At 38.3% G+C, this 72,089-nt stretch overlaps 2 protein-coding genes and 1 long non-coding RNA gene across 5 annotated transcripts; 2 read left to right on the forward strand and 1 right to left on the reverse strand.

The window, feature by feature from the left end:
• Positions 1-14,001: 14,001 nt before the first annotated feature.
• On the forward strand, positions 14,002-15,938 carry LOC132058363 (uncharacterized). The gene is made up of 2 exons (XR_009415267.1): positions 14,002-14,256; positions 15,691-15,938. It is a non-coding gene; the product is annotated as an uncharacterized LOC132058363 (long non-coding RNA).
• A 24,976-nt stretch (positions 15,939-40,914) lies between these two features.
• On the forward strand, positions 40,915-47,822 carry LOC132056694 (uncharacterized). Of its 3 annotated transcripts, none has more exons than XM_059448995.1 (7): positions 40,915-41,127; positions 41,459-41,603; positions 42,740-42,841; positions 44,605-44,717; positions 46,393-46,667; positions 46,765-46,855; positions 47,205-47,822. In XM_059448995.1, exons 1-7 carry the CDS (start codon positions 41,017-41,019, stop codon positions 47,655-47,657), a joined length of 1,290 nt encoding a protein of 429 aa, XP_059304978.1. In that variant the 5' UTR covers positions 40,915-41,016; the 3' UTR covers positions 47,658-47,822. The 3 variants fall into 3 exon arrangements, with proteins under 3 accessions (XP_059304978.1, XP_059304980.1, XP_059304979.1); XM_059448997.1 differs by having other exon boundaries at positions 46,770-46,855; positions 47,205-47,366; XM_059448996.1 differs by having other exon boundaries at positions 41,001-41,121; positions 41,440-41,603.
• A 1,321-nt stretch (positions 47,823-49,143) lies between these two features.
• LOC132056695 (uncharacterized) lies at positions 49,144-51,812 on the reverse strand. The gene is made up of 2 exons (XM_059448998.1): positions 51,661-51,812; positions 49,144-49,531 (listed from the first exon to the last, which is right to left on the reverse strand). The coding sequence occupies exons 1-2, from the start codon at positions 51,774-51,776 to the stop codon at positions 49,294-49,296; spliced, it is 354 nt and encodes a 117-aa protein (XP_059304981.1). The 5' UTR covers positions 51,777-51,812; the 3' UTR covers positions 49,144-49,293.
• Positions 51,813-72,089: the final 20,277 nt, after the last annotated feature.

The following is a 72,089-nucleotide window of genomic DNA, read 5'->3' on the forward strand; positions in this document are numbered from 1 at the left end:
TAAGGTAACTAAATCAATTGAAGATAAGGATCCCCGAAATCATGGGTTTGACAACTGTCCACTGCGTCGTGCGGAGTGAAATCCGCAACGGGGGCGGATTTCCCGCAATGTTGCCAACTGCAGGTGTGCTCTTCGGGAATCGTCGGTTCCAAATGTCTCTATCCGATTCAGTCGAGCTCTATTATCCGTTGCTTCTTTCTCCGAATTCGGATCGCCGAACCTTAGGTCGGGGCTACCGACCCCGGTTTTAACTGTATACAGATAGTCCCTCCATTTTTCGGAGGAAAGTATTAACTTTGGGAAATGGATCAGGATAAAGCCGAGTAGGCCGTACCTAGCCGCCTTGGAAAAGACATTCCCATCAAATCTTGCACTCTGACCGATGCCAGTTCATCATTACTATAGCCGCCTAATCAGTCTCGAGAATCCGCCGCTTGTCAGAACTTTTAAACCCTTCAACTTTCGTACTCTCCACTATATAAAGCCTATATATTTTCTTTTTGTCATGCACTTAGAACTAAAACCCTAAACCTCATCTTTTCAAAAACCCTTGCCTGCAACTACTTGGTTCTAAATTCTCTTCTGAGTATCGATCATTTATTTTCCACCGCTTGATTCTACGCTTTCTTAACCATGACTTCTCTACCATTGTTAACCCAAAGTGTGGACCATCCTTCGTCACCGCCACATTCACCACCCTTGTCAGCGATGGGAGCAACCAGCCCCGAGGAGGAGTTGGGGTTCCTTGCTGCGAACATTCTTCCCGCCGGTTTCAAATATGCGAACGACTATAAAATATTTTCTCACCTTGATTCTGTGGAGAAATTTGAATCCTTTATTGGCGCCGCCACTAACCCCGTAAGTTCGGAAAGATTGTAACCTCGGTGTGGACGTCAACGTCCGCCCTGTTGAAAGTAGGGTAAGGATCAACCATCATGTTGTTGGTTATTCGATGATCTATACCTACCCTTTTGATATTGGGTTTTCTCTTCCCATTTCCCAAGTGATTGAGGACTTATGTCATCGATACCGCGTTTGTATTGGCCAAATTGCCCCACAGATTTGGAGGCTCATATACTGCTTTGATATTTTGGCCAACGTAGCCGGGGTTTCTTTTACCCTCGACCATCTGATCCATATCTATGTCCCCCGGGTAATCCAAGGGGGGATAGTTCATTTGCTCCCCCGTGGAACTCAAGGCCTCATATATCCAGAAGATGATTATGACAGGGGATGGCTATATCGGTTCGTAATGATTCGCACGGACCAACTCCACCCTTCCCTGTCCATAGACTTCCCAGAAACGTGGAATCGCGCCCCGAATCGGGTCGAACCTGAGCTTGTAATCACTATCTTCAAATGGGTAGTTGCAGTTTTAGGTGCCTCCCATGACGTGGGCCGTTCTTGGAGGAGCATAGCACCCTAAGGGTGGAAAGACAAGAACCATGGTAATTTCAATTTGTTCGTGGAATTCCTTAGTCTGTTTTTCCGTTCTATAATCTAACCTCAACTCATCAGTTTTCAGGGCTCCCGACAAAAAGGTCTTCAAAAGGAAAAAACATTATCGAAGAGGGTACCGAGGATGTTATTGAGGGAAGAAAGACTACGGCTGCGTCAGCGAAAGCATCCAGATGGAGAGTCCTTGTAAGCACCTCGACTGTTTCCTCAGGAATAGGCTCTCGGGTCAGATCTCGCCACATCTTACAGACTCGTAGGGAAACTCCTCGTGAGGGACCACCCCCCGTGATTGTTCTTGATGACGAGGATTTACCGGAACAAAACAGCCCTGGTTCAGCTGTTCCAGAGGATAATTCCGGGGCTATTTAGCTGAAGCATAATATTGTAAAAGTACCCGAGGGTATAGGCCGAAGTTCTCAACCTTCGGTTCACTATACCGGATAGGACTTCCTTTCCGTTTCTAGTTTAGGATCATAAGTTAGGACTTTTTATTTTGTGGAGCTAATGTAACCGAGGAAATCGGACATTCGTTATAAAAATTAGTACAAATTTCTTTGGGGTTGACCCGCAACTATTCAGTTCATGAATATTTTTACCAGCTTTCAACTTTCACCCGAGTGTAGTTGGCTTTTACCCTCCGTTTGAATTTTTCTCTTCGTTTACGCCTCCGTTATGTCGAACTTATGGATACCTTATCCTGTAGGCTTCGAAATAACACGGGAAAAGTCAAAACGTCTTATCAACCGTCATGTCCGTCTGACTTTAGCCACGTGTGGCTTCACTATTGGCCGACCCGTCGGTTATCTGATCAATGCGTTTTCATCATTATGACCCCTCGCTTATAAATAGTTCAAAACTCCTCCACTTTTGCTATTTACAACTTGCAAAACTTACTCCTCGCTTTTAATTTGTCTCCTTCATTTGAGAAGCAAAAAACATTGTTGGAATCTTCAAGTTTTTCGTCGAAATCACTATATTATCCATCAGAATCTTCGTCTTCCCTCACCGGAATCTTCATCTCATTCGCCGGGAACTTCATCCAGTTCTTGAGTTTCCCCATATCTTCAAACCTTCATAAGGTTTTCTTTTATTTTTTCTTCCTTTACCAAGGTTTTCATTTTTTCTTCCTTTACCATACTATCTTCGTAAATGGCCCAGAGTCCGGCATCCTCCTCCCATGAAGCCTCTCCAGTGGGATCTCCCCAGCCGACCGAGACTCAGGTTAAAGTTCCATACGAACTCTGGGGTAAGGATGTCATCCCTATAGTATACCACTTCGACTCCGAATTTAGGGTCGAAAAGCCTCCGAAGGGTAACAATGCCGACCGGGGTAATGACGTCCATCCCTCCGTGATCGACGCTTCTATCATTCCCAAGGTCAATTCGGAATGCGGATGGAGGTATCGTCCCGAAGAGATCGTAATCCCGGGCCCTAATGACGACATCACCACTTACGTAGAAGGGTACTCATTCGTTTATACTTAGCCTTTCACTTTCAAACTTAAACCTCCGATTGACGAGGTCATTCTTGATATGTGTAAGACATATAACTTATGTCTTGTACAAATTGGGCCGAACGTTTGGCGGATCGTTATATGCATCCATTTTTTGGCTAACAACGTCAATATCCCGTTTACTTTACATCATTTGATCCGTATTTATTCCTCTAAATTTTTTCATGGAGGGATCATGAAGCTTACGAAACATGGTAAGTATCCGATCCTTTTCAGCGTGGACAAAACAAAAGATCGCGATTGGCTCGAACGTTTTATTCGGGTCAAGGCTGAGGAGATCATTGCTCGAGAGTATCTTCCCTTCCCCGAGAAGTGGAACAAAGCCTGTAAGTTCTCTCGGTGTCGCTTATCCCCGTTTCTTGTAAGTAATTTAATTTCCTAACTTACCTTCCCTCCTTTCATTTTCCTTTTTCAGCCAAAATGTGGTTACCGAATACCATACCCGATTTTGAGAAGTGGGTGGACGACATAATGGCACAACATACCTATGAAATCCATACTTGGAGAGACCTCTCTGCAGGCCAGTGGGAAGCAAAGAACCACGGTGAGCCTACAGTTTATTTTTTGGGCCCTTTTTGGCCTTACCTCTTAACCCTTATTGATGATTAATCATGTGTTATGCAGGCCCGAAGAGGGGTAAAGTCACTTTGAGGCCCAAGTCCTCGATTGCTCCCCCGACGACCGAATAAATGTTTGATCTGATCGATGTAGATCAGGTCGTTACTGAGGCTTCGAGGAGCAAAAAATAGAGTAGATCTTCAAAGCCCTCATCTTCAACTGGCAAGAAAAGAAGAAAACTATTCAGACTCGGACATTAAAAGGCATTCTCGAGGAGGATATTCTTTTAAAAACCGCTGGCTCGGAAGCAACCCCCACCACCGGTGTTGGTGTAAGTGACCCCCCGATCATCACGAAGGTAGGTGATGTGACCGGGGTAGCCGGTCAGACGGCTGAGGGTGATTATGAGCTACCCTCCATCTTGACAGATCTCAGCCCAACGTGGACTACAGTCTCAGAGGATCCCATTTTGATAGAGGACGAACTGCCTTCGACCGAAGCAGCCGGAACTACTTTCTCATTCCCCGTCGAGCAGGGGGAATTCGAAGGTATGTTCGATGCTGATTCCTCTCCTCCTACTACCATTGCAGATCCTACGGGATTTAATTTGCCTATTCCTCAAGGGCCGAAGAGACCTTTGAGGGCCACCGAATCAGGTTCTCGCCCTCACCTCATCGATACTTTTCCAGCCCCAAGTGCCAAACTGAACGAGACAAAGTCCATCGTAGTCCTTGTTCCCATGGATACCCACTTTATGTCTCGGCGGGTTAGATTTGCCAGTTATCTTCGGCCCCTTGCTTCCGATGAGGATCAAGAAAAGACGGATCGAGTCTCGTGGCGGTGTCTCTTTAACGAGAGTATGCATTCTGCCAATCGAGTATGTTCAATATCCTCAGTTTAGATTTCAACTTGTGATTTGCACTTTATGCATAATCTGAGTTTTTCTTTTCGCACCATTCTTTTCACGCACGCAGTGCTTTTTTGGATGTATGAGAGAGAATGCCGGTCGCACAACCAGCACGCCTTTAAAGACGTTCGGGGTCGGTGACGCACGGGGTCGAGACCGAAAAGTTCAAGATCCTATTGTTAAAACGAGGATTAGCCGGCCGTCTCGCAGGCGACCCTCGTACTCAAGGTCAAACCAGGGCCGACCGGCGCAGGTACGTTTAAGGCTAAAAATGACTTGTCGAACTTGCTTGAAAAGTATACGGTTCTTTCGATGGACAAGCGGAAGCTCGAGGCGGTACTCGAGGATGATGCTGACTTAAGACATTAGCTCGATGCCGCCAATGCCGAGATTATTCACCTTTCTGCCTAGCGTGATTTCGAAAAAAAAGCCTCGAGGTAGCAAGAGAAGGTCGATGCTCGGTAGCAGTGCATTGAGGGTCTCGAAAGAACGACTCGAATCGACCAACCGAGATCCGGCGTGTTATCTCCCCATGAGAATGCCGGCTGTTGACCCGGATTCGGCGAAGCCTTGTGTACGAGCGGGGACGGAGTTCGGCCCAAGCTAAAGCCGATGTCGAGGCCGCCATCGGCCGCTTCCCCCGGGCGAGCCAAATGAAAACCGGTTGCTTACTCTCAAAGAAGTTCAGCGCGACATTGAGGACATAGACACAAAGATTGCTCAGGCCAAGGAGGCAGAGGCTCGGACCCAGAAAGCTCTTTTGGGCGACAGTTTGGAAGAAGAGCCTGCCGCTTCTGAAGAGTTAGACTCCGAGGATGATGAGTAGATAGGCCCTTAGGCTTAGGAAAAAATGTAGTTTTCTTTTGTTTATAAATTTTTGCTGAGGCCAGCTTTTGGCCCTATGTGAATATATTTTGGAAGTGTTTATTTCATCGATGTCTTCGAGAGCCAGTCTTTTCACTTTTTGATATTTTAAACACTATTTAACGTCACTGGTAATGGAATAATATTCGTGCTGATAACTTATTAGGTATAGACTTCGGGCTCGACTTCGAGTGATATTTGCACAAATTTGCACCGTGGGTAGGCAACTTATGTTTATCTTATGTTCGCGAATTTGGACGTCTCCAAATTATTTCGGGTATTTGGGCCGGTGTTTCCAACCCTTTAAGACCAAGTGTTTTTGAGTTCATTTTTAGGCTAAGGCTACTTACTTTAGTCCTTCTAAAGCCTTTGTGAGTGATTCGGGCTTGATTCGAATAGAACCTGTTTGATCCGACCCTTTATTCGTTTGATTGTCAATAACAGTCCCTAGTTCGTAGTCCCTGGTTCAAGGTTATTTACGAACTTAGGAGCACATCGGGCTTACGAGTATGCAGTAGATGTATTACAAGCAGTAATATATGCAAAGTTTAAACCGAAGTGTTCTTCTCATTTCACAAACCTGTATGGTACAACTACCGAGTGGCATTCTAATTTTTGTCTTAACAAAATTAACTATCCGGCACAACTCATTCTAATACTCGTTGGCCCTTACAACAAATCCTAGTGCGGGAACTTTCATAGAAACAATAACTGATTCGGCCTCGTTGGGCATAGGACCCCATAAAAAAAGGGGAGTTGTTGAGAGGTTCCATATTACCGAGATGAAGGACAGGGGGAACTCAGTCAATAGACAAAGAAAAAAAGGGATATGTTACGCATTCCTGGGATTGGTCTTCACGGGTTGTGTGGCGAGCGAAACGATAACAGAACCGCCGCGTTCTTTTTGTAGCGCCGGCTCGGGTATAGTAGGTCTGGACGCCTAGCATGAAAGCGTTTTGGAGCTCGCCTTATGGTTCTCAGTCCTCTTTCGCCGAGATGCTTGTTTATCCCGACGAGGGTTTATGAATCACTCAAACGAGCCTTGACCACTAGCCTTCAAGCCCATTCCCTGAGACAGGACTTCGACTTCTGGTCTTATGTCCTCCACACAGGCCTTGAATGCTTCTTCTTATAATGAAGTCGCTTATGGTATGATAGTCCCCTAGTGTTTGTGTTCGAAGCATGAGAAGAGAAACACTATCGTAGACACCGAGCAGTCCCCGGTCCTAGCACTTGGCTAGTCTTCTTTACTAAAGTAACACACTGTACATTGTTGCCTCGTTAAAAATCTTGCCGAAACCCACTTCGGGACAAAAAAGGCGAGCTAAGGGAAATAGAGTGCAACACGTGTTTTCATGTTTAACTTCTAAATCTTCCCAACTTCATTTGGGGCTTTTGCTCCTGCAAGGATAAAAAGAGGTAAGTTGAAAAATTTACGAAGGGGATTCGGGTCATACCTTAGCAATAGTATCGCTTTAAGTGTACGACATTCCAATTGTTTGACAATTGTCGTCATCCACGATACGAGCCGGTACGATCCTCTACTGGGTTATATCGATCACTTGTACCTCCACTACTCGCCTTGGACCAAGTTTCCCCTCATTAGGGTCTTTCGTGTGTAATGTGACTTTTCGGAGGACCAAGTTCCCGATATGGAAATACCGAAGATTAGTCCTTTGGTTGTAATACCTGCCCATCCGTTGTTTTTGCGCTAGCAACCGGACTAACGCTGCCTCGTGCAGTCCCTCCGTTAAATCGAGTCTTACTGCCATAGCTTCGTTATTTAACTCCTCAGTGGCGTATTGGAATCTTAGGCTTGGTTCCCCGACTTTAACAGGGATCAGAGCCTCTTCTCCATATACCAAGGAAAATGGCGTCTTACCGGTGCTTGACTTTGATGTTGTCCTGTACGCCCATAGTACTTCCGATAAGATTTCTTTCCATTTGCCTTCGAATTCATCCAACCGTTTCCTCAAGTTTTGAATGATTGTCTTGTTCGTTGATTCTGCCTGCCTGTTTGCACTCGGATGGTACGGAGTGGACATTATATTTTTGATCTTCAGGCCCTCGAGGAAGTTATTGACTTTGTTAACTATGAATTATCGGCCATTACCACAGGTGATCTCAGTCGGGATGCCGAACCGGCATATGATATGATCCCATATGAAGTTGATAACCTTTTTTTCACGTATCTTTTCGAAGGCCTGCGCTTCAACCCATTTAGAAAAATAGTCAGTCATAAATAAAATGAAACGAGCCTTACCTGGTGCCCAAGCTAAAGGTTTGACAATGTCCATTCCCTATTTCATGAATGGCCCTGGGGGCAATACTGGATGAAGCATTTCTCCCGGCTGGTGGATCATAGAAGCGTGTCTTTGACACCAATCACACTTTCAAATGAAATTCTTCGCGTTTTCCTCCATATGATCCCAGTAATAACCGGCTCGAATCAACCTTCGAGCTAACGATTCAAATTTCGGAATGATTGCCACTTTGTCCTTAAACCACACTTCGTGCATTGCGTAATCTGTCTCCCTGGGTCCCAAACACCTGGCTAGAGGACCATAAAATGAACGTCGATATAATTTTCCTTCGATCAAGTTGTATCTTACTTTTTTAGTCCTAAAAGCTCGTGACTTCTTAGGGTCCACCGGTAATTTTCCCTCCGCTAGATAGTCTATGAACTTGTTCCACCAGTCTCAAGTTAAACTTGTCATGTTAACTTCGGCGTGACTGCTTTCGATAGCAGAGTTCATTAATTGAATCACGGTCCGAGGTTAAGTTCCTGCAATTAAAATAGAAGCACAAGTTTTCAATAATGCCGCCTTGGTGTTTTGTTCTCTTGGCACATGCTGCATAGTTCATTCTTTGAATCTGCGTAAAACTACCTGTATCTTCTCCAAGTATTTTTGCATCTGATCATCCTTCACATCAAACACCCCGTTTACTTGATTTACGACCAAAAGTGAGTCGCATTTTGCTTCGATGATTTACCCCAAACTGCGACGACTCACTTAAACCCGCAATCACGGCCCTATGCCACTTCATTGTTAGTTAATTTTAAAGTTCTTATGGACTGCTGAATGATATCCCCTGCGGGGGCTCTAAGTACAATACCGAGCTCAGTTCTTTTTACATTGGTGGCTCCATTCGAGTACAAGGTCCAAATCCCCGAGGTTTTATCCGAAGTTAAAAGAAGTTCTTTCGCTACCTCGGGCACCATTGCGGGGGTAAAATCTGCCATGAAGTCCGCCAAAATTTAGGACTTTATAGCCGTTCGAGGCTTATATTCGATGTCATATCCGCTGACTTCGACTGCCCATTTTGCCAACCTACAGGATAATTCTGGTTTATGCATAACATTTTTTAATGGGTATGTCATTACGACGCAGATAGGGTGCCATTGAAAATAAGGTTTTAACTTTGTAGATGCACTTAATAAAGCTAGGGCCAGTTTTTCTAAGTGGGGGTAGCGTTTCTCCGCATCCCCCAAAGTTCTACTGACATAATAAATCGAAAATTGCGTACCTTCTTCTTCTCGGACCTGCACTCCACTTACCGTGTCTTCGGACACTGCCAGATATAAGTACAACTGCTCGTCTGCCTTTAGTGTATGCAACAGAGGCGGGCTCGATAAATACCTTTTTAATTCTTCCAGGGCCAGCTGACACTCTGGTGTCCATACGAAGTCATTTTTCTTTTTGAGCAACGAGAAAATCGGTGCCTTTTATCTAAAGACTGAGAAATGAATCTGCTTAAGGCCGCGATCCTTCCGGTCAGTCTCTGTACCCCTTTTACGTTCTCGACTACTCGAATATCTTCGATGGCCTTGATCTTATCCGGGTTAATTCCAATACCTCGATTTGAAACCATGAAACCTAAGAACTTACTCGAACCTACTCCGAAGGCGCACTTCTTCGGGTTTAGCTTCATGTTGTACTTGCGTAGTATGTCGAAGGTCTCCTGCAAATGCTTTAAATGGTCCTCTGTTTCCAGGAACTTAACTATCATATCATCAATATAAACTTCCATTGTTTTACCTACTTGTTTTTCGAACATTTTGTTTACCAGGCATTGATAAGTAGCACCAGCATTTTTTAAATCGAACGGCATCACGTTGTAACAGTATGTTCCGTACTTTGTTATAAAAGAAGCCGTTTCCTGATCCTCCGGGTTCATTTGGATCTGGTTGACCCAGAATAAGCATCTAGAAAGCTTAATATCGCATGGCCAGCCGTCGCATCGATCATGCGATCGATGTTAGGCAAAGAAAAGGAATCCTTCAGGCATGCTTTATTCAAATCTTTATAATCCACACACATTCTAAATTTGTTACCCTTTTTGGGCACAACCACTACGTTAGCTAACCAATCCTGGTACTTAACTTCCCGGATGGATCCTACTTTCAATAACCTTGTTACCTCTTCTTTGACGAATTTATGTTTGACCTAGGCCATTGGTCTCCACTTTTGCTTTACCGGGGTAAATTTTCGATCCAGGCTCAGCTTGTGAGTGGTGACTTCGGGTGGAATACCTGTTATGTCTAAATGGGACCATACAAAACAATCAACATTAGCTTGAAGAAATTTGATTAATTTACTCCTGAGCTCCGAGGTTAGCCCCGGGCCCAAGTATACCTTTCTATCCGATAGATGAACGAACAGAATGACGTGCTCAAGTTCCTCCACTGTTGATTTAGTTGAATCTGAATTTTCGGGTAGTACAAATGACCTAGGTACTCCGAAGTCGTCTTCTTCCATGTCCATCTTTTCTTCCCCTTACACTCGGGTCGGGCCCGCGTCCTGTGATTGCTATTTTGCGTTTTCCATTTCATCAAGCGTCCTCGCATCTTTTGAGGGCTTTCTGCGTTATTTAAACGAACTTCTCTTCTGCGAACATCTCCTTAGCCGGCAGTTCGTTCTCCATGTATAACCTTCACCCCTTTTGAGGTTGGGCATTTTAGCATTTGGTGCAAGGTTAAAGGCACTGCCCTCATGACGTGTAATAATGGTCTTCCGAGCAGGGCGTTATATCTCATTTCTCCGTCAATGACATAAAACTTCGTGTGCTGGATTATACCGGTTGCGTTCACCGATAGTGTAATCTCACTTTTTGTAGTTTCGCATGCCATAGTAAATCTGTTTAGAATATGGGCTACTGGTACGATCTGATCTAACAGCCCCAGCTGCTCCACTACCTTCCATCAGATAATGCTGACCGAGCTACCTGGATCAATCAAAATACATTTCACATGAGTTTTATTTATAAGGACAGAAATTACCAAAGCATCATTGTGGGCTTGAATAATGCCCTCCACGTCTTCGTCACTGAAGGAGATAAATCCATTCGGTACATAGTCCCTAGTTCTTTTTTCTCGGGTGATTGAGAGCTTCGTCTTCTTTATCATCGATCCTCGAGGTGTTTCCACTCCTCTAATGATCATGTTGATCACAAGTTGGGGTTGCTCTATTTCGCTCTTTTTCCTGGATTCCCGATTATTGAAATGATTCTTTGCTCGCTCACTTAGGAATTCTCGAAGATGACCATTTTTTAGTAATCGAGCCACTTCATCCCTTAGTCCTTTACAATAGTGGGTTCGGTGCCTGTGAGTTCCATGGAACTCGCATATCAGGTTGGAATCTCGTTGCGGGGGGTTTGTTCGTAACGGCCTTGGCCATCTCACACCCTCAATGCGATCGAACGCAGCTACAATGGCTGCCGAGTCGACATTGAAGTTGTATTCAGATAATTTCGGACTTTTCCCGGTCAGACCCAACGGAGCAAGTTTCGAATCAAACCCCGCCCCCGAACCGCGATCGCTCCGTCTGTCACTTCTTGTTGTACTGGGACCGGTACCGCTTCTTTCCTTATCCGATTTGAAGGTGGACCTGTCAGGCTGGGAATACGGATGATACCTATCCTTTGGTGGTTGAAATGTCATCTCTGCTACCCTTTTTTATCTATCCAAATTTTTAATCCGATTAATCGGACCTGGCGGAAGTCCGAGCTGATCATTCTTCACCTGTATCTTGGATTTATACCTATTATGGACATCTGCCCAAGTAATAGCTCTGAACTCTAATAAGTTTTCTTTAAGCTTGAGGGAAGCGTTAGAACTTCGGGATTAAGTCCCTTCGTGAAAGCCCGTTGTCTTTTACTCATCGGAACCTGGGAAGCAACATCCTCTCCTTCTGGAATCTCGTCACGAACTCTCTGAGCTGTTCGTCGTCCTTTTGGAAGATCTTAAATATGTTAGCCTTTCTTGCTTGCACTTTCCGAGCCCCGACATGGGCTTTTACGAAGGCATCTGCTAGCAACTCGAAGAATGGGATGGAGTGCTGGGGCACTGTGCAATACAACTGGATGGCTCCTTTAGTCAATGTTTCACCAAACTTTTTCAGCATTACCGATTTAATTTCATCATCTTCCAGGTCATTCCTCGTTATTGTGCAGTGTAGGCGGTTATATGTTCATGCGGGTACGTTGTCTCGTCATATTTTGGGATATCGGGCATCTTAAACCTCTTCAGTATTAGCTTTGGGGCTGTGCTCGGTGGGAAAGGCCTTCGGACATTATACTTGATCTCCGATCCGGTTAGAATTGGTAGTGCACCCGGAATCTGATCAACTCGGGAATTATAGCCTTCTACCTTCTTTTCGTTTGAGTCGATACTTTAGACAGTGCCTCCAATATCTTTATTATCTCGGAAGATCCGTCAGACACCGACCGTTTTCTATCACTGCTTACCTCGATTTCCTGACGCGGACTGGCGCGGGCCTTCGGTTCGACTCTGCTGCTCTAACCTCGTTGTTGTTCCTTGGAGTTGGGAGATAGTTGCTTGGTGCTGCATCATGGTTACCTACTGTTCTTGCAATAAATCATAAATCACACGTAAGTTAATCTCTTCTCCTCCTCTCCGTTCACCCCACGGGCAGTTCCCCTATCGGCGAGAGTATCTTCGCTGTCCTGAGCAACTATGTTCGAGTGGGCAACACTTGTGTCAGCGGGAGGTTTTCGTTCGGATCAGCTGGTGCCATGATGTTCAATTGTATTTCATTATTAGGGTTAACGTTGCGGTTATCATTGTTTGCGTCGTTCGACATATCGCTGTTAACCTGAGATCAAAGATAAAAGGCAAAAGAACAAGTGAAAGTCAACTTGCAAACAAATCACCGCTATTATCCTTGGCCCCACGGTGGGCGCTAAACTGTTTACCCCTTAAAAAGGTAACAATTGAATTTATAAGTGGTTTAAAGGATATGCGATTTGATTTGCTATAGAAAGGAAAAATGACAATAATGAAATGTAGATTGCGAATAAAAGAATAAGAAATAGCCTTTCAATTAAATGTACAACTCGACCTGAGACTTGAGCTTTGCTCGGACCAAACAGTGGATGCTCTTATTATTTGATATTTTGGTAAAGCTGAGAGAACAAGTTAAAGAGTATATAATCGTGTAGAAGATGGTAAAACAGATGGGGTTGAGGGTTTACTCCCCTCCCTATTTATAGTACAAGAATTTACATCCAACAAGGTAACTAAATCAATTGAAGATAAGGATCCCCGAAATCACGGGGTTGACAACTGTCCACTGCATCGTGCGGAGTGAAATCCGCAACGGGCCGGATTTCCCGCAATGTTGCCAACTGCAGGTGCGCTCCTCGGGAATCGTCGGGTCCGAATGTCTCTATCCGATTCAGCCGAGCTCTACTATCTATTGCTTCTTTCTCCGAATTCGGATCGCCGAACCTTAGGTCGGGGTTACCGACCCCGCTTTTAACCGTATACAATAGTAAATAGTGATACCGTTTTCTTCTTTTTCTATGAACAGAAGGATTACGAAACAATTTACTACATATTTCGTGCACCGTCCAATCCTTTATCAAAAAAATAAGTTAACCATAAAATTATTCGACCATGTTAGTGAATACTCAATTTAACCAAATTTATTTGACTAAAACGAATACTAAAGGGTAAGCAACTTAAGAACTCATCTTTTATATTTTTTGGGCTCATTCGGTTATCGGATTATGAAATAAAAAATTGAGTATAAAATTGAATATTATTGTATCCCTCCTCTGATTATATTTTTATTTCTTGGTATTAGCAATACCAGTGCAATGTCCTATTTTTGGTATAATTTTATACCTTATTTGACGTGGGATAACAATAAATATATAATTAGTTATCATTGTAAAACATGAAACACGATCGTAAAAACTAAGCGAGACGGCCAGTTTTCGCGCATGTTATGAGTGTTTAGCCACTGTTTAAAAAGTAGTAATAGAAAATTAGCCACATTTCAACGTGAAAAAAGATCGGACAAAATAACCCTATTTAAAAATATAAAAGAACTTATAAATATTTGTACCCCATGAATCGTTCCTTGATTTGAACCTCATGAAGCTATCCTTGGTTTTATACTTGTTAATTCCTTCGAATTTTAATAGTATTAGCTGACATTGTTCCGTGTTTTAGTTGAGTATATTTTTGTCCAAAACTTTTTTATATTAAAAGAGTGGCTAAATATTAGTATGTAATAATTTTAAATATTGGTATGTAATAATTTTTTAAAGGGAAAAGGTTAAATTTACCCCTGTGTTTTGATTAGTAGTTTACATTTACCCCTAGTAAGTTATTCTAGTAACCCATAACCTTACTGTTGATAAACTATATAAATATACCCCCATCCCTAACGATGGCCCACTATGACGTTGCCATGTCAATTAATGAGTCCATGTAGGAACTAGTCAGCATGCCACCTAATACTACGGACCCGCCCCAAAAGTTAACCCGACCCACCCTAATTTTTCCCTAAATAATACCATCAATGACTGATTGACTAAAATGATTAGGGCTCATTTGTCTCACTCACTTTGTCAGCTTGAAAGAGAAAGAGATATGCGGATCTCCCATTGATGTGGTTCTGGAAGGGAAATCTACTTCTTCCTAAGGTAAGAACTTTATTTCCCGTCCTTTTATGGTAGTTGTATTTTAGTGTTAGGTTTTTTTTCTCATTGTTGTGTAATTTTTCCCGTTTTAGTGTAATGTTTGTTGATGTTTTTACTTTATTGTTATCTTTTTGGTGTTTTCTATGTTTGTACGCATTTTATTGGGGACCGAGGGTTAGGGTTTTATTTTTTTGGATACGATATTTAGGGTTTCTGTCGTGACTAGGCTTTTGGGGTTGAATGTTAAGGTTTCAAGGTGGTATTGCATATATAATGTTGTATCTGGTTTAGGGTTTTTGTTTGAAATGTTATTTTTTGGTCGAGGGTTTCAATTTGTTGTGGTCCCAACTGCCCCTTCCTACTCCAGCTAATGGAAAAATGCCTTTGAATGGTCGTAATCGTCGACAGCCCAACCGATTTCTTATTTGGTTGTGTTGTTCCCTTCAATAAATTATTTGATTTTGTTGGTTGGTGTGCTTTTGTTGGTTATTGTGTGCTGGAAAGTGGGTATCCTTTGCTTGCTTTGTTTATTGATTGTGGACTCTAACTTTGGTAAATATTCATTGTTCTCCCATACCTTTTATTGTCCTTTGTTTATTGAAGTTGACAGGCTTTAAAGTCTATAGTATCTGTTAAAATTTGATTTTTATGCCTGCCTTTGAATTTTATTTGATCTATTTGTGCCTTTTTTTAGTCTTTAAGTTGACTTTCTTGTTTCCATGTGTTTTTGTACTGCTCAAATATGTGGTTTCTTTATTGTGTTGTCGCTAAATGATGAAAATTATTGTAAGCGTTGGTACTTTCAACTTTTTGTTTCTTTATGCATATACTTTAGTTTTCTGGTTTGAGAATTTTTGGATTTTGTGTACTTTATCTTCTTTTTTTTTCCCTTCCACTTGTCCCCAGTTGTACCTCAATTTACTTGTTAATATCATGTTTACACTTTCATTAATTCGAAGTGTTTGCCATTTTTGATTATTTTGTTTCTTTATTCATATACTTTAGTACTTCATTATTCATATACTTTAATACCTTATCTGATTTATGAGATATAATTAAGTTGTCTTTATGTACATCAATTGTCTAGTTGCTAACTGATGAGAATACCTCTAGAAAGTGTTACATGCATAAATATTTCTAAATGTTTCTTGTTTGTCTGTTTGCTAAATTATTTTAGTTTTCTGGTGCCTTGTTGTACACTTGTGCCCTGCTAAGTGTTACATTCTCCTTTTTGTTTCTTTATGCATTCACTGTAGTACCCCTTGCTGTACACTTGTACCCTTCCAAGTGTACAATATTTTTTGTTTCTTTATGCATTCACTGTAGTACCTTAGCTAGTTTAAGTGTCTCTTTGGTTTAAATGTGTCTTTTTTACTTGTATAATTATTTATCTTTACTGATTTTAAGTGTGTTATGCTATTCTTATTTTTTTTCCAGCTTCCAACAATGGTTAATGTGCATTTGAAGTTTATTCATAGTGGACAGTGGTTATTTGAGCCACAACTAAATTACTCAGGCTTTCTTGTTCACGGTAAGAAAGACTAGGACTCTGACTTGCTTTGTTTCTTGATTTACTGGCTGAATGTAATTGTAACTTTGGGTATATTGGGGTGCAACAACTCATAGTGAAAGGTCTTTCTAATAGATACTATGAAGTAGAAGGAGATGATGAGATTAGGACTTTATTGGATTTTGTTAGTGTAACGGTTCACTTTTTACGTGGGTTTAAGGCATAAAAGCTACTACGAACTTCTTGGTGCTCTTTCGGACTTTTGCTTTGAAAAGAGTCGCAACCTAATTTTTAGGAAATTAGGAAAACCGATGGTGAAGATTTTATTCAAATACCATGAAAAATCCTTCGTAATCCAGAGTCCTAGGTAAGGATTCTGATGATTCCTTGGGGAAGGTGTTAGGCACCGCAGTATTAAGGATCCGTACTATACGGTTGACCTTCGAATTCCAATGTATGAATATTTGCATGAACTGTCTATTTAGTGTTTATTCCCGCAAAAATCTTGTCATTTGCATATCATTTTGAGAAAAAAATTTGAATATGTTCCCTTTATATATAGGGTACGTAGATTCGGATTTATAATATCCAGATAAAATAATTTCCCCTTTTTGTATAGGGATGATGTATTTCGTTTGGAAAATGAGTATAAAGTTGTCATCTTTATATATGTTATTCGAAAATATGAACTTATTATGTTTTGAATGTCTAATTTTGTCCATGATTAACTCATGCTTTATTTGGTTCGATCCGTATAATACGTTTGGAACACTTTATCCGAGAACTCATATATACGGATGCTTTTTAGGAAATACGTTATTTTATGACAAGTTATGAAATTGGTCCCGTGTTTGGGTTTTGTAGCCAACACTATAATTCTCTCATTTTTCTTTTCGAAAAAAGGTCTGTCCATTTTTTGCCCAAATGAGCTTTGGGTTTTAAAGATGTCAAATTTTCACAAACAGCTACCTTTTAGTTCCTTTTAACAACCTATAACTACATGTTCTACATTTACAATTCGTAGTTTGGAGGGCCTATATTTAGCTAGCGAATCGGAAATATAGGATAAATATAACGGAAATACACACGAAAAATCCTATATTTATGGAAACAAAATCTATTCCAATTTAAATTAAAATCGGTTTTTAATGTTCCTTGATTCACGCAAATATCCTCCCATTCCATATCTCTCATATCTCATTCAAACGCTTTAACAAATTAAAAAAAAATTGAATTCAAAAAGTACATTCATATTTTTAACCAAAAAAAAAAAAAAGGTTCAAAAACTAGTTCATCAAAAAACTTTGAAAAATAACAATATCAAACCCAATACAGCTCGTTTTAAACGACGAATATATATTTGAATTCATCTATTGAAATATCGAATTCAAGTTGAGTGCATAATTGAGGTAACAACGTTTTCACCTTTTTTTTGATTTTTCTGAAATTTTGAAAAATATAGTCAAAATATATGAAAAATATATCTGAAATATAGTCAACAGAAATCAGAATAAGTAATATTGAACATAATAACCAAAATACAATTAAAATATATCCAAAATATAGTCATAATTGAGTTCATAATTGAGGTAACAACCTTTTCCCTGCAACTTTTTTATTTTTTTGATTTTTCTGAAATTTTTCTAAATATAGTCAAAATATATGAAAAATATATCTGAATATAGTCAACAGAAACCAGAATAAGTAATATTAAACATAATAATCAAAATACAATTAAAATATAGCCAAAATATATATGAAAAATAACTATTAAAATATCAATCCAAAACATTAGGAATTGAAAATTCGGGAAGTAACGAAAAAAAAATATTGGTTAAATACACAGTGAAACGTAAAAATCAGTATAGAATCTTACCTTTTTTGGGAATTAAATTTGAATTATGAGTGAAATTAATGAGTAGTTAATTAGAGATAAACAAGGAAGTTAAACTATTGTAAAACTGATTTGAAATTGGAGGAAATTAAGGGATATTGGGCATAATGGCGTGTATTTAGGGGGAAGAGAGAGGGACGTTTTTTTTTTTTTTTGCTTAAATTTAGGGGTGTGGAAAGTTATCAGATGAGTGGTAAAAAAGTGATAGCTATAGGAAGTAAATATGTTATATTTTAGCTACTAAATATAATTATTGTAAAGTTTAGTTATATTCCATAAATAGATAATAATGTAAGCTATGCCAAGTAAATTTTACTTTAAAGATTTTGATATATCATCCCCTTTTATCCGTGAATGGACCTTGGCCCAAAATCCCTTTTATGCTTTGTGAAAAATTTGTCCAATTCTTGGCTTTATTATTATTTGCTAAAATCAGTGGGGTTTTGGCCCAATACATACCAGTCTTGTCATTATGTCTGATCCAAAAATACTTTTTTTTTAGCCTTAGTTTGAAAACAAAACCTTGTTTGTTCTTTATTAAAATATGCTTAAGCTTTTGAAAACTAGTCCGTTTTTCTTTAACAATATTGCGCCATTTGTGGTTTTGAAATACACTTTTTGTTCTTGTTTTTGAATTTAAACCGTGTCAAATAGTTTAACTAATCCTCTTTTTATGTTGTCAAAATTGTTACGCTAAATCCGGGTTTTGAAAAATGGTTTTGGGGACTTAGAGTCAATCTAAACGGCATAAGTACCGTTATCCTAAGACTACTAGTTCACACGATAAGGATTCCACTATGACATGAGTTTTTACAAGTTTACAAATACATAAAAGCTCAAAAATGAAAGAAAAACAAGAAGCAAATAAAGGAAAAGTAAAGACTAGGGGCGTACCAAGTCCCTAGCCAGCCATTTTCACCCATGGCTGGGCCTTTTGCGCGCTAAGCTATTTAATTCGCCTTCGCGGGCTCAATGTCTTCGGAGAAAGAATTTTCCTTATTGGGCCTCAGGCTGACCCGACCCGAGTGCTCATGTGGTGAGGGAGAAAAGAAAAAGGGGAACCGGTTAGTTTATAATTTTCAGAACTTATCACGATTATACTTTTAAAAAAAAGAAGGCAATATATATATCAAACATGTGCATATATATATCAAACACGTTCTACAAATCAATGAAGTAAGGCAGCTACACCAATGCTTATATATGTATACCACAAGGCCTATTGGTAGGTCTTTGGTAACAAGGTGGAAGGGAGAGTCGTCACCCCCGTATTCCCGATGCCGCACAAGTTCCAAGGGGTTTCATGAACCCCAGGCATGGCTGGTCACCGGGGAAGGCTAAGACTAGACCCTACCTCAAATTACCTTGTCCCACACCAATTTGGCAACAAAAACATAGGCAGATTCCAGGATAAAACACCACATAAGTGTCCAGATTCACAACACAATGCAAACCAAGAACCAGAGATATAAAATTTATGGACTTGCAGTAGCAAAAAGTATAGCCAAAACACAGACTCATGAAAGAAGCCCAAAGCAAACTGAAATGAATCAAGAAGGCAAAGACCAAAACACACAGTCATGGGGATAACACAACTGCAGCCTACCAACGCAACATAAATGGGACAAGGACAAAGAAACATGGTTATAGGAAAACAATATAAGCTGCACTATCAGATATGGGATAAACAAGGATAGGAAGTCAAAAGTCATAGCCATGATAAAGCACACAAACAAAAACTGTGACACACAGAGGAGACAAATCGATACTAAAATGCACCACCATGAAATGAACTTAAAGCAGTTGACATCTTCTTAATGAAAAATGCATACAGAGCCAGCAAAAGGAGGTGGACATGGCAGGAAAAGGGGGCAAGACTGAGGCCCTCCTATGTCTGAGTTTCATGTACCAAACCTAGTGTCAACTAGAGGTAGCTAATTCACCCTTAGGAACAAGTAAACAAGACCATGTCAAGGAAAAATGGCAACCCAGTTTTACACTTCTACCAATCCTTCCACTTTGTTCCTAACTTAAACACATATGCATAATCATTCTTCATTTGGTCAAAGTCACAATCAATCTTTCCAGGACACCTAACTCTAACCTGGGGGGTCTCACTAAGACCAGGAGCAGAATCTATGTGGTTCCAAAGTTCTTGGAAATGAATGGCCAACCCCACAGGCCATAGAAGTGCCTTGGGACCTCTTATCTGAAGGAAAAATGTCATGAGCCAGGCTGGGCCTGGCTTTTCTTTTCTCCTTTCCCCAAGGCCCCTTTAAAATGCTTTTCTTAGGTCATGTGGCCTTGGTTCATTTCCATCCCCCTTTATGATCACATGGGGGTTTGCATCTTTAAAGTTATTTAGCCTAGAATTCAATCTAAAAGGGTTCCAAGTACACATGTTCAACTAAGAAGACCTGTCCATTTGTACTAAGATCAGGACCATTTCCTAAAATCCTCAAGGATAACTAAACTGATTCAAGTCGTAGCATGGATCAGGTTCAACCAATACAAGCTATTCAGGTTCCTTGGCTTCCCAACCTCACCCCAGGTAGGTTTATATTCCTCTTAGATCAAACCATGACATAAGCCTCATTCTAACCAACCCTAAGGGTACACACAACCAAATTAGTAAACAAATGATAGTTCAGGAAGCAGAAAAAGCATTCTCACAGAGGCCTGATGCCCAAGACAAGTAAGGAATGACACCAACCATATAAGCAAGTCACTAGGACCCCAGATTAGAGGTACAAAAGGGCCTAGGGAAGACACAGTAAGCAATTGAGACCTTAGATAGTGTATTTACTTATTCCTGATAAAGAAAAACCTTGGCAGAGCCTATGTCTTAGAGCACACATTTAAACCTGGTTGTTTTAAAAACTTACATCCCCTCTTACAAAGCCCAAGCACATAGCAAACATGTTAGCTAATTTGGATTAGTGTTAATTCACATATAGATGAACTCTTAAGACCTTTAGTAAAATAAAAGGGATTTCAATAGGCATGTTATGTGAGCAATTAGTCAAAACAGTCTTGAGACAATTTTGGGCCATAATAATGCCCTTCAAATACTTAGTCTAATCAGAATCTTTTCTCACGGAACAAGAAGAAAGAAAGGGAGATAGATTTATGGCATGATCAGGTTCTGGTAAGTAAAAGGATTCAATCATCACAAAAGAGACAGGTTACAACAGCAAACAACAAACAAAGGGGGGACAGATTCCCAGGTGCAAATCATGGTTGAACAAGCTAAGAAAAATTAGAAAAAAGACACATGATCACAAACAGAAGCAAATGGCAAGCAACAAAGTTGGCACTTAGTTTCTTGTGATATAGGCTTAGACCAGTACCAATACACTTATCAGTCCCACCTTCTTACAAAAACACGTAATTCAAATAGCAAAATTTAGACAGACAAATTCCCCAGATTTTAAAGCCTTTTAGGAGACATAGTGAAAGCAAACGGGACTTGGATTTTACAAATACTAACAGCAGGTCATTTAACTCTAGGTGTACCACTTCCCCAGATATGGTTAAATCTGCCTAATCCATCTGAGATCCTTGTGTGTCCCAGAACCATGAAGAGAAGTTCTAAAAGAAAATGATGGAGTCTCAGGGTCAGGATAGGGTGGGGTCATCACCTCCCCATCTCCTTTCAACAAAAGGGATCCTGGGTTCCACTGGTCATCACCTCCAGTTCATGCCCAAGCTCATCTTTCACTCTCCCAAGACCTCTTTCCTCTCCTTTATGAGCTCATCCTCATACCCTAGTGACAACACTAAGGGCCATGGGAAGGTTTAGAATAACTTAACTCTATCACACAACTACCACAGTTGACTCATTAAACTCTATCCCAAACTTTTAAAGATTTTATGGCCAAGTTTCAAGCATGAGCATTAAGGCAGACCCAACATAAGCATTTAAAGCAAAAACTCGGATTAATGTTCAAAGGCAACTTCAAAACAAGGTTCTAATTATAAAAAGATTTTTTGCTCTTTAACACCACACTGCATTTCAAGAGTACACATGTTCTTCTATTAGGACCAATTCATACATGAAGAAGCAAAACAGACTCAAATCCTAATTACTCTATCCTTAACAAGTCTTGATACATTATCCTTAACCTTTTTCTTAGCCCCAGTTACTTATTCCTTTAAAGAAACTCAATCCACAATATTAAAAAAAGAAACAGCATCCAAAACAACTTCACAAAGACAAAATAGACAGACTTGTATCAAGGTTTCCTATTGCCCCCCTTTTCCTATCTTTATAATTATCAGAGATTATGATCAGTCTTAAAAGAAAAGATTTTTCTACACATAGCACATACATAGACATTTCCACATATGGTGAAACAAAAATAGACTTAACACACCTACTAATCTTTAAAGTCCTTTCTTAATACCATTTTCCAGGATTTGGGCGTCTCAGTACTAAGTTAAAACATGTATAACAATCATTACCACTTAACAAACCTATTTAACTAATTGATTGACCATTTTGGACCAGGTAAGGACCATCTCAGGGCTGTCTTAAGTCCATTTTATTTAACAAAGGTCAAAGACCCTCCAAACCATCCCAAGCACATTTTTAATCCACAAATTCCACTCAGAGGTCAGTTCAAACAGATCCTAATAATTAATCAATTAAAAGCAATCATACAAGTGTAGGATTAATGAACATCTTGATCAAGTTCAGGCCCCTTTCCCCCCATAACCATTGTTTAAAGCAACCAACTCAAAGATATTACTGGTGTGGAGTAGAATACCAAGTTTGAATCCTTCAAACCAGCCTCTAAGCCAAGCATATTGTTAAATGGACTAAACATAATTAAGCCAATCACCTTACTTAATAAACCTACAAATCTTCAAATGACTTTCAAACCAAGCACATTACCAAATAGAATAAGCAGAATCAGATTAAGCACAACACTTAATAAACCTTCAACCTTTGAACCAACCTCTAAGCCAAGCATATTACGAAATATGATACCCAGAACCAAACCAAACACCCCACTTAACAGACCTTTAACCCTTGAATTAACCTTTAAGCCAAGCATACTTTTAAATAGAACAGACAAGAATTTAAGCCGAACATCCTACTTAGTGAACCTGTAACCTTTAGACCATCATTTAAGCCAAGTATACTATCAAATGAAACAAACAGAATCAACCAAGCATAATGCACAATGGACCCTTAATCATAATTCAAAACACAAAATTCATTTGTTCACACATCAAATAAATATACCTGTACTAAGCTACATTCTAGACTACACATAGAACACTTAACCACATCAAACTATTAATAATATGGACCAAATTTAAATGAAAGCAATAAACTAATAAGTGGTTACCTTTTTTAAGTGCAATTCGGATGCGCTTCTTGCTTCCAACATTGTAACGACCCTTCCGGTCGTTATGGTGAGTTAGAACTCCGTTGGGAATTCTAAGGCCACGGTTGGATTCATAGGGCATCTTTTTGTATATATGCATGCTTGTTTTGTGTTTTTAAGGCCTTGGATGAAATGTGGGGTGATAGGGGAAAAAACTGGACAAAAGTCGAGCTCACTGCCCAAAATGTACCACTGTGGCAGTAGGAGTACCGCTGTGGCGGTAGGAGTACCGCAGCGGTGGTACCGCTATGGCGGTACTTGGACCGCTGCTAGCAGCCATCCTTTTTCCTTGGTGGCGGCCGCCGGGCGGGTACCGCTATGGCGCACCGCCATGCTTGTGGATGGACCGCCATGTAGTCCAACCGATTTCGTAGTGAAGCCGTTATGGCGGTCACTTGACCGCTATAGTGGGTACCGCCGCAATGCATGCGTGATGACCGTAGCCCGTATCGACGTAAAATAGTAGCCCGAATTTTATATACTCAGTTTTATTTTCTCTTTTCACAAAACACCAACACACTTCCCAACAAGCACCTAGGGTGAATTTTTAAGCTACGGCAAGATACTTTGAGAGATAAGTTCCTTTGATTTCCATTCTATCATTCATTTCTCCTTCATTATTTTAATCCTCTTCATGGGTCTTTAATGGTGGAATTGAAATAGAAACCCTAGAATGTTAATAAAACTTCTAAACTTGATGGGTTAAGGTTAGTATCGCGTAGTTATCATCTAAATGCATTGGTTAGTTGCTCTTGATCATAAATTGAACATTTAGAGACATAAATTAAGTGATTGAAGACCTAGGGTTCTATAAAAATGGAATCTTTACCATAAAAACTATTTGTAATAGGATGTTGATAGAACAATGTTATAAATTGATGATTAATGATTACTAAGGGCTTTGATAAGTTGTTTATCACCTAGAAAATCATCCGCCCCTTGAAATGGGATAAGGGAAGGGTATTCTTGCTTGGTACTTGTGACTCATTGAGCCTTCTATTTATAGACTTTGAGCGTTTTGAGGCTTTGAGGAAAAGAAAGGCTGTAGCAGAGTGACATGTATTGTTCCAGCTCTAATTTGAGGTAGGTTACGGTCTACTTGAGTTAGACTTTGGTTAGTTGATTGTATGTTTTGTGATTTCCTTAGGAGAAAGCATGTCTAGTTTTCATGCATGATATTGTGTGGCTAAACTCCTATGTGAATGCAAATTGAGTGATTGTGTAGGCTTCGTGCCATTATTCCTGAGTAATTAAATCTGCAGTGGATGTATAGTGATGAGAAGCTAATATAATCTTCTCGACGGTATTGTGACATGAAATGATGACACAGTATTGATACTGAAAGGTAAAAAACACTGTTCTGTAAGAGGTATGAAAAAGTGCACATGTCACCTAGATTATGGGCTCGTGGTCCTAGGATAGTTTCGAAAACGAGAGGTACATTGATATGTCCCGCATCCGAGGTTCGTTCCGGAGCGGAGGGTTGTGCTCGGGTCCGAGGAGTATTCCGGAACGAATGGTACATGGACACCATGGGTCCCCTGCAGGTCATGACTACTGAGCAATGACATCAGTTAACATGTGTGTACAACGAGTGAGGTTATTGTGGTAAATTTACTTCCGTTGTGGCTTACGTGAGTGTGATGCTTGACATCTTGGTGTTTGATTGTGATTGTCCTTGATTGACCTGCTATAATTTATTGATATTTATGTCTGTTCACTGCCTTGTTTTATTCAATTGATTTTATGAAATATGCATGATACTAATCTTAGTCGGCCTATGATATCTACCGATACATAGTGTTTGTACTGATACTACCTTGTTGCATTCTTTTGAGTGCAGATTGTGATATAGAGACCGCTACTCGCCCTCACATCTAGCGTGGAGGACATTTACCCACAGATTTTAGGGTAAGCTTTTTCCCATACCAGGCCGCCCGAAGATCTTCTTGCTATGATGTCTCTTCGTACTCTGGACATTATGGTTATTTATTTGTTAGACTTCAGTTCTTAGACATGTTTTAGATTAGAGTCATGTACGATGACTTTCGAATTTTGGGGATTTGTAATAGTTAGAACTTCCGCACTTATTTCAGTATTCTATGGCATGACATATTTTGTTTATTTGATGCGTGAATGAGTATAGTCATTTGACTTGGCTAATATAAAATTGGATATAAATGAATAGGTGTCTCGTGTGTTGGTTCGCCCCACTAGGATTTAGTTGGGTGCCAGTCATGGCGGGTTGGGTCGTGACAAACACCAAACTCAGCCACCAAAATACCAAGCGACAAATAAAAAAAGAAATTTTTAGAACTGAGGAAACTTAAACCTTTCAGTCAAAGCTTAAATACAACTAATTGGAACTTAAGTCTTGAACAAAAATCGAAGTTCAAGCTTTTAAAAGTGTTCCAACCTCCTCTTTTTTTCCCCCAGTGAAGATGGGGTTCTATAATAGAACCCAGAACTCATCTTATTGCTCAAAATAACGACGTGGGACTTGAGGATTTCCACAAGTCTTCACTTGAAACCATCAATACACGACCCAGATTAAAAGCAAAAACAAAATCAACGAATCAATTCACTCCTATACCACTGTAATCGATGAAAATCATACAAAAGGAGTAAGTTTGTACCTTAAGGGGTCGTTTGGCCTGATTTCATGGAGAAAAGGATGAAGCCATTAATGCTTCGTCCTCTCCCACGTTATATGCTCAAAAACGTGATAGGACCTGACGAAAATAGGCAGGGTGCGGTGTAGCAGTGAAGGCGGAGCTAGGGTTTTGCCCCTAGCCGCCTCCCCTTTTCCCTCTTTGCATAAGAGACCCCTGGGTTCTGAAAATAAAATAAGGGGAGGGATATACGTATTCTCCCCCTTAAAACATTTAATGGACCAGGTCTGGTCCATTATGGACTGGGCCTAGTCCTTTAAAAAAAAAAAAAAACGATCGGCCTTTGACATATATACATATATATATGCATAATGTATATTTGTATATACATGGTGTGTGTATATATATATATATATATATATATATATATGTATGAAGGGTCGAGGATAAATGTCCTAAATAAAAAATCAATTATTAGCCTATTAGGACTCAATTAATTTAAAACATGACTTGTTAAATATCATTTTGCAGACATGGCCCCAATAATTTACCAAATTAATTATCAAGATAATTTATTAATTAAATAACTATGCAAACACACAGAATCAGAGTTTGAGGGGTAAAATGGTCAATTCTTTTAATTACTCAAATTACCTTGGACAATAAATAGAATAAATTACTCATTAATCTAATTTTCCTTGATTTAATCAATTAAGTAAGTAATTATTCAAAATTGTTTTGCCTTTGATTAATTCCAACAAAATATCCCCTAAATGTCATAAAACCTCAATTAATTTTCACACAATTCATAATATCCTGAAAATCTCTTCATTAATTTAAAGGGATGAAATATTATCCCAAATAATTTTCATAAAAATTATTTAGACCCTTTAGGGTGCACAACTTATTTTATTTATTGTCCAAGGACTTCGGGTACTTAAAATAAATTACGGGAGGTCATAAATTAGGTGTCAACAGTTACCCCACAACTTAATGTTATCAACATATTTGTTGTAGAAAAGTCTAAATTAGGTATTGTTGCACCTTATATAATCCATCACAATGAGTATCACCTAGATAAATATGAAGCTGCCTCTGAGTATAGTTCAGATGACAGTGATTATGATGGACTGGAATGTCCAGTTTAATCAGATTATAATTTTGATAGGCCAGAGTTACTTTTTAAACAAAAGAAGAAGGATATTAATGATAAGTTGATAGACTATCTTTCAGTGAAAAACGAAAAAAAAAAGCTCTCTTCTCTCTCCTAGTTTCATGAAAACCCTAAACCTACGTTAAGCAACATGGCGGCGTCGACCTCTGGTCAGCCACCGTTGGTGGCTGGCCAGCTTTGGCTATCACATCTACTCATCAATTCCCTCCCTTAAATGATCCTTCTTCGTCCACAATGACCTCTAACCCAATAACTACGTTGCCAAACCATACAACCCTAACCCTAATAGTCAAGAGAACTATGTAGTTCAGGCCTCATTAAAGAAAAACTTTGCAGAACTGATGAACCCTAATGGAAATACGGACATGTATATGGTGGAACATACAATTAAACCCATCCCAATCAAAATAGTGGAGATCTTAGATGGAGAACTTTTGGTGGAATGGACGGAAGAGGAGGTTCATCTCATGAACATAATAGAGAAGCTTCAATATGTTGTAGTTGGTAAGTTCTCTTATGAATGGCTGCAGCTTCAAGAATTAAGGACACAGATTCCACTACAATGTGGGATTAAAGGAGATTGTCGTATTGGTTTATTTAGAAATCGCTATGTTCTTATACGATTTGAACGTTTTGAAGATTATCTCCAGATGATGTCAAAGGATGCTCATTATATTAAATCTAGAGATGGAGGAATGTATCAGATGAGACTTTTGCTAGATGATACAAAATTCAAAGTTGATGAGGAAACAACAATGGCGATGGCCTGGATCTCTTTTCCAAACTTGTTAACCACGTTCTTTGTGAAGAATTCTTTGTTTACATTAGCTTCTGTAGTTGGTAATCCATTGCAATTGGATATGGCTACTATTAATAAAACTCGACCAAACTGTGCGAGGGTAAAGGTTCTAGTTGATCTTGTCGCAAATTTACCAAAAGTGGTGAACATGAAAATCACTGATGAGAAAACTGGTGTTTCTCGTTTAGTCAAAGCTCAAATTCAATATGATGTGCTGCCAAAATCTTGTAAATGTTGTAAGTTGCAGGGCCATAATGAAGAAGGATGTAGAATATTGCATCCAGAATTGAGAATTTTTCATGTTGAAAGAGAGGACAAGGGTGAAAGTTTAGAGGCTCATGCACCTCAACCATCAAAGGGACCTTATAGAAATTTTAGAAGGCCAGGTGGAAGAGTTATTGGGGGTCCTGATGATTGGAAAACAGTCAAGATAAAAGGGTATTCACAAAGGAAAAAAATCCAAACAAGTTCATATATGGGAAACCTATCAATGGGAATGTAGCAGAAGTACAAATACAAAATGTTTTTAAACCATTGACTGTGGAAAATAAGGCTGTTGAGGGTCATGAAGTTGAATTACTCAAAAAATCTGCAAAGAAAGGAAAAGAAATCCAGAAACAAGCAACAAAGTCTATGGAGATACAAGATTTGGAGGAGGAGCAAGTAGTAGTTGGGCTCAACAATCAGGAAGTTGTAGAAATTCTATCTACAACTAAGGTAAATGAAAAGGAAGACAAGGTAGAAGAGATTGATGCAGCACAGATTTTGGTCACAGATTGTAATGTTCATGAAGTTGTAGAAAGTTTGTCTACAATTGTTACAAAAGAAAAGGTGGACAATATAGAGGGGTTCAAGTCAGACAAGGAAGATGATGCGAATAATATTAGGGAACAAATTGTTTGTAGACAAAAGAATGGGATAAACGAATTAGGTGATGATCATGCTGAGGAAACCGAAGTTGTTAGTACTCAATCTCCCTCTGCTAAATGGGGGGATAGAGTGGAAGAGGAAAAGGAAGTAGAAGAGGACAAGGTAAATGGGATAGCATCTGTTGAAAATAGAAGTGATCTGGTTCATGATATTGAGAAAGATTTAAGAGATGTGGTAGTAAACGAAGGAAAAAATAAAGTTGCAGGGGATAGGGCTGATACTGAAGATCCTGGTGGAGGAGATACTTGCTCTGATGAGGTGGGGAGAACTGTTTCTTCACCTTAGGCAAAAGTTGGCAATGCTATTGTTATTAGCAGTCTTATGGTTCAACCCTTACAACTAGCTATGTTGAAAAAAGATTCACCAATGAAGAGGCTTCATGATATTGTTTCTCATAATGTAGAGGATGAAATTGGTAGCCAAATGAAAGATAAAGAGAACTTCCACAACAATATGGAAGATTTGGAGGAATCTGTAGTGCAGAATCTTGAACAAGTATATAAGCAGGCTGATGTATCTCCAAAACCAAATGAGTGTAAAAAAAAGGAAGAAACAAATTGAAGGAAAGAGGCAAATTGTAGTAAATATCCAGCAACCTACCAGGTTGTGCCAAAGAGAACTGCAGCAAGTAAGTCAAGTTTTAAATGATGATGAAAACATTCATTTGGAACATTAGATCAGTGCAGACACAACAAACTTTTCATAGGTTTCAAATGTTACATAGACATCATAAGTTTATGTTAATTGCATTGATGGAGCCTTTCAAAAAGTTAGAAATATTCACAAGTTTAAGAGGAGACTAGGGATGCATCATGCAGGTGCAAATTGCAATTGGAAGATTTGGTTTTTTGTGAAAGAGAATGCGTATGTGGAAATTTTTTCTGATAATGCTCAACAGATTACTTTGAAATTGTTTATTCAGGAGCAAAATAGATATTTGATCACCACTTTAGTCTATGCTAAATGTGATGAGATGGAAAAACTACAACTTTCGGATAGTAATTATCATTTGGCTGGTAGTTTTGATCTGCCTTGGCTGCTATGGGGAACTTTAATATGGTTCTAAATGAAGATGAAAAATAGGTGGAGTGCCTATAGTCCCTCAAAACTATGAGGATTTTGCCTTCTGTATAAATTCATGTGAGTTGTTTGAAATTTCTTTTAAGGGAAGTCCTTTCACCTGGTGGAACGGAAGGGCAGGTGATGATTGTACATTTGAGAGGCTGGATAGAATTATCATCAACCTGCAGCTTCAGCAATGGTTTGGTCATATTAAAGTGGAGTATTTGTCTAGGACAGGCTCTGATCATGCTCCACTTCTTGTTTCATTGGGTGAAGAAGCTTAGAATTTCATACAACCATTCAGCTTTTTAAAATTTTGGACTGGACACAAAGATTTTCTGGATACAGTTAAGTTGCACTGGCCTGAGGAAAGTGAAGGCAATCCTTTTCTGGTTTTTAAGCAGAAGATCAAGCAAGTGAGGGCATTATCTTCATGGAGTAAACAGGCTTTTGGGGATATTTTCAAACAACTTATTTTAAGAGAGGATATAGTGAGAATCATGGGGCAACTTTTTGAAGAAGAGTAATCTGTAGAAAATAGAAAAGTGTTGCAACTTGCTCAAGCTAAAATGAAGAAGTATCTACATTATGAGGAAGAATTTTGGAGGCAAAAATCAGGCTATACATGGTTTGCTGAAGGAGACAAATTCACCAAGTTCTTTCATAACTTAGTAAATGGCAGGAGAAAAAGACTGAAAGTGAATAGAATTCAAGATGCTGAGGGAGATTGGATAGAAGAGAAGGATCAGCTAGCAGCAGAAGCAGTTAGTTTTTTTCACAAACAGTTCACTCAAGAGGACGAAATCTCAGACTTTGGCATGTTGAGACATATCCCTGGTATGGTTTCTTCTTAAAGCAATGAGATTCTATGTGCAACACCTTCATTTGATGAGGTTAAGAGTGTTGTTTTTTATCTTAAGAGAGAGAGAGTGCTTGTGGTCCTGATGGTCTATCATGAACTTTTTTTCAATCATGTTGGGAAATTGTAGGTTTGGATGTATTCAAAGTGGTTAAAGCATTCTATGAAAGGCATACTATTCCAAATCCATCACTCATACTAACTTGGTACTGATTCCTAAGAAATTAGTAGTTCATACTTTTGCTGATCTAAGACCAATTAGTTTGAGCAACTTCAGTAATAAGGTTATATCAAGAGTGGTGCATGGAAGACTGGAAAATATTGCCTGAGCTGAATTCTAGTAACCAGTATGGTAATGCGAAAGGAAGGAACATTATTAAAAATGTACTACTTACTCAAGAAATTGTTATAGATATAAGGAAAAGAGGCAAACCTGCAAATGTGGTGATTAAGTTATATATGGCTAAGGCATGTGATAGGGTGTCGTGGCTATATTTAACTAAGGTGTTGAGAATAATGGGATTTGCAGAAATTTTTGTGGATCAGATATGTAGACTTTTGGCTAATAACTGATATTCAGTTTTGTTGAATGGTCAATCCTATGGTTTTGTCCATTCTACAAGGGATGTGAAACAAGGTGATCCATTATTACCTACTCTTTTCATACTATCTGCTGAGGTGCTGTCTAGAGCACTTAACTCTTTATTTGATTATGGGCAATATAGGTGCTTAGAATGCCTAAATGGAGTGCCAATTTGAATCATCTTGCTTATGCAGATGATACTATAATTTTTGCTTCAGTAGATAAACTATTATTAGAAATGACAATGGAAGTTTTGAGAGATTATGAAAAGGTATCAGGCCAACTGATAAATAGGGATAAAGGTTCCTTTATGTGTATCAAAAATCTGCTATTCATATTTGTCAGGAGGTTGAGCAAATTACTGGTTTCACTAGAGGCATGTTCCTATTCAAATATCTTGGACGTCCTATATTCCACACCAGAAAGAGGAAAGTGTTTTATAATGACCTGATCAAGAAGGTAAAAGATAAGTTACAAAACTGGAAAGGTAGACTGTTATCATTTGGAGGAAAAGCAATGCTCATTAATAGTGTTTTACAAAATATGCCAATGTATCTTCTATATGCAATGGCACCTACTAAGTATACACTAAATGAACTACACAAAATCTTTGCAAGGTTCTACTGGAGTAACAAAGAAGAAGGTAAGAATAGACATGGCTCAGCTTGGCTAAAACTCTGTGTTCCTAATCATGAGGGAGGACTGGGATTTAGGTCCCTTTTTAATGTTTCTAAAGCCTTGTTTGCTAAGCTATGGTGGAGATTCAGGACAGGCTATACTTTGTGGTCAACTTTTATGTGGAACAAGTATTATAAGAAGAATATCCTAACCTTGGTTCAATGGAAAGGGGGTTCACAATTATGGAAGAAGATGCTAGAGGCAAGAGATGCAATAGAAAAAAGAGATCTGGTGGGAACTAAGAAATGGGACTGCTAACTTTTGGTTTGACAACTGGACCAATCTAGGACCTCTTGCTCAGATTATGCCAATAAATTTCCCAATGGATGATAGTATTCAGGAGCTTGCAGATGTGATGGTCAATGAAGTTATCAAATATTGCAGCAAACTGTGCCAGAAGATATTGTTGATCATATTAGAAATGAATTACATATTGATACTTTTCTGAAGAAAAAGACAAGGCCTGCTGGATGCTCACTAGTAGTGGTAAATTCACTGTTAGCAGTGCATGGGAGGTATTAAGTTAGAGAAATGATTCAAACTGGTTTTACAGACAACTTTGGACAAAAAGGTTTGCCTTTCAAAATTGCATTTTTCTTGTGGAGAGTTTGGAAGCATAAATTACCTGTAGAGGATGTGCTAGCCAACATGGGTATATCTATTATTTCTCTTTGTAGGTGTTGTACTCAACCTCAAAAAGAAACAATGAATCATATATTTTTGACTGGAAAATATGCAGCAGGCATTTGGAAGATCTTTTCAGCAGCTGAAGGTGTGCAAGGTCCTTTTATTCGAATAAATCAATCAGTCAAGAAATGGTGGGATACAAAATTCTCTCAAAAGTTGAAACCATTATATCAAGCAGCTCCAGCTATTATTTTTTGGCAACTTTGGAAGAGAAGAAACACAGTTCTGCATAATGGTGTTATGTCTAGGAATAGGGTCACATATGAGATCAATTGTAATCTTATTTAGCTGCCAAAAACAAAATATCCCTAGCTGACAAACATGCCAAATTCCTGGCCTCAACTGGTGTAATATCTGGAAGATTATAAACCTCACATAAAGTACACTCTGGTGCAATGGTGGAGTCCTCCTCAAGGGTGGTTTAAATGTAACAGTGATGGTGCTTCTAAAGGAAATCCTGGACCTAGTGCAGCTTCATTCTGTGTGAGGAACAATGGAGGGGAGTTTATTCATGCTAGCACTAGAAGAATTGCAGACACAACTTGCTTATGTGCATAAGCAAAGGCAATGCATGATGGCATTGCTTATTGTGTACAGCAGCAGCTACTGCCATTGATTTTGGAGACTGATTCTCTTAGCTTAATGAAGATTGTAGAAGGGGAATGGGATGTCCCTTGGAGCATTAGTATGGAGGTTCAGAAGATCACAGAATGGAGAAAGAAGGGAGTGATACAGATTGGCCATGTTCTGAGAGAAGGCAACCAACTGGCTAATTTTTTAACTAACTTTATTTTTGATTTTGCAGGTACACTACACTTTGATTCATTTACTGGACCAACAACAGCTAGGAGGCTTGTAAATATGGATAAGATGCATTTACCAAGTCTCAAATGCAAGACAGTAATTCCTAGAGAACCAAAATAAAGCAAGACTATCTACGCAAACCATATGCAGCATATATAAAAGCTGCAGATCATTGTTTAAATGAAGAATTCAGGGAAGAGATTGCTCAACAGGTTTAAGTTTTCATCTGTTATTGAATCTGTCACTATGCAACTTCTATCCAATGTGTGGTATTAACTTTATGTTCAACCTATTGGAAGAATTTCCTTAGTGATAGAGATAAGTATAGATGAACTGCAACATTGAGAGGTTGACAACATGCATATTCTATTCAGCTTCTATACAGTTTTGGCAATTATTTTAGGCCTAAAATTGTACAGTTTCAAGTTGGAAGGATCCTTCTGTTGGTACTTGATTCCATAGCACCCGATGAGAGCTTTGAGGTAACTTGAAGTGGAATCAAACCAAGACTTGAAAAGTTGATGCAAATTTTAGGCTAGATAGAGTTACGTAAACTGTTTTACACTTTGCTTTAGGCACTTTTGGCCTTGTAATTTACCTTGCTACTTTCTTTTCTTTTCTTTCTGTACAGACTTGGTTTTGATTTTATGAATTCATAGTTAGCCTTGAGCTAGCTGTTTTGCTTTAAAAAAAAAATGGAGTTGGATACATCCAGGACATTCAAAGACATCTCTGAAGCTAGGAAAGTAATCAACATGTATGCTCTTACAAATGGCTATATACTTAAAGTGACATTATAAGGCTTAGGTACATATGTGAAGGTGATTGTCCTTTTGTCTGCCATATATCTAAGGATTCTTTTAGGGAGTGGGTTTACTTTCAAGACCTTAGTTTCTGAGCACACTTGTGAGCCTGCATTTGAGAATCATAGAGTTGATGCCAATACAATAGTTGCATATTTTAAGAGAGGGTTACAAGATAATCTAAAAATTAAGATAAAAGATATAAGGACAAGCTTGAAAGCTGCATTTAATGTTAATGTTAGTGACTCAAAGTGTAAGAGGGTCAAGCGAATGATTCTGGAGAACCTTAATGGTAGTTTTACTGATGAATATAACAAGCTTGTGGCTTATGCTAATTAGCTGAAGTTGAGTAATCCTGGAAGTGATGTGATAATCAATTTATCAAACGATGCTCTTGCTGAAGTAAAAAAAAGGTTTTGAAGGATGTATATTTGTTTTGCTGCAATGAAATAGGGGGTTTAAGAGTGGGCTGAGACCTTTTATAGGCTTAGATGGGACTTTTGAAAGAAAAAGGCTAAAGGTCAGTTGTTCAAGACTCTGCAGACCACTTTTATCCATTGGCTTGGGCTGTTGTGGATAAAGAAATAAAAATGTCTTGAAATTGGTTCTTAAGTTAGCTAAAATTGTTATTAGATCTTGGAATGGGTGAAGGAGTCACTCTTATATCAGATATGCAGAAAGCATGCATACTTTACCAGATTTTTATTTTTTCATTTGTCTCACTTCTATCACTATTTTTGTGTACTTAACTATTTTTTTTTTGTTCTTGATCTGTAGGGTTTGATTGATGCAATCTAGAAAGTTCTCCCTGAGGTCCACTTCAGATTCTGTGTTAAACACATAGAAGCAAATTGATGCAAGACATATCGGTTTGGGGAGTACAAGAGGTATTTTTGGTGGGCTACATGGAGTTTACATGAAGAGGATTAACAAGATCAACTAAATAGTATGAAACTAGTGGATGATGATGGTAAGGCTGTCGTTGATGATCTTTTGAAATATCCACCAGAAAAATGGAGTTGGGCAGTCTTTGATACTGTTTGCAAGAACCAGTCAGTGGATAATAACCCGACTGAGTCTTTTAATGGATGGATATTGGAAGCTAGACACAAACCAATTATAAAGATGTTTGAGGATAGTAGAGTTAAGGTAATGACATCTAAATTTTTGTTCTTCCTTATTTCTTTTACTTTCTATATATACTTAATTATTATTTTTCATGAAGGTGATGAACATGTTGAATAAAAATGAAGTTGCTGCTACTGGTTGGGGTATCGAATATAGTACAAAAACTATGCTTTTATAGCCAGTTTATGAGAATTGCATAAAAATGTCATGTCAATGGAAGTGTAGACAATGAGTTTGAGGTGACTGAAGGTAGTAATAGACATATTATACATCTAGGGTCAAACAGATGCACTTGCACGACGTGGTACCTTTGTGGAATCCCACGTCCTCATGCAATTTGTGCCTTGCTGTACAAGAAGCTTAACCCTATAGATTAGATGCTCTGGTTTCTGTCCAAAGAGGCATATCTCCTAACTTATTCTCATAAGTTACATCCAGTTAGAGGAGAGAAATTTTGGAAAATAGACCCCTCACAGGACATTGAGCCACCAAATCTAGTAAGAATGGCTAGAAGGTCAAAGGTTAAGTGACAAAAGAAAAAAATGAAGTTGTTAGTAGGTAAGGACATTGGTCTCAAACAAGAAAATGAGGGTTATGACTTGTACTACTTGTGTAGAACCTGGACATAATTCTAGGGGATGTGCCAAGGTAATCACAAACTTTCATAATTCAATTTTCATTTTTATTTATTTATGTCCTAATCAATTTAATGGTCTCTATATTTAATAGTATTCTAAAGGAAAGCAACCCATTGGCAAACCAAAGGGCAGGCCAAGAAACAAGCAAAGAAGTTTAATTGATGAACCTATTGATGATAAAAGACCCCATCTGTTCAGATCTGGGGCAGTGCAGTTCACAACCTAACTCTTTTCCAGCTGATCCAGTTCCCATCCAGTCTTATTCACAGACCAGATCTTCAAATGCTACAGTGCAGTTCACAACTTAACTTTTTTCCAGCTGATCCAGTTCCCATCCAGTCTTATTCACAGACCAGATCTTCAAATGTTACAGTGTAGTTCACGGTCCATTGGCAGCACTGCATTTCCAGATTTTGAGTATCCAGACTTTGAGGCTAAGGATAACATTGCTACAAGGCCAAGAAGTTTCTCAGAGGAAAAGACTAGATTTTAGTTGAGGCTGTTGCAAAGTATACTAGCTGCAACCATGTAGATTGGTTTTGTTGGTGATGCAAGTAGTGTGAGTGTGCCATCAAATTTGAGTACCTCACCAAAGCTGAAATGTCAAGAAAAGACTCCCATAACTGGAAATCGGTTGAACAAACAAAGATTGGCCAAGTTGCAAGCAAGAAAGGGTTATGGCAAGCAACACGTGTAATTGAAGTTGAATGCTAGTGAAACTATATTTATTTATGTTGTATATTATTGGGTACAATTGAAGTGTTGTAATTACTGCCTTGACAGTACATTTAATGTTTTGGCTGTGGTTGTTATGAGGTTTTAGTTGTTATGGGGCTTTGGTTGTGACAAGTTGGATGTGATGTTATCATTTGGCGTTGACTTGTTTTTGGGGTTATGCATCTTAACTTCCTATTTAATGTAGTTTGATAGTTTATGGTTGATATGTATTGAAGTTATTGTCTAGCTTGTTTGTTGTTTAAATTTGAGATTTCAGTTTTTTCATTTTACAGTTTCAGTTTTGCATTTTTACAGTGTCCGTTTTTCAGTTTTGTTACCAGTTTTGCTTTACAATTTATAGTTTTAGTTTTTACAGTTTGTAGTGCAAACAAACTAAACTAAAACATTACAATTTACAGTTTTGCTTAACAGTTTTTTGTTTTTCCAGCTATATTACCATAGCAATTTGGTAATGCAGCCCAACGTTTCTAGTTTGTGGTGCAAAAAACCGAACTAAAACAATACCTCAAACACCATAACAAAATACTTCATACACCATAACAATACTTCATACATCATAACGACTAGCTCAACCCATCATCCATGACATTTAGATTACAAGTACTAATTAAAGTTCTTAAAGTACCTAAAAACCAACTACACAATTACAACATCATAACAAATTACAGCAAAATGTCCAGAAAGAAATTCACTTCATTATCGACACAGCCAGAAATCCAATAAAAACTTCCCATGAAACCATAAGCAACATCCTCGTATTTGCAAGTTTCTCCTCCAAGTTTATGACTTTTTTCACTTCATATTGGTGTCTACTCTCTAAGGCAATTAATTCCTCCTTTATTTTGTTCACTTCAAGGAGGTGTCTAGCCTCAATGACAATTACTTCTTCTTACAAGTTGTCCCTTTCGATCTTAACCACATCCAACGACGAATGTTAAATTTTGAATATTAGTGCCATCACTTTGCGGGAACAAAGCATCTTCCCATTCCCACAACCCACATGAGCTAGCCTATCCAAAAAAATCCAAACAATACAACTTAATTGAACATTATGAAGCTAAGGGTTGTTTGGTACAAGTGATAAGGGATAATAATCCAGTATTAAATTTGAGATAAGTTTATTCCATGTTTGGTTGGGTTAAAAATCTAATTCTGGGATTGTAGTGTTAGTTTTATCCCTATGGGAGGGTGGGATAACTAATCCCGCGATAATTATTCTTAGGATAACTTGTTCCCCAACCAAACGACCCCTAAGAGTGTAGATCCAAGTAACGATAAAGTTTCAATGAAAATTGTGAAACACAAAATTTAATCTACCTTAGGCCTCGAACATTTGTAGAATTTCCTTCCGGGATTACTTGGAGTCGATGAAGTGAAGTGTTTAGCAATGATGCCACATCAACACTTTATGTGAGATGAACATCTATTTTGAGACATCTATGGACCCACGAAGAGAGTAACTGAAGGGAGTAGGAAATTATGGACATAAACTAGTGGAAGAAGATAATCCTTTGATGAACCCTAGTTTTAGCGGCAATGGAGGATGGTTTTGGTGGAGAAGATCGAAGACGGTGGGTTTTAGTGGAGAAGAAGATGGTGGGTTCATGGTGTTTTATTAACGGAAAGGGGCCAAAATTACCCCTGAACTTTCGAAAATAGTTTATTTATACCCTTCATTATACTATTGAGCCAATTGTGCCCTTACCGTTATACTATGGGCCAAATATACCCCTAAACTTTCGAAAATAGATTATTTATACCCTTCATTATACTATTGGGTCAATTGTGCCCTTATCATTATACTATGGGCCAAATATACCCTTAAGTTACACGGTCTGCCACGTGTCACAATCACAATGGCCAACCCACTTCCCCCTATAATTACACCCGCATTAAATTAATCGCGGATCCGACCCGTCACTTTATTTCACCCAACTCGTTTTGTTTATTTCAAACCCAAATAAAGTACTCGTACTCGTTTTGTTGATTTCATTACAGGTTTTGTTTCTGTAAAACATGACAGTATACAAAATGAAAATCCAAATAAAAAATTTCACCACGTTAATAGGATCGTTACAGTAACAAAAACAAATTTATCCTTTCTTCATAGAAATGAAAACAATGCAAAGAACTCAGGCAGAGGAGAAGAGAAAAGAAACAGAAAAAACCATTCTATCCCAGGAAATCCATCATGGAATAGTCGAGCCTGTTCCTCTCGACTTAATTCATCAATGGACCACCAACCAAGTAGCCTGCTTATTGAAAATGCCAACATATACTAGCCATCACTTAATTGCAGTTTCAAGAATCACCATTTATGTGACAGTTAAAACCAAAAAGTCATTCTGTTATCTATAATTTTATGATCCTTCATTTTAGGTTTTCATTTTGTATACTACCATGTTTTACAGAACGAAAACTATAATGAAATAAACAAAACGGGTACATGTATTTTATTTGGGTTTGAAATAAACAAAACGGGTTGGGTGAAATAAAGTGACGGGTCGGATCTAGTGATTAATTTAATCTGGGTGTAATTATAGGGAGAAATGGGTTGGGCCATTGTGATTGTGACACGTGACAGACCATGTAACTTAAGGGTATATTTGGCCCATAGTATAACGGTAAGGGCACAATTGGCCCAATAGTATAACGAAGGGTATAAATAAACTATTTTTGAAAGTTCAGGGGTATATTTGGCCCATAGTATAACGGTAAGGGCACAATTGGCCCAATAGTATAACGAAGCGTATAAATAAACTATTTCTGAAAGTTCAGGGGTAATTTTGGCCCTTTTCCGCTTTATTAATGTTTAGGGCGAAATTAGCATGGGTGGGGTCAAATTTTGGGGCGGGTTCATAATATTAGGTGGCATGCTGGCTAGGTCCTATGTGGACTCATTAATTAACATGACAATACCACAGCGGGCAGTTGTTAGGGATGGGGTAAATTTATATAGCTTATTAACCGTAAGGTTATGAGTTACTAAAATAACTTATTAGGAATAAATGTAAACTATTAATGCAAGTACGGGCTAAATTTGACCATTTTCCCTTTTTAAAATAATGACTACTACTATTTGATAGCATGTGTTTAAAAAAAGGGAAAATTTCATAAAGAGCAAACATTTGGGGTTAAAACACCCAGCATAGCTATAGCTTACATAATTACATGGCGTAGCAAACATTCTAGCTTCCCCAGCGTGTATTCAAAATTTCCTGTATTCATGAATACAGTGAGTAAAAATGTATTTAAAAATTCTTTTCGTTGTATTCAAGTTAGATTTTGCTGTATTCAAGTCGGATGTATTCAACTAAGTTATATTCAAGTCAAATGTATTCAACTCAACTGTATTCATTGTAGCTACTTTTACACTATATTCACTTTATTATATTTAAAATTGGTTGTATACAAAAAAATATCCTTCAAAATACACCCCAAAATACTGAATTTTGCACTAAAAAAATTAACGAATATATGCAAAAACTGAATACAAGAAATAAAATTCACTATATTCATTTGTATATACTTCAAATTCACTGTATTCATTTGTATACAAAAAGATCTTCGAAATACAGGTGAAAAACACGATATACACAGTGTGTATACAACAAATCAGTGTGTTTTGTTTTTTCCGATCAAATTCCGGCCAGATCTGACTGTTTCCGTCCAGATCTGACCGTCGTCACCATCATCATCATCAACAACCGGATTGTATTCAAAATAGAAAGCCGATTTCAGCCAGATCTGACTGTTTTCGTCCTGATCTGACCGAAATCTGGACGGTAATGAAGTTTGTTTTCTTCTCCATTTTTTGAGTGAAATCAGAGCAAGTGAAGATTTGAAGTCATATGCAAACTAAAGAATCAATTAATGTCTGATCAGTATCCGATGAAAACTAAGATCCAAAGAAGAGAAGCATCAGATTTGCTCGATTCTGACAATTGAAAACGTAATAAGGACATAAAAGAATTAGAACAAATAACTCACACATTTTAAGATTGAAAGAAAAGGGGACAGTGAAGATTTGACGAAAAAGAAGAAGAAATCACCGGAGGAAAGCGGCGACCGAACAGCGCCGGCAAAAAACAACGGCGGCGCAGAGAGGCGAGGACGGTAACGGGAAAGAGAACGCCGGAGCTCCGGCAGTGGTCAGTCCCTAAGATAAGAAGTAGTCAACCCCAAAAAATTTATAAATAATAATAATAAAGTACTCTACTTTATATATATATATATAGCTATTAATTGTATTCAACATATTATTCCTAATTATAGGATATAATTAATCTAAATTATAACTACTAAATATAAATATATACTAGAGTTAGTTATGACATTAAGTTATTCTTAAAAAAAAAAAAAAAAGTGAGTAATTAGCTATTGTCCAACACGGTCGGGTCATGAAAAGTCCAAAAGGGAGAAGGGAAGAATGAAGTAAAGTTGAGCAAAACCAAAAGAGAAGAAAATAATGGCGGCAATAGTATGTTATGGTCCTCTCATCGACCTGTCTAAAGCAGCAGCTCACATCGACGACTACGTCCAACTCCTCGTTTTTGTTCACAATATCACCCCTGTTCAGGTACTTTCTCTCTATTCTTCTTTATCTATTGCTTAGCTACTTTTTTTTTAGGACATGGGAACCCGCAGCGCTACCCGAAGGTGCGCCTTTGGGTGCGTACAGGTAAACTCAGCTCTTGTGCAATGAAATAACCCACACTAGGTAAGCCCCGTGCGACGAGCTCGACCCAGAAGGCAAATTTCCTGCTGTTGTAGGCAGAGGGTTTCAAACCTAAGATCTCCATTATGAAAGCTCATTGCTCAACCAACTGAGCCACCCTTGCGGGTATTGCTTAGCTACTTTCAGTGAGTGTTGGTTTAATTACTGAATAAGCATACGTATAATTATGCAGTACAAGCTATGGAGAAAAGGTGGTGCAGAGGTAATAAGGACTGACATACAGGTGGGTGATGACACCCGCCCATATTTTCCTGTTACAATATGGAATAAACAATTGGCCTCCACATTGATTGCTGGAAATATCATTTTGCTTCAAAGTAAGTTTTTCCAATTTATATTTCAGCGAATAAAATAATTATCACTGCATCAACCCTGATTTTTCTTTTTTCATGAGAAGAGAATTAGTATTAAGTATATAGTTTTAAAAAGGCTTAATACATCGATAGCCCCTTAAACTTGTCAGTACATTTAAACACTCGAACTACTCTTTACTCCAATTGAGCATCTGAACACATGATAAAATGTTCTGATTAGATACTTTCGGTTCAATTTTTGGAAACACTTTTGTGCCTGTTCTAAGTTGTCATTACGTAGATAAGTTAACCACTTAAAATACGTCACCTCCATATTCATTAGCCTCAATAAGTCGTAACACTTCATGATTGTTCCAATTGATGTTGATGTGTATAATTAAAGGAGATGACATATTTTGTGCTACCTAATAGACACTTGAGACACGCACAACAGTTTTTCCAAAATTTAAACCGAAAGTGTCTAATAGGAACACTTTATCATGTGTTCAATCGCTCAAGTGGAACAAGCCGTAGTTTGAGTTTCTAAGTAATATTTACCGGCAAGTTTAAAGGGTTATAGATGTTTTAAGCCTTTTAAAAGCATTTCAACAATACATATAGTTCAATTTGAAAACAGTGTGTGCACACGACCAACTAATCCGCGGGATATTCTACCATTGAACTTATTAGCAGCAAACACAAATAATGATGGGATTTGAAGTTTGGAAATAAATTTATGAGATCTTACAAGAATGAGTGGAAATAGACAGGCTTTGTTTACTATATGACTGGTGAATTTGAAATTATTGAACTTTCTTGTTGTCTTTCTTTGCATTTGCCTGTTTCTTATTAGTTTACCTAGAGCTCATGGATAATAACAAGGTTCATTTTGGAGTTATATGCAAAAAAATTCTAAAACGTATTATGTCACATTGAAATTTTTGTGGGGTAATGGTGCTCTCTGCTCAGTCATTGCCTTATATATCGTCCTCTACTTCTCACTTCCATGGAATCTGCTATTGTATGATCAGGTTTATATATTAATCAGCATTGTTAAATACTCTTGAGTATGTGAGTTTGTGTGTTCTACACTTTAGTTTTCAAATAATGATGTTGCTCCAATTTTCAGGTAATGCATTTAATAACTTTTTTAATTTCAGATGTTAAGATTATAAGAGTTGGCGGATTAATCGAGGCTAGAACTGTATATTGCTCAACTTTGCAATGTGCAGTCCATTCATACAAGTCACTTGCTTCTAAAGGTACTCTCTCTCTCTCTCTCTCTCTCTCTCTCTCTCTACGACTCATAAGGTTCTGCTATACTATCTTTGGTATATATGATCAGGCTTTGGAGTATCAGGAATCCATGACTAGACACTCATTGCTGTAAAGGGTGACTCGAATTAAAAAAACTAATCCTCAATGGCTGCCTAGCATTTACTGTTTTCCAGGGGGCAGAGCCCAAGAAGACTATGCATGTTTGGATGCAGTGGCGAATTTATATGTAGAAAAAAGGGTCATGTGAACCCGTGGTCACCCACTAATCTCAGTATATAATTCTTAAAATATATCTAGTATTACCTTTTGGCACCCATGCTACAAAAGGCTTAGTGGTGCACTTGGTTGAAAGCTAAGTTGTTTACCTAGAGGTTCAAGGATCAATCCCCACTTGATACATCTTTTTTCTCCTTTCTTTAGCAGTGCACCCATCTTGTCTAAATCCTAGATTCGCCTCTGTTTGGATGCAGTGTAATCTTTTCTGAATAATTGAGTGATGCCACTAAATTAACCTTCTTCGAGAGGCTAGTATATCGAGTTACAAACACTGATGAAACAAAAACTAAGGCAGCTCGAATGCTTATTTCTCTTATATCATCTGTCATTTTGAACACCATTTCTATCTTCATGATATAATAGTTAGATTGCAAGTCTTTGTTCGTCCTCTCTTCTCTCTCTTTGTTGCAGATAATAAAGAAATGCATGTTTCCTTTTTTCGTTGAACCTTTTTGGTGGCCCCATTAATAATGTGATATTGCCGATGAACTTTTGTACCTTGTGTATCAGAATGCAGTTAACAACATGCTAACTATCAATTATGATAAACTGGACAAATTTTTTCCTTTCTTTTTCTTTTTCTTTTTTTGCAGTACCTTGATGCGAGTGGGTGTAAATTGTTAAATGTGTTAAAAATTACTTAAAATGCTCACAATGCCCAGTCCTCACAAGACTGAGAACAGAATAACCTTGAGGTGTTGGATCAGTTACTCGGAGAACAAAAATGGATCCCGCCTCGTCTAATTTAGCGGTTTCCATAAATAGAATAGGGAATTTTCAGGAATTTTTTCGTTTAGATTAGCAACAAGAATCAACCAAAAAACATGCTTTCAGCCATATAAGTACCCAAAAAAGAAATCTATTTCTCTAATCAGCTATTTATAACCTCTTACAAACTTCTCATCTACTGTAAATCTGTAATCTTGGGAAATCACACCCTCAATCTGTAGTAACAGGAAGCTTATCTATTAGCTTAACATAATCTTTCTTACTAACTTAAAAGAAAAACTTATATGCAGCTTTATCAGTAGTCCTTTCTCCCAATAGATTAATTTAAACTTTCATGCAGTTATTCAACCAAATAATTGTTAAGTACTATGTTTCGAATGCGAGTCAGACTCCTCTACGAGGTAGCCACCTAATTTCCATACTTGCAGGAGGGGTTTCAAAAATTAGTCTTTGACTCCCATGTGGCACCACCAAAACGTGTTGGACAGCCGGATTTGATTTAGCCATGCTTCACCTGTCATGAGAGCCCGAGATAAATTAGTTTCTGCTCTCTGATGAGACTTCATGTTACTTAAAATTGTGTTTTATGTCTCAACATTAGTTCTTCGCAAACTTTCCCAAGCATAAAAAAGGAAATACATACTTTTTGTTTAGTGTGTTTCTTTCAATATCACTCTAGTTCCCTGGAAGCTAGACCAGTGTACTCCAGACCCGGGATAAAATATTGATTTATTGTTTGCAGGTGTGGATGAGCTGATGCGCAGCTGTCGAATTGGTATGGCAGCAAAAGATAAGCTTCAGAAAATTGTTACATGGCTGCAGCAGGGAGCTGCTGTTGAATTAAAAACCCATCATGTATGTATCATTTCTCTTGAAACCTCTGTGCCAATTTTCAGTAGCATACACTTGAGTAGAGACTAGGATTGATCAAGCACCCTTTTCTTCTTCTCAAATTTCTTTTTTCCCTGTGCCCCACCTGTGCACGGCTGAGACGGAGGAGGTTTCTTTTCTTCTCCTTAATTAGTCTCACAGTTGTTGAAGTCCAAATTTGGATGTATTAATGCTGCAGAATGAATTTGTGTGTAGACTATCTTGTCCTCCGTTATGTATTTCAGGCTGCTTTATCAGATCAAACCCCACCCCACTCGGATCAAACTCCTCTGGTAGAAACTTTTCGGCCATTACTAGGACCATTAAAAGCAATGATTTAATTAAAAAGTTTTTAAACTTGTTGCTCCTATTTACATTCAATCATTATTGTATTACCTAGGAAATACTGGAAATATTAGTTTGGACAATTTTTCATTATTTTAGCGTAACTTTGAAAAAGTGAAATTTTTGCAAAGTTCAAGATTAGGATTTGAGTCTAATATTATACTTTGCTGGGTTATTTATGTAGAAGGTGCAGTACTATGAAGATAGTTCGGCCCAGTTGTGCTGAAATTAAAACCACCAACTTTTACTGGTAAAGAGGATATGATATTTGTCAAAATAAGGAGAGGGAAAATACTTCATCAAATTATAACTTCTCTGGTGGAAGAAAGTTGTGCCTTTTAATTAGCTTTTATTGCTTATTACTGATTTTGTATTACCAAAAGTATTTCGTATAGCCCTAAGAGACCTTTTTCCTTTCCATGTATTGTATTAAAACAAGATTGATTGGTATTCATATGATAGTGATAAGTGCATGGTCATGTATCTCTTCACATCTGTTACCAAATGAGGAGGCTTAGGTGGATGTGTGGGCATACTAGGAGATACAGGATTAGAAATGGAGATATATTGGGCAAGGTGGGAGTGACCTCCATGGTGGACAAGATGAGGGAAGCGAGACTGAGATGGTTCGGGCATATGAAGAGGATAAGACGTTCAACTCCCTAAAACAGGTGTAATTGAGGAGGTGTGAGAGGTAGCAATGGTAGGTCTGAGAAGAGGTAGCGGTAGACCGAAGAAGAATCGGGGAGAGGTGATTAGACAGGACATGTCACATCTTCAGCTTACCTAGGACATGACCCTAGATAGGAGGGGATTAAAGTCGAGGATTAGGGTAGAAAGCTAGTAGATAGACGAGCGATGTCTCGTTTTTCCGTGGGAGAGGCATGGTTCTAGTTTGGAGCACCTTTCTGCTCCCTCTTCTCCTTATCAATATTATTACAATTATTCTCGTGTTATCTTATTCTTCAATTTTATTACTACGTGTTGATTCTTCTGCTTCAGTTATCTTACTATTTTACTGTTGATATTTTTCTTTCTTTAGTATTTTCAACATTGCTTCTTTACTACTATATTCTTCAACCCTGTTTTGAAAACTCTTTACTTGAGCCGAGGGTCTATCGGAAACAGCCTCTCTACCTCACTCGAGGTTGAAGTAAGGTCTGCGTACACTCTACCCTCCCTAGACCCCACTTGTGGGATTCCACTGGGTATGTTGTTGGTGTTATCAAATGACTGCAGTTAAAGGATATTTGTCAACTGACTTGCTTTATGACATATAATGAATGCTGGCTTCGTGCATTTGCATTGGAAGCAGTCATCAATAAATTGGAAAGCGCATGAAGAGACAAAATCTCAGGCTTGCGTCTCTCTTAAAGATTTATCTGATCTTCCTGATTCCTGCAAAGCAACCTTATATGCATCTGTTGGTGAAGTATTTCTGCCAATTACCTGGAGACATCTTCCTGAATCTGATGTTGAAAGCATGTTCATTAGTAAGAGACTATACGTGCACTCAGATTGCAATGTGGCTGACGATCTAATTACCGCTGGCTGCCATCTCTGTGGTACTCCTTTGAGTTACGAATCTAGGTAAGAGGAAGAGCTGAATCAGTCCTCTTTCCTATATGTATGCTGATAAGATGTCTATGAAATTTAGCAAAAGATATATCATTGTGGTTTGCAACAGTACAGGCAGTGTTCAAAATGCCGCATCACTCTATTGTCAGGAGAGCTCCAATCACCTTCATGCAATGAGCACGATATATCGACCTTTCGTGGTATGGTTTTTTCTTTCAACTGGTAGCATTCTTTTTCTTGTAAAAATTAGCTCCAGAAAACTCCTCCATTACTGCTTATGTCACATTTTTTTTCTTCCAAAGCTTGGTGTTTGACACCTGAACTTTTTATGTTTCATTTTGGAACTTAAAGTTCACTCTCGTTGACACCAGTATCATAAATGTTTTTCAAACTCATTGACATTGCAATCACTCAATGATAATGATGGACGGTGAGATACTTACTTTCAGAGCAGAAATTAGCTGAAGTGTAATAAGTGCATCTAACCTCTGATTCTTAGTTTATCTTTGTTTATTTGGATATTTTAAATTTACCGTCTCAATTTTGCAGCTGTACGTGTGGGATGATGCAACGTATGCTCCACTTCTTGTTAAAAACAAGGCAGCTGAAGCGTTGTTTGGAAACGTTAGAGCTGAGGAAGTGTTATCTTGCTATAAAAGGCTGAAGGATGGAAAAGATCATGCTACAAATTTAGCCTGCAGAACGGATGGCACGGTTGAAAGGACTGTGCTTGAACATAGTGTTGTTGGGGAAGGTATTTCAGTCACTGGCACATCACGCACCGATGAGGGCAAGGAATTGAAAGAAAAAAACAAAATTGATGTAAGACCAAATTTTTATTTGGTTTGGTTAATTTTATTGAAGTTGCTACTGCAACAAGAGAATAACAGTCCTTTGAGATTTAAAGTTACTATTAATGCAGCAAGAGATTTGGAATGTGGGAGATATGAGATGATCTCTGTTTCTCTGCCGTCCTTTATATCTGATGTCGATATAGTATAGGAGTCTTTTTACCCCTAAATGTATTGAATATATATATCTTCAGAGGAGTTCGTGTGTTCTTCATAAACTTCATAATTGGGAGTTCTTTCTCTAGACTCCTTGACTGAAGAAAGTAAGAATAACATCTGTATTGCTCAAGTGTGAAATAAACTCTTTTTGATACGAGTCTACCATCTTGATTTAATATTTGTCATTAAATTAAGTTGGTGTGCTTTTGCATTCGTTTTGTCCTTGTATCATCTAGGGGATGCTTCTTCTGTAGACGAATTTGTTTTCAAGTAATGTTCTACTGGGGAGGAAAACTTGGATAGAGTTCGGTGCTTTCGTTTCTGTTGTATTCAGGTTCAATGTGTTACCCAAGCCAGACTGTGTCATGAAAAGAAAGAAGTCACTGTAGTTTAGGTCCTATTCTTTTTAGAAGTCTTTTGGTCTTGTCAGAGACTTATATGCCAATAGAAAATATAGAGAACTGTATAATATGGGTCTAACATGAGCTTAAATGGAGTGACAAGGTTAGTGAGGATTCATAATAAAGCTGATGACTCCAATTTATTTGGGATTGAGGTGTAGTCACTGTTGTGTTGTATACTTGCACAGAGAAATTCTTTTGGTGGCTAAAGGTTCGGGTGAGTGGAGGTTACTCCAGTCCAAGGCCAGAAGATGCCCAAACAAGTTGTTTCAAAAAGCATTTCAAGCCTCTACAAAGATCTCCTGCTTTATCTTCCTCAACTTCGATTTGATTTTCCAAAACATGAGAAAATCATAAGTTTTGGCCTCTGAAAGGGACGAGCGGAGGAAACTAGAACTCAGTCTTGATCACGATCTCAATATGAACGTGGTCGCACTTCTCTGATTGACAGATTTCCAAAAAGGACGAATTAAAGCAGATGATTGTACTAAAAACAAAGGCTTTGGCGGTCTCATTATTTAAAATGGTTAGGAAGCTGATCCTACCAAAAAAAAAAATCAATTCTTTTGTCTAAAAGCTGGCTGGTGCCTTTTCACATTCAAAAAAGACTTCATTCCAAGTTTCCCCTCCAAGTTTCTGTCTATAGTTTACTGCAGCATTACGCCTCAATTGTGCAGCATTGGTTGATCTTCAATTCCGAACTCTTTATCTAAGGACATGCAGAGTTATTTGAAATAACTTATTTCGAATGTTTGAGTTGGCTGATAACCTCATCTTCATTATGTTTCTTCTTGCAAAATATGTTTCTACATGCATTTCGAGAACCAAATCTGGTGTTTGTTTACCTAGAGCTGAGAGTACTTGGAATCGGTTGCTGGAAGGTGTGAGAATATTACAGTAACGTTAATCTGATTTTGCCGCATGACGAAATATTCAAGGATGTTAAACAAACTCAAGGCATGAAAATAATTTCCCTGTAATTTAAGAACAATCGGGCCATGATGGAGTAATTTTGAACTTCTAGATTGTTACCAATAGAAAGCATTCTAAGAAAAAAATAGCTGCGAAGGCACATCACAAGTGTAATCACACCATACATTATTTGACTTCTTTTCAGCATATGACGATATTCAAGTTACAAGCCAGGTAAACGGTAAACTGACAGCCAACAGTACTCGAAATGCTACATGAACTGTTTAAGCCAAAGTCCAGACAACCTGAATGCTATCAATGTTCGGTTGCAGCATCAGCCAAAGTATCAACAGTTGCAGATCCTTGTGCTTCTTCCAATAGCTTCATTTGCCGTTCTGCATGTTCTCTTTCACAAGCACTGATACCCATAATTATATCTAGCATCGTACCAGTTGTGCCAAAGAATACGAGGGGTGCCAAAGATTTCCGTTTTATACCCACTGGAATTGCAAGCAATGCACCAGCAACAGAGAAAACCCATGTCCCTAGGGCACTGCAGTAATTTAAATACCAGAAAGCTTCAGACTAGATTAAATAAGACAAGCAACACGGCCCATATACAAGCAATCATGATTATACCACTTTCATTAGAACAAAGTATAGCATGAATTCAATTTCTCATGACAGATACAAACATTCACATTCAGAATTTGTGGTATGCCATGCATTGCCTGATTGCCAGAAGACAAGCTCAAAAATACTAGTCAAGGAAAAACTCTCCTTTTCCGAACCCACAAAAAGAAACTGCTTTAATCTTTCCTACTCACTTCCAAAATTAAGCTTTAATACCAATCTAACACATGTATTAGGAGCACAATGCCAACTTCTCTCCATGCATGGATACATAAATGCGTTCATGAACATTGAATTTTCCATGCGTTGATTTACGAATGCATTGACAGAGGAGTAAAATAACCGCATGATACGAACGAGAAATTACGTTACAACTGCAATCCTCATGGAGATCAAAGATATTCCAATTTGTCACCCTTTTCTTTCAAAAAATTTACCTAGGAAAATCATCACACAAGCTCCCAAGGGCTGAAAAATCTTAAATATATTCAGGTTCCAGTACTTTCTATTTTTATTTTGTATACTGTTGGCCTGATATGAAATTAAATGAAGAAATACGGTCAATAAGGATTCGTCCAACAGGTTATTAATTTTCAGGGCTAACGAATACTGAAAAATGAGAAATGTAGAACAGCATGACCGTTACAGCTTGAAGTTGTCTGAGAACTGCAACACGAAATAAAAACACTGAATTCTATCAAAGAAGACTACTTCAAATGACAAGATGAACGTGACGGAGATTTTGTATAGTATGATAATCACTAGAGGGTCTTGAACTTCCAAAGAACATACTACAGATAGAAAACAAAGATTTACAAAGTTTAAAGATAGAAAGGAGCAAATAGTGACTTTGGAAGACGGAGCACATAACCAGTGGCATGAAACATTCGATCAAACACGGTGTGCATAAATATCATCCATCATACTGGTTTCTCATAACTTTCCTGTTCATATTTCACTGAATGACGCTGCTATCATCTGCAGTGCAAGGCATGATGACCCTAACAGGAACTAGAAATGGCTAAGAGAGGGGGTGGCGCTACATATTATACTGACACCATTATTTTTTTCTAAATATTGAGAAGTGTTATACTAACACCATTATTCGCCCATTCCTTTGACATTTCCTATTGAATAAAAGCATTTAGCTGCTTTATTAAACATGACCTACATTGAACTACACATTTATTAAGAGCAAAATGTTTGCCTAAAACAAGTTTTAAAAGTAATGATTTGAAACATAAAAAGGTGAAGAGCATCACAAGAAACAGTTAGCAGTTTATATTTGTTTATTATCGGAGGAAAGAGTTCCATACAAGGAAATAGATCAAATCTTTATGACAAACTAAGAAGGGGAAAGAGATTGGGGAGCACCTCAGTAGCCACTTTATGACAAGCAAGCAAGGGGCAGTTTTATAGGCTAGAATTGGGACATGTGAACCCATGGTCTTCCTTAAAACTAGGTATTTTACGTATATATTTTCTAAAATTGGTATAATATAACCTGTTGGCACCTATGCTACAAGAAGGCTAAATGGTGCACTTTGTTGAATGTTGAGTTATACACCTAGAGCACTAGGGATCAATTCCCACTTGATACATTTTTTTTTTTAATTGGTGCACTCATGTTCTAGAAATCCTAGATTTGCCTCCGCCTCCGGTGCCTTATGATTTTGATCACTAAGGTTTAGGCCGATTGAAAATAGTTGTTTTAACTTTTCTGCCTCTATTGGGATTTCAATCCTGGACTTCATTGACCGGTAAGGTCACATCCTGCTTGCATATTTGGGGATAACTTTAGAGTTGACCTTACTACAATGTTTTAGCGTTGCGGATTTAATAATTATTTCGAGTCTAAAGTAATTCTTTGCTATGAGAAAGATTTTTGACATGGAAAAAAAAAGGTTTTTTGACATGGTCAAAATCCTGATTGGTTATCAGAAGGGAGAAGCATAGAATCTTTAAACCTAAATGAAAAGTAGAAAATTTCTTCCCTCAGAAAAATATGTGTATAGAAAAGAAATAAAGGGATAAGGAAAGACTACTGACTTGGAGACTGAGCACTCAGACAGTTGTTTTACTTCCTCTTGAGCTGCCATTTTCTTCTCACAACAAAAGTGAGCCTCTACAGGAGCAAATTCTCTTCGAACCCGTTTGACATTCATACACTCGTTGTGACCCGCCCCGGATCAATCCTGACCCATTTTCATACAGCCCATTCGTAAAAGTAACCCAATCCAAAATTATACTCATTTATTTATTTACTACATGTCTATTCATTTTAATTACCCAATTTTTAAAGTTTATATTTTGAAAATAACTTTTAAAATTATTGTAATTGTTATTATATATAGCAACATATACAAAATGTATTTTATGTACCATTACTTTAGTTATAATTAAAAAATGGAGTTGATGGAATTAAGTCTTTGAGATGGAAAGAGTCGGACTTTTTTCTCATTATCATGACAATAAAAGTTGTTCATCGATGTAAAAGAAAATTAGTAAGAATATGAGGGAAAATTAATATTTTGATTCTAAATTTTTTCTTTTAAATTCTTTAATATTTTATATGTATACCGACAGGTTGATATCCATTTCAATTAAGTAACTGTTCAGATCCAAACATAAGAACCATTGTTGTATATATTGAATTTTTTAAAAGCAAAACTAATAAAATATTTTTATTAAATTAATTAAAAAATATATTATAATTTTTTATGTTAACAATTATAGATAAAACAAATTATTACAAAGAAATCAAAATTAGAAAGATATATGTTATATCATTAATCACCAAATTTTAATTACAAATGAAAATATAAAGAAAACAATAACCGAGAGAGCGCAAGGAGATTAAATAAGTAAAGTATTGACAATAAAGGAAAACGGGGATAAAATCATCCTCCTTCACTTTTACTTGTCGCCGTTAACATATCAAGAAAAAAAATTCTTCTTTTTATTTTACCCTTCACATTAATTATTCATTTTGAAATCATATTTTGAGGCTATTGAGATTATACACCAATAAATATGAATATTATGATAAAATATAGTATACTTTATTTATTAATTCTCAAAGAACATGAAAAGTCAAAAGTGAACAAGTTATGTGTAGGAGAATTAAAATAACTTTTGGTACAAATTTGCATTGCTATTGTTAAGTCATATCTTCACGTTTAAAGTATTGACAAAGAAAAAAAACGGAGATAAAAGTCACTCCCCTCTGTTTATTTTTACTTGTCCACGTTAACATATCAAGAGAAAGAAACTAATATGGTAATTATTAATTAGTATGAAACTTCAATTATGTTGATTGTGTATAAAGATAACGACTATGCATATATTATAGGCATATATATTTGTATACATGTCATACTTTTTCTTGTATTCCTTTATTTATCGTGGCGACTATCAAGCTAGGCAACGCAAGAAGAGTGAGGAGCATCATGCAGAAGGGGCTGGCCATTAATTTCCATAAAATTAATGAGTGAATATTTGTGTGTTTTTATTATTAATTTTATCCTTTAATTACTCATTTTCAAATTATTTTCGAAGGCTATTGAGACTTACACCATTAAATATGAATATTATGGCAAAATATATACTTTCTCTGTCCCATATTACTTGTCACTTTCCCTTTTGCATGCCCGTTAAGAAATCAGAAGTAAAAGATGTATTTTACTATCTTATCCCTATCTCTCTCCAATAAATACATTCTAATCAAAACTGACTATTTTCAAGAACATTTATTACTAAAGGTAAGATGGGAAAGATTTAATTAATTTTATCTTATAATTTTATCTTGGTTTTGTAAATGAACAAGTAATTTGAACATATATTTTTAGTAATGTGGCCAAGTAATATGGGACGGAGAGGATAAGATGTAAAATATTTAATTAATTTTATTTTAGTTCTGTAAATGAACAAGTAATTTGGACATATATTTTTAGTAATATTGAGTACTTCATTTATGAACAAGTAAAAGTGCACGGACGAAATAAATATATGTCAGACAATTAAAATTGAAATGCATACTTGTATACATGAGCGATGAGAATAAATATTCGAAAAAAAGTAGTTTAGTAATGTGGCCAAGTAATATGGAATGGAGGGAGTACTTCATTTATTAATTCTTAAAGAACTTGAAAAGTCAAAAGTCAACAAGTATAAGTGCACGGAGGAAATAAATGTGTCGGAGAATTAAATTTGAAGTGCATACGTGTATACATGAGAAGAGATAAATATTCATCTTGTGACATATGACCATGTGGGATAAAAAAAGTAGTTGGTTAAAATGTACAATTTATATAGCTTGTGGTACAAATTTCTATTGCTGTGTTAGTCCTCTCTTCACACTTAGATATATTAGAAATAGAAAAGAAGAAAAATATAGAATAGAAAAATAGATATATCTTTTTAGTAATGTGGCCAACAAGTATAAGTGCACGGAGGACATAAATGTATCGGAGAATTAAATTTGAAGTGCATACGTGTATACATGAGCATGAGAAGAGATAAATATTCAGTACTATGATATATGATCACGTGGGATAAAAAAGTAGTTGGTTAAAATGTACAACTTATATAGCTTGTGGTACAAATTTCTATTGCTGTGTTAGTCCTCTCTTTACACTTAGATATATTAGAAATAGAAAAGAAGAAAAATATAGAATGGAAAAATAGACATATATTTTTAGTAATGTGACCAAGTAATATGGACGAAGGGAGTACTTCATTTTTATTAATTCTTAAAGAACGTGAAAAGTCAAGTATAGTAATGTGGCCAAGCAAAATGGGACGAAGAGAGTACTCATTTATTAATTCTTAAAGAACGTGAAAAGTCAAGTAATTTGGCCAAGAAATATGGGACGGAAGGAGTACTTCATTTATTAATTCTTAAATAACGTGAAAAGTCAAAAGTGAACAAGTAAAAGTGCACGGAGAAAATAAATGTGTCGGATAATTAAAATTGAAGTGCATACATGTATACATGGGAAGAAAATAAATATTCAGCAAAAACGTGAAAAGTCAAAAGTGAACAAGTAAAAGTGCACGGAGGAAATAAATATGTGTCGGAGAATTAAATTTGAAGTTCACACATATATACATGAGAAGAGAATAAATATTCAGCACTATGACATATATCCACGTGGGATTTATTAATTCTTAAAGAATGTGAAAAGTCAAAAGTGAACAAATTAAAGTGCACGGAGGAAATAAATTTGTGTAGGAGAATTAAAATTGAACTGCATATGTCTATACATGAGAAGAGAATAAATATTCAGCTAGAACACGAAAAGTCAAAAGTGGACAAGTAAAAGTGCACGGAGGAAATAAATGTGTCGGAGAATTAAATTTGAAGTATATATGTCTATACATGAGAAGGAAATAAATATTAAGTACCATGACATATGTCTATGTGGGATATAAAAATAGTTAGTTAAACTGTACAATTTATATAACTTATGGTACGAGCATTCATTGCGTGCATAATTTTTAAAGCCCATGGTACAACCATGGGAAGCTGTGTTCGTCCCTTTACCACATTTCTATATAATAGAAATTTGCGCGGATTTCCTTCATATGGACTTGTCTTTAGTTTTTGGCCCTCAAATCGCTGGTCTTTTATTTTTATCCCCGCTTCTCATTTAATGAAAATTTATGGGCCAAAGAACCCTTATTCGTTAGTCTAAGAAATTAGAGATTCTGGGTTCGATCCCCAGTAGATGCGATGAATTCGCTATTTTCTTGGGGAAAAAAGATCGCAAGGAATAAGTTTAGAGAACCTTTGCCTTGTCCGGAATAAGTTCAGTATGAATAAAATTATCCGTCATAAGTTGTATAGTGAGTAACTAATTTGGAAGGCATAAGTTTATAGAAACTTTGCCTTGTCCAGCATAATTTATGTAGGAGTTAAATTCTCCGGCATAAGTGGTGTAGTGCCGAGCGAATTAGTTACTACAGAACTTGTGCCATAAAATTTAAAAACCTACAAAAATTATGTCGGATAAGGCAAAGTTTCTATAAACTTATGCCTTGCGAAATTAGGTGGGTAGATCGATTTTTATTTTTATTTTTTCTATGTCGAGTGTATTTTCAGCCACCTTTTTTACTTAAGGTGTCACGCCTCGAACCATGGCCTGGGCGTAACACAGCATTCGGTGCCTTGCTGGATATGACCAAGCGAACCACATGGCTTGCTGAATTAACACGAGGCTTGAACTAATGAGGAATACACTTTTAAAACGTGGATAGTCTGAATAACATGAGTCATCATAAATATTAATGAAAATACTGTTTAAATCATGATGCGGAAATAGTCTGAAAATATGTAAGTACTAAGCCAATACTGGCTACACGACTCTGAACATCTGACATGACATAACTGAACTAGTCTATGAAACCTCTGACATGAGTCTAACTGCTAAACTATTTATCAGGACAAGGCCCCCGGCATACTTTAACTGCATAACTGACATGAAATAAATAAAGATAGCACCCCGAATGAAATGAGGCTCACCAATAGTTGATAAAAGCAATGGTCCTAATGAGCAGATCTGTTGTCCTCTAAGTCAACCCCTGCATTGTGAAATGAAGGCCCCCAGGCAATAAATGGGGACGTCAGTACACTTGAATTGTACTGGTATGTAAAGCAACTGAATGAAATAAACATGTCACATGGAATAACAGAACTGAAAAGCGAAATTGTACCTATAAACTAAACATGAATATGAACATGAACATCATCTAACATGAATATATATGTGTAAAATGAGTAAAATATTTTAAGTGGGAGAGCCTTAGTATAACCGACATGTAACTACCACGTGAGCACGTGGCGTCTGATCTCTGCCCGATCAGCTAAGTCATCTTGTCCCTTGCCAGGGTACAAGACATGAGCATGACATAAATGGATCCAATAACCCACAATGGGTAAACATAAAGGAATCGTCCTAACTGGGCAAAGCAATCCTTATCCTACGCTGGCATACGTAGTTTTCGTATTAAACCTTCTCGGTAACATGAACAACTCCCAAAACATGAACATTGATATAATTGGCTTAGAAGCCCATGAATTACATAAACATGATTCGTGAGTGTAACATAACATGAATATAGATATATAGTATAATTTGTATGAAAACATTGAAGTATGTAGAATTTCATGAAAATAGCATAATAATTCATATCTTGCATTTAAGAACCCATGGATACAAAGCATGGGTGTTCATGAATTGCGGACGGATTCTCAATAATATCAAGAACACAATAACCAATTAATAATACAAACGTGGTATAGCATGATACTTGTAACTTAGGATCATCATAAATTAGAATAGAAACCCTAGGTTTATGGAACTTTGTATTTTCATGGATGAATGTGGCGTGGGGAAGAACAATGGTGTTCCCACACGTGGATAGAAACAATGCATACTTGTAACGCTCCAAAACTTGTATAAAAGTCTGAACTTTGAGAAGAAGTCCAAAAGCCGTAGTCTTGAATCCTTGATGGGTTTTCTTGAAAATCCTAGGTTAGGAATAATGAATTATTAATTAGAAATCACGGATACAGGTTAGAATTCACTTCAAAGGCTTGGAATAGACTACCTTAGCGTATGAGAGTCATGAGAGGAGAAACACTTCGTTCTAGGGCTTGAGAATATGAAAAATAAGAAAAAGAACGGAAGTCCCGTATTTATACTATAGTTGACTCGGGAAAATGTACGGGCACAATGTACGGCCCGTACATAAATGTACATACAATGTAGCCGTACTTTGAGTGGCAAATTACAGAATCCCTGAATTACCGTAAGTGAGATACGTGATACATGTACATCCCGTACAAAATTATACGATGGAAAGTACGGCCCGTACAATTTGGCGTACCTGGAAGGTCAAATTCCAGTGACCTCTAATCTTCCCTTGTGAGATAGGTCCTCAAAGTACTGCTCGTACACGAATGTACGACCCATACAAATGACATAAAATGTCCTTTTACCGATCTGAGGCAAATTTTCAATCCATCACTTGCCACTTTGGTTCAAACGGTGAACTTTTCTTGTCATAATCCTCTTATCTGCCTTAACGTGAGCTAAACTTCCCATGGGTCGCCGGCCAGGAGCATCGGCTACTATGTTCGCTTTCTCTGGATAATAGAGAATATGCACATCATAATCTTTAAGCAGTTCAAGCCACCTCCTCTGCTTGAGGTTCAAATCTCTTTGCTTGAAAATATATTAAAGGCTCTTGTGATCTGTGAAAATATCAACATGCACTCCATACAAATAATGACGCCATATCCTAAGTGCGAAAACCGCAACTGCCAATTCCAAGTCATAAGTTAGTTAATTCTTTTCATGAGCTTTAATTTGTCGGGATGCATAAGCTACAACCATACCATGTTGCATTAAGATACATCCGAGACCAATTCCCAAAGCATCACAATATACCACGAACCCTTTGGTTCCCTCTAGTAGAGCCAAAACTAGAGCAGAAATCAACCTCTTCTTCAACTCTTCGAAACTTTGCTCACACGCATCTGACCATTAAAATTTGACCTTTAACTGAGTTAACTTAGTCAATGGAGCTGAGATAGAGGAAAATCCCTCTACAAAACGTCTATAATAGCCTGCCAGACCCAAGAAACTTCTTATATCGGATACTAAGGTGGGTTTGGGTCAATTCTTCACGGCATCAATTTTCGGAGAATCAACCTTCACACCTTCTCCTGAAATCACGTGGTCGAGAAATGCCACTGGCTTAAGCCAAAATTCACACTTTGAAAATTTCACATAACGCTTGCGATCCTAAAATGTTTGCAACACTATTCTAAGATGTTCTGCATGATCAGTCTCACTATCGGAATACACCAAAATATCATCAATAAATACAATGACAAATAAATCAAGATAAGGCTTGAAGACCCTGTTCACAAGGTCCATAAAGTGGCGGGTGCATTTGTCATCCCAAATGACATGACAAAAAATTTGAAGTGACCATAAACGGGTTTTGAAAGCGGTCTTCAAAATATCAAATTCCTTAACCTTTAACTAATGGTATCCTGATCTGAGGTCAATCTTGGAATAACACTGGGTACCCTGAAGTTGGTCAAATAAATCATCTTATCTGGGGAGAGGATACTTGTTCTTAATGGTGACTTTGTTCAATTGGCGGTAGTAAATACACATGCGTAAGGATCCATCTTTCTTTCGGACAAACAAGATTGGTGCGCCCCAAGGTGAGACACTTGGCCTAATAAATCCCTTGTCAAGAAGATCTTTCAACTGAGCTTTTAATTCTTTTAACTCTGCTGGAGCCATTCTGTATGGTGGAATAGATATCGGCTCAGTGTCGGTAAGTAAATAATATCAAAGTCTATCTCTTTGTCGGGAGGAACTCCAGGAAGATCTTTAAGGAAAACTTCTGGAAACTCATTAATGACTGTTACAGACTAGAAAGTTGGAGTCTGGGTATATGTATCCCTGAATCGGACTAAGTGATAAATATACCCCTTGAGAATCATCTTTGTGGCTTTGAGATAGGAGATAAATCTACCCCTGAGTACTACTGAAATGCCCTCCCATTCTATGACTGGTTCATTAGGAAACTCAAATCTTACTATTTTGCTTCTACAACCTACTATGGCATAACATGAAGCCAACCAATTCATACCCATGATTACATCCAAGTCTACCATCTCTAATTCTGCTAAATCGGCTATGGTACTGCGGTGATAGACTAAAACTGGTCAACCCCTATAAATACGTCTAGCTATGACTGACTCTCCAACTGAAGTGCACACTTCAAAGGGTTCATGCAACTTTTCTAGTTCTATCCCAAATTTCTTAGCAATAAATGGGGTTACATAAAATAGGGTGGATCCTAGGTCAATAATGGTATAAACGTCGAAAGTGAAAACTGTTAATGTACCTGTGACAACATCTACACGCGCCTCTATATTCTGATGTCCTGCTAAAGCATACAAACGGTTTCGACCTCCGCTTGCATTGCCAGACTTAGTTGCACCATGCCCTGACTAGGCTTGAGGATTCCGAGGAACTGCTGAATTTGTGGACTGAGCGACATTACCTCTGGTATACCCTGTCTCGCTGATAGACAGTCCTTCTGAAAATGGCCCCGCTAGCCACACCCATAGCATATATCCATGCCCATGCGACACTCCCCTGGGTGTCTCTTACCATACTTGTTGCAGACCGGATTATCATAAGTTTTTTGACCCACACTAGCCTGAGAATAGGAGTATGTTGGCCTGAAATTCTGTCTATTCTGATCATTCCTAAATTTTGGGGATGGGGCACTGGCTGCAGATGGAGTGGGTTCTGATGACCTGTTTTTGAAGAACTTTTGGCCTCCACCTCCCCCATGACTGAAGTTACCTGCAGACTTAGCTTTTTTATTAAATTCCCTGTCCTTCTATTTCTGAAGTACTTCCTCTTCCTTCATTCGGTCCTCATTACCCTGAACAAAAGTAACCATCTTGGTAATAGTCATTTCTCTATTCTGAGTAGCAATGTTTGCATCACCATACAAGTTGGGTACAAGGCCCAACACAAATCGCCTAACTCTGGCCCTCATGTCACGGACCAATACTTGGCCAATGATACAAACTTGAGGTAATAGTCATTCACGCTCATATCATTCTACCTGACCCTCTCAAATTCATAGGCCTTTGCCTCCCTGACCTCAAGTGGCTGAAAGTGATTAATGAAGGCATCTACAAACTCATTACAAGTTGTTGGAGATGCATCTTCCCCGCGAGACTGCTCCCACATCTCATACCAAATATGAGCAACATCCTGCAACTGATAAGCTCCCAACTCTGCTGTCTCCATCTCTGAATCATGCATAACACGAAAAATCTTCTAAAGCCCATCGATGAAATTTTGAGGGTACTCCCTTTTAACATTTCCTGTGAACACTGGAGGCTTCATATGCGAAAATTTCTTGGTCCTAGAACTGTTCGTCCCTCCACTAGCACCTGTGCTAGGAGCCGTTCCTGACCTTGAGCTTGGTTAGCAACAATTTGGGTGAGCAGCTGGATAACTCCCCTAACATCCATGTCAGTAGCACTGGGCTGCGGAGTAACTGTAGGACGGACCTCTGCAGGCTTTTCTGTAGTTGAGGGTGCAGTCGGGGGCAATGAATCAAATGCAAGCCCCTGAGCCTCGGTGTGAACTTCCTGAGTCTGAGAGTACTCAGCAGTAGCCCTTTGGCTAGGGGTTGATGCCCTCTTGGTGTACTATCTTTTCGCAGGCATTTTCTGAAATACGTAATGCACACGAGTTAGAAGAATTCCTGAAAGCATAGCTCTAATTGCACGATCTAGAGTGTGAAAGAAGTGGGACAATCCTAGATGTCTTGGTGGTCAACTATTTATAAGTGTGGCGCGCGCACATATATAAAATTGACTCCACTTGACATAGTTTCATAGACTCCCTAGGACACTTGAACCTAAGCTCTGATACCAAGCTTTGGCAAGCCTCGAACCATAGCGTAGGCGTAACACGACACTCGGTGCCTTGCTAGATGTGACCGAGCAAATCACATGGCTTGCTGAATCAACGCAGGGCATGAACTAATGCGGAATACACTTTTAAAACGTGGATAGTCTAAATAACACGAGTCATAAAAAATATTAATGAAAATACTTTTAAAATCATAATGCGGAAATAGTCTGAAAATATGTAAGTACTGAGCCATTACTGGCTATACGACTTTGAACATCTGACATGACATAACTGAACAAGTATATGAAACCTCTGACATAAGCCTAACTGCTAATCTATTTACCGGGACAAGGCCCCTGGCATACCTTAACTGCATAACTGACATGAAATAAATAAAGATAACACTCCGAATGAAATGGGGCTCACCCATAGCTGATACAAGCAATGGTCCTAACGAGCAGATCCGTCATCCTCTAAGTCAACCCCTGCATTGTGAAATGCAGACGCCCAGGCAATAAATAGGGACGTCAGTATACTTGAATTGTACTGGTATGTAAAGCAACTGAATGAAATAAACATGGGACATGGAATAATAGAACAGAAACAGAAACAGAAACTGTACCTGTAAACTAAACATGAACATGAACATCATCTAACATGAATATATATGTATAAAATAAGTAAAACATTTTAAGTGGGAGAGCCTTAGTATAATAAACATGTAACCACTACGTGAGCACTTGGCGTCTGATCTCTGCCTGATCAGCTAAGTCATTTTGTGCCTTACCGGGGTACAAGACATGAGCATGATATGAATGGATCCAATAACCCGCAATGGGTAAACATGAAGGAATCGTCCTAACTGAGCGGAGAGATCCTTATCCTATGCTGGCATACGTAGTTTCAGGTATTAAACCTTTTCGGTAATCTGTGTAACTCCCAAAACATGAACATGGATATAATTGGCTTAGAAGCCCATGAATTACATAAACATGATTCGTGAGTGTAATATAACATGAATATTAATAGTATAACTTGTATGAAAACATTGAAGTATGTAGAATTTCACGAAAATAGCATAATAATTCATATCTTGCATTTAAGAACCCATATATACAAAGCATGGTGTTCATGGATTACAGACGGATTCTCAATAATATCAAGAACACAAAAACGAATTAATAATACAAACGTGGTATAGCATGATACTTGTAACTTAGGATCATCATAAATTAGACTAGAAATCCTAGGTTTATGGAACTTCATATTTTCATGGATGAACGTGGCGTTGGGAAAGAACAATGATATTTCCACACGTGGATAGAAACCATACATACCTGTAACGCTCCAAAACTCGTATAAAAGTCGGAACTTTGAGAAGAAGTCCAAAAGCCTTAGTCTTGAATCCTTGATCGGTTTTCTTGAAAACCCTAGGTTAGGAATAATGAATTATTATTTAGAAATCATAGATATAGGTTAGAATTCACTTCAAAGGCTTGGAATAGACTTACCTTAGCACACTATTAAAAAATCCTGATTTACCTAGGGAATTACTGAGGGACGTCCATCGATAATCAGGATTTACCGAGGGACACCATCGGTACTACGCTTGTAGGTAATTTGAACCTTGGTAAATAATACCGAGGGACACTCTCGGCAAATACTGATGGAGACCCTTACACATCCCTCGGTACTTCCCTTCCCTCATATTCAAGCAAAATTAAATATATCGAGGGACGACCCTCAGTACTTAAAAAATATATATAATTTAAGTTCTGTCCCGACCGAGATCTACGGGCCAACATACGGTCCGTATATTTTATACTGGCCGTATGTCTGGCTGTAGATCTGGTGCAGAGAGACATGCCATTCTGGGCTGATTATACGGCCAGATATACGGCCAGTATAATTTATACGGCCAGTATGTTGGGCCGTATAATGTCCAGTGGTTCCGAAATCATTCTCGTCGACTCGTTTGATCTCCAATCCTTATGGAACCTTCTTGACACTTGTTTAACACCTCAATACCAATATAAGGGATATTATCACTCTTCTCCAAAGCATCATTAAAACATCATTAACGCGATACTCGTAAATCTTGTCCGACACGCAACATATGACTTGCTTTCCTTAACAACTTTCTTTCCTTATCTTAAATGTCTTTGAAATCTCGTTTAGGGTCATCAAATGCTATTTCTTACTTATCAAAACATTGTATACGTCATTCCCTTCGTTGGCCTATTCACTATAATTTAACGGGAAATTTTTCGAGGTGTAACAAAGATAAGTCGGTCGTATAACCCTATTTCCCTGGAATGCTTTCCGTCGTTCGTTTGATCTCCAATCCTTATGGAACCTTCTTAACACTTGTTTAACATCTCGTTAACAATCTAAGGGACATTATAACTCTTCTCCAAAACATCTTTAATCCATCATTAATTCGATACTCGTAAATCTTGTCCGACACCCAACATATACCTTACTTTCCTTAACAACTTTCGTCTCCTATCTTAAATGTCTTTGAAATCTCATTTAGAATCATCAAATGGTATTTCTTACTTATCAAAACATCGTATACGTCATGCCCTTCGTTAGTCTATTCACTGTACGTTAACGAAAAATTTCTGAGGTGTAACATTCTTCCCCCTTTTACATTCGTCCTCGAATGTTAAGCACTCGGGAATTCTATGAAAATTTCGCTAGATTTTCCCCTGTAATATGGCACTACCATCCTGTCACAACAGCCCACAATAACATTGCCTCATAGGGTCACAACACAATAGTAATATAAGTTAGCCACACACGACCTATATGCATAAAAAGAAAACATACATACCTCATAATCTCGATGTCTCATCATGGATCTCTTCTGGGGGTTGAAACAAGTGCGGGTATGTGGATTTCATCTTCTCTTCCGCCTCCCAAGTCATTTCTTCTTGGTTGTTATTTCGCCATAAGACTTTAACTGAGGCTACTTCCTTATTCTGAAGTCTCCGTACTTGCCTGTCTAATATGGCAATGGGCATTTCTTCATAGACTAGGTTTTCTGTCACTTGAACATCATCTATTGGAACAATCCTCGTAGGATCTCCAACACACTTGCGTAGCATTGAGACATGAAAAACTGGATGGACCAATTCAAGTTCTGGAGGCAAGTCCAATTCATAAGCTACTTGACCTACCTTGCGGATAATCTTATAGGGTCCAATATATCGAGGACTCAATTTCCCTTTCTTGCCAAATCTCATCACACCTTTCATTGGCGACACCTTCAAAAATACCCAGTCATCAACTTGAAATTCTAAGTCTCGCCGACAGTTGTCCGCATAAGATTTTTGATGACTTTGGGCCATCAATAATCGATCTCGGATCACCTTGACTTTTTCTACTGCTTGTTGAATCAACTCAGGGCCTATTAGCTGTACTTCTCCTACTTCAAACCATCCAATTGGGGATCTACACCTCCTTCCATATAAAGCTTCATACGGAGCCATTTGAATACTGGAATGCTAGCTATTGTTATATGCAAACTCAATAAGGGGTAAGTGGTCATCCCAAATACCACCACAATCTAGAACACATGCCCTTAGCATATCCTTCAAGGTCTGAATGGTACGTTCGGCTTGTCCATCAGTCTGCGGATGAAATGCCGTGCTAAGCTTTACTTGAGTACCCAAACCTTCTTGGAAGGATTTTCAGAACTTAACTGTAAATTGCGCTCCTCTATCTGTGATAATGGATATCGGAATACCATGGAGTCGCACAATCTCCTTGAGATACAACCTTGCCTACTCTTCTACTGAGTATGTGGTTCTGACTGGAAGAAAATGAGGTGCTTTCGGGAGTCTGTCCACGATCACCCATATGGAATCATACTTGCCTCGGGAACGGGGTAACCCCACAATAAAATTCATGTTGATCACTTCCCATTTCCAAGTAGGAATCTCCATTTCTTGCAATAATCCTCCTGACTTTTGATGTTCAATTTTCACTTACTGGCAATTTGGACATTGAGCCACAAATTCTGCTATGTCTTTCTTCATTCCATCCCACCAATAAATTAACTTGGGATCATGATACATCTTTGTCGCTCCTGGATGAATAGAATACCGAGAATAATGAGCTTCTTCGAGGATTCGACGTCTCAATTCTGCAACATTCGGAACACATAGCCTGCCTCGGTATCTGAGAATTCCATCCATAGAAGTTTCAAATGGAGACTTCTCTTTTTCATGAGATGTGTCTCTATAGTGGCTCAACTGAGGATCTTTATCTTGCCCCGCTCTTTTACTTCCATATTCAAGGACGAAACTGTGGGATTATTAATACCAATTCCTGCACTAGCGGAATCATTTAGACGTACTCCAAGATTAGCTAGTTGGTGGAGCTCATGGACTAATTCTTTCTTTTCAGGAGGAACTTCACATAGGCTGCCCATCGATCGGCGGCTAAGCGCATCAGCTACTACATTTGCCTTCCCGGGGTGGTATAAAATACTCACATCATAGTCCTTTAATAATTCTAACCACCGTCTCTTCCATAGATTCAACTCCTTCTGTTTGAAAATGTATTGGAGGCTCTTGTGATCTGTATAGATATCAACATGCACACTATACAAGTAATGTCTCCACATCTTTAATGCATGAATAACTGCAACTAATTCAAGATCATGAGTTGGGTAGTTCTTTTCATGTTTCCGCAGCTGTCTTGAAGCATAAGCAATAACTCTACCATGCTGCATCAATACACACCCTAACCCAACGCCAGAAGCATCACAGTACACAACATAACCATCTGGCCCTTCTGGGAGTGTCAAGATTGGGGCTGAAGTTAATCTGTCCTTCAACTCTTGGAAGCTGCGTTCACAAGCATCATTTCACTGAAATTTAGCTGACTTCTAGGTTAGCTTCGTCAATGTGGCTGAAATAGAGGAAAATCCTTCTACGAATCTTCTATAATAACCTGCCAATCCCAGAAAACTGCGAACTTCTGTAGGTGTCGTAGGCCTTAGCTAAGTCTTCACAGCTTCAATTTTCTAAGTATAAACTTGAATGCCATCATTTGAAATAACATGACCTAAGAATGTCACAGAATTCGGTCAAAACTCGCACTTTGAAAATTTTGCATACAATTCTCAAGTTCGAAGAATTCCAAGAACAATACGTAAATGGTCTGCATGTTCTGATTCTGTGCGAGAGTATACCAGAATATCATCAATGAATACTATTACGAATAAATCCAAAAGAGGCCTGAATACATTATTCATCAGATTCATAAAACTGCCGGAGCATTAGTTAACCCAAATGACATCACCCGAAATTCATAATGGCCATATCTAGTTTTGAAAGCTGTTTTGGGATATCTTCTTCTCTAACTCTCACTTGATGATAACTCGACCTCAAGTATATTTTGGAAAACCACTTGGCACCTTGTAATTGATCAAACAAATCATCAATCCTTGGGAGAGGATATTTATTCTTTATCGTCACCTTATTCAATTGCCTATAATCGATGCACATTCGTAGGGAGCCATTTTTCTTTCTTACAAATAGGACAGGTGCTCCCTACGATGATGAACTGGTTCTAATAAACCCCTTCTCAAGCAAATCTTTCAACTGCGCCTTTAGATAGCTAAATCAATCTCTCTTTCCGGAGGAATGCCTGGAAGTTCATCTGGGAATATATCCGAAAATTCATTCACCACCGGAACAGATTGAAAAGTTAGCGACTTTGCTTCGGTGTCATGAACTCAGACTAGGTGATAAATATAGCCCTTAGCTATCATCTTTCTTGCCTTAAGGTAGGAAATAAACCTACCTCTCGGAGATGTCGTATTACCCTTCTATTCAAGCACGGGCTCTCCCGAAAATTGAAATCGAACTACTTTCATTCGGCAATCAACATTAGCGTAGCATGAGGCCAACCAATCCATACCCATAATCACATCGAAATCTAACATTTCGAGCTCAACTAAATCAGCTTTAGTCTGGCGGTCACATATCACAATTACACAATTTTTATACACTTGTCTAGCTATCACGGGATCACCAACCGAAGTAGTATACCTCAAAAGGTTTAATTGTTCGGTTTTACCCCAATACGACCAAGAACATACCGAGTAATATAAGCTAGGGTAGAACCCGGATCTATCAATGCATACACACCATAGGAAAATACGAATAATGTACCTGTAACCACATCCGGGGAGGACTCAAGATCCTGTCGTCCGGCTAAAGCATACATACGGGGCTGAGTGACACCTGAAGTAAATGCTCCCCCTCGGCCTCTACCTCGGCTTGCTGGAACCTGGGGAGTTTGTCCTACCGGGCGCACTGAAGAGGAACCAACTGCTGATCCTGTGGGCTGAATCCCACCTCTACCATACCTCGAGGGACAATTACGCATCAAGTGCCCAGTCTGTCCACAAACATAACAAGCATCTGTACCCTTGCGACATGGCCCCGAGTGTAATTTTCTGCACTGGCTACATTATGGAACCGGTGGTCTCCTCTGACTATAATCACCCCCAAACTGGGAACCTGAAGCTCTCGAACTCTGACCCTGTCCTGAAGGAATGGAACGATCAAATCCCCTACCTGCAATTCATGGAGGTGCACTAGTCTCTGACTGGCCTGAGTGTCTAGAATATGCCTGCCTTGATCCCCTTCTATAATCACTACTTGCCCCCATAGATCTGGCCCTATTGTTTTGCCCTCTATCAATGTCACGATCACCCCTTTGCGGATGTTGTTGTCCTTCTAAATTCTGGGCATGGGCTTGAATGTGGGAAATATCCATCCCATCTTACAATGAAGCCGTCAAACAATCCTTAAATAAATGTGGCCCTAAGCCACTCACAAATCTATGCACCCTATCTCCCATATCGGCCACCATAGTCGGGGCATATCTAGCCAATGAATTAAACTGAAGGCTATACTCCCAAGCACTCATATTTCCTTACTTCAAATTTAAAAATCTACCCGCTCTAGCTCGGTGAACCTCGGGTGGAAAATAGTGACGGATGAAAGCATCTACAAATTCTTGCCAAACGGGAGGAGGCGCATTCTCTTTTCTTGATGACATCCAATTATTGTACCATAATACCGCCACATCTCGGAGTCTATAAGATGCCAACTCCACAGATTCAGTTTTGGAGGCATGAATAATCTTTAATGTTCTCAATATTTTATCAATAAAACTTTGCGGGTCTTCATCCGGCTTCGACCCGAAGAATTTCGAGGGATTTAAGCTTATAAAATCACGGGCTCTAGTACTACCTGCCCTATCACCTGAACCCGAACTCTGCCGCTGTGCTTGGGCGGCAACTAACTGCGTCAATAAGTGGATGGCCTCGGTCACTTGTTGACTCGAAGTAACCGGTGGAGGAACTGGAGGCATAGGAGCTGGAGCTGAAGCCCCTTTTTGTTCTTCTATAATAGGCGGAGTAGAAGAGGCATTAGATGGAGCCTTATTATGTGATTCACCCTCTTCTACATTCATTGGCGGCTCTCTCTCTACCCGTCTTTTCATCGTAATCTTGCCCTTCAGGGCGGCTGTAGCTTTTCCCTTTGGCGGCATTTCTGAAATCATAGCACACTATTAGGGAGGAGAAAATCTTATACACGGCTCTATCGCATGATCTCATAAGAATAAAGATGGTCATTTTTCCTAAATGCCCTGTAGCCTCCCGTTTATTAGTGTGGCGCGCAACACACCATAAACAAGACTCTACTAGACACGGCTCGTAGACACTTCCTAGGACTGAACTGCTCTGATACCACTTTTGTCAAGACTCAACTACGGGCCATAACGGGTAACCGGGGCTAACCACCGAGCACCGCTCATACCATTACCCATCATACATTCATTCATTGATCTTATACTCAAATCATAGGAAAACCATTTTTTTTCACTTGAAACATATTTACTTTATATACATAAGCCCCTCGGCTATCAAAATCAAAATAATATATATACATACGAGGAGAGACCATGAGACCATACTACCCACACATACGTATCTACGAGCCTCTACTAGATTACTAGACATATAGACTGGACAGGACCCTGTCATGCCCAAAACATATATATACACAAAAGAATAAATCAATGGCACCTCCGGAGTAATGGGGCTCTCAAAGTCCAAGCAAGTAGCTCCTACGAGTCCGGATCACCTCCCCGTCTACCCGGGCATGAACACAAATACCAAAGAAAACGGACGTCAGTACGAACATTGTACTGAGTACGTAAGGCATGAATGAAATGAACATAATAGAGAGATCATAAGACATAGGATGAAGATATAACCTGCGTAACTTTTAAGTGTGGGTACATTTCATACATATATCATACATAAGCATATCATAGGTATTACCGTGGCGCATACATCATCATATCATATATATATCATCATCGTTAACCCGCGTTCGGGTAACCATCATATGCCGCCCACTAGTGGTGATCATGTCCGGCCTTTTAGGCGCGGTGGAATCATAAGCAGCCCGCCATAGCGGTGACATATCCGGCCATTTGGGCACGGTGGAATCACAAGCAGCCCGCCTTCGCGGTGACATGTCCGGCCATTTAGGCACGGTGGAATTGTATCATTGTGCACATCATAGACTTATCATTATTATACATTTATCACCAAAACATACATTAGAGCTTGGAGGCAACTATAGCTACGTCGGGGTGACATAAGATCGTAAACCCCCGATTACATTATAGAGTGATCATAATCGTCATATCTCACCTTGGAGGGACTAACGTTTTAAGGTGAGTGCACACAAGGAAAAAACATCAATGGAATTATAGTTAGGGTCATTAGATTGTAGAAACATCATATCGTATTCATAGCAAGAACTTTATGGAATTAACATATCATGGACTTTAGAACTTTTAGGCTCAACCCATAGTCATCATCATCATGCTCGCATCGTATCTCTTTTCTTTATCTTATGAAAAGCTCTTTATAACCATAGACTCATAGTTTCCGATGTGTAGGAAAGTCATGGAAATGTAGGAAAAATTCATGCCATAGAGTCATGCCTTAGAAAGAAGGGACTAGCCTTACATACCTTTTCCTTTAGCTATTCTACTGCTTGATCGTTTTCCTTCAATGCTCACGTCTCTACCTTCAAGAGAGTTCGTATTAACATTAGCTAAGCGATTAAAAAAACGTGCTTACCAAAGCTAGAGAAGATTGGGCAGCATTTTCTTTATTTATACAACTTTCCTCATATCACATATCGACTCCCAAACATCCATAACAACATTCACAATATTATAGGCAACAATCATCATTCATCTACATTATCCACATTTCACAATTTCACTTCAATTCCTCCATAATCATGGTCATAGTTCACTATTACGTTCTCTCACATATAATGCTTATCCCATGTTCTAAATGTCATTCGTAACATATGTACAATCACAACATATCAATATTCATGACTCATTCCAAACTACCATTCAAAATGTCACTATTCTTACATTCATGACCCATTTTCTATATCCTTCTACAATCCAAGTGTTTCAACTTCTCAATACCTTAAACAACATGGACTGATCATAAAACTTACCTTGGATAGTGTGGGAAAGATCCTTGAGTGGAAATACTTCACTTGAGCCAAAACCCTAGCTTCATTTTCAAGAGAATTCTTGACTTGGATGGACCCTAGTGAGCTTCATGCACTTGATTCACTTGAACTCTTGATATTGATCTTTGCTTTCCTTTGTATTCTTGTAGATGAAGTATGTGGAACCTTCTAGAGGTCTTGAGAGAGATGAAGAAGTGTGGGAAATGAAATTAGTGAAGTGGGAACATGTATTTATATTTGCAACTTAATCAGCCCGTCGGGCATTATACGGACCACTTATACGGTCCGTATAACATTGTACGGTCCGCATAAGTATCCGTGGATCACCATCAAGGAAAACATCTTCCTGTTGGGTGTTATACGGACCCTTATACGGATCGTATAACTTTATACTGACCGTATAAGTCGGTCGTATAACCCCATTTCCCTGGAATGATTTCCGTCGTTCGTTTGATCTCCAATCCTTATGGAACCTTCTTAACACTTGTTTAACACCTCGTTAACAATATAAGGGACGTTATAACTCATTTCCAAAACATCTTTAAGCCATCATTAATTCGATACTCATAAATCTTGCCCGACACCGAACATATACCTTACTTTCCTTAACAACTTTCGTCTCCTACCTTAAATGTCTTTGAAATCTCATTTAGAATCATCAAATGTTATTTCTTACTTATCAAAACATCGTATACATCGTGCCCTTCATTAGTCTATTCACTGTACATTAACGGGAAATTTTCGAGGTGTAACAGGTATGTAAGGCTAGTCCCTTTTCTTTAAAAAGGCATGACTCATATATTACCATCTCTTATATATTTCCATGACCTTTTTACATCCCAAAAGTTGAAAGTTCATGATTCCTAAGAGCTTCTTATGAGATAGAGATATGATATGTTCCATGATAATGATGCTATTTTAGACATTCCAAAGCTTATGAGATGATGTTATTATGAGTTTGATAATCCTATCTTTATGATTTCATTGATGTTATTTCTTGTTTTAGTCTCACCTCATGATATTAGTTCCTTCAAGGTGAGACATAGCGATGATGATTGGTCCATAATATAATCGGAGGGTACCGACCTTACGTCACTCCGATAGAGGTATGGCTTTTACTTGAGCTCTCATGCATGCTTGATGTTATGTATGTGTAAGAATACACCGTTCCTAATTGGAAGACACCACTGCACCGGGTATAGTGGGCGGCTATGATGATAATCATACCGTGCCTAGTTGGTCGGGCAGACACCACTAGTGGGCGGCATGAGATGGTTACCCCGGATGCGGGAGGCCCGGACGCAGGCTAATGATGATCACACCGTACCTATATGGTCGAGCAGCTTATATAGATGTATATATGATATGATGTTAGTTAATATAAAAGCTAGTATGCATGACTCCG

This window comes from Lycium ferocissimum, chromosome 5 (genome assembly GCF_029784015.1).
Source record: "Lycium ferocissimum isolate CSIRO_LF1 chromosome 5, AGI_CSIRO_Lferr_CH_V1, whole genome shotgun sequence".
In the NCBI taxonomy this organism is placed as follows: Eukaryota; Viridiplantae; Streptophyta; class Magnoliopsida; order Solanales; family Solanaceae; genus Lycium; species Lycium ferocissimum.

Bases quoted from the DNA above. Each gene is read 5' to 3' on its own strand.
- LOC132056694 (XM_059448995.1), top strand. From the start codon at position 41,017: ATGGCGGCAATAGTATGTTATGGTCCTCTCATCGACCTGTCTAAAGCA. The intron at 41,128-41,458 runs GTACTTTCTCTC...ATAATTATGCAG, and splicing joins ACAATATCACCCCTGTTCAG to TACAAGCTATGGAGAAAAGG. The intron at 46,668-46,764 runs GTAAGAGGAAGA...GGTTTGCAACAG, and splicing joins CCTTTGAGTTACGAATCTAG to TACAGGCAGTGTTCAAAATG.
- LOC132056695 (XM_059448998.1), bottom strand. From the start codon at position 51,776: ATGAATGTCAAACGGGTTCGAAGAGAATTTGCTCCTGTAGAGGCTCAC. The intron at 49,532-51,660 runs GTCAGTAGTCTT...AAATTACTGCAG, and splicing joins TCTGAGTGCTCAGTCTCCAA to TGCCCTAGGGACATGGGTTT.